The 68956-nt window shown below is 52.8% G+C and overlaps 2 protein-coding genes across 4 annotated transcripts; one reads left to right on the top strand and one right to left on the bottom strand.

The window, feature by feature from the left end:
* Nucleotides 1-322: 322 nt before the first annotated feature.
* PPM1J (protein phosphatase, Mg2+/Mn2+ dependent 1J) lies at nt 323-9591 on the bottom strand. 2 transcript variants are annotated; one of them, XM_062013519.1, is made up of 10 exons: nt 9329-9591; nt 8025-8151; nt 7210-7524; nt 6624-6736; nt 4677-4761; nt 3078-3196; nt 2836-2899; nt 2306-2413; nt 2001-2152; nt 323-1698 (listed from the first exon to the last, which is right to left on the bottom strand). In XM_062013519.1, exons 1-10 carry the CDS (start codon nt 9589-9591, stop codon nt 1548-1550), a joined length of 1497 nt encoding a protein of 498 aa, XP_061869503.1. In that variant the 3' UTR covers nt 323-1547. The 2 variants fall into 2 exon arrangements, with proteins under 2 accessions (XP_061869503.1, XP_061869504.1); XM_062013520.1 differs by lacking the exons at nt 4677-4761; nt 6624-6736.
* A 5473-nt stretch (nt 9592-15064) lies between these two features.
* Nucleotides 15065-29549, top strand: TAFA3 (TAFA chemokine like family member 3). 2 transcript variants are annotated; one of them, XM_062013669.1, is made up of 7 exons: nt 15065-15147; nt 20339-20441; nt 20566-20650; nt 20747-20862; nt 26397-26546; nt 27413-27537; nt 28248-29549. In XM_062013669.1, exons 4-7 carry the CDS (start codon nt 20748-20750, stop codon nt 28257-28259), a joined length of 402 nt encoding a protein of 133 aa, XP_061869653.1. In that variant the 5' UTR covers nt 15065-15147; nt 20339-20441; nt 20566-20650; nt 20747; the 3' UTR covers nt 28260-29549. The 2 variants fall into 2 exon arrangements, with proteins under 2 accessions (XP_061869653.1, XP_061869654.1); XM_062013670.1 differs by lacking the exon at nt 20339-20441 and having other exon boundaries at nt 15072-15147.
* Nucleotides 29550-68956: the final 39407 nt, after the last annotated feature.

Consider the following 68956-nt stretch of genomic DNA (forward strand, 5'->3'; position numbering starts at 1 on the left):
CAGCAACATCATCCTCTCCAAAGGATACCCTGCAGGGTTTGGCCAGTGCCAAGGGCAGAGGGAGAGCAGCTCACATGGCTCTGCTTGAGCCCATTTGCTCCCAAGCCTCCCCACTCAACCTCATCAGAGCTAATTGGCTTCTAGGTAAGTTGTCTTTGCAGGAGCTCTGTGAGTAAGGCTGAAGTGGGGTTGTGAGTGGCAAACCCTTTATTGCAATAGAGCTACATGAGGCCAAGCTCCTGCTCCAGTGTCACCCCCTGCTCCCTTCAGCACAGACCCCAGGAGGTTACAGTCTCACTTGCCATGAAGTGCACCCAGTTTATTTACATCTCACTGATTACAAGAGACAACCAACATTCACCAGAGCTGAGGCTTGACAAGAGCTGGCTGACAGCAGGACACAAACAACTGCTGCCACAGAGCCTTTCCAAGAGGAGGGACCATCACCCAGTGCTCCCCATCACCCCTCCTGCCAGGATGGGACCATCCCTCATGTTCTGAGAAGATGCAACACGCTGCAGAGCTCCAGGAAACATATCCTCCAGCTCAGGGGCAAAAGAAGATCCTGTGTGGAGATCCCAGTGCTGCCACAGCTCTGCTCAGCACCAGCTTGGAGATTGGGAAGGAAAAGGAGGGAGTTTTCTCCCTTCCCCCAGTCACAACCAAGCTGCTTTTGTTGTGTGTTTGCAGCCTCCCAGCTAAGCAGATCCCTGCAGCACGTTGAAGCTGCTAAGCCTGGCTGAACAGGGCTGCTCTGTGTGCAACTGCCACGCAGCAGTGGCCAGCTTCAGCCTCCTCACAAGCACAGCTGTGGATTCACACAGACTCCTCAGCCCAAGAAAAGGATTTAGACATTTTCCAGCTCAGCTCTCTGGTTAATCACAACTAATTGGATCCCAGCAGTGATGTGAGGCATGAGGAGGGATGGGGGCAGCACCTGTGGCATTGCCAGTGCTCGTTCCTTCACCAGGGCTCTCGGTGTGGCACAGTGAGCAAGCACTGCCCCATCCTCCCCAGCTGCTAAGACAATGGATGTGGCTGGGATGAAGGTGTGAGGGGCCAGAGAGAGCAAACACAAAGCTGGGATGCCACCACCACACCATCTACAACTAGATTTGGGCCAGGCTGGCAGGGCTCCATCCCAGCCCCAGCAGCAGCTCTGGGGTGACTGGTGCAAGTGTCCCAGGGGAGGAGGAGGAGGAGATGAGTGCAGCAGTAGGCACACACTGCTGCTGGAACCAGCACACCCAGGCTGAGGTGCAAAGAAGCCAGAGAGCCTTTAGGCTTTTCACAGTGACCAAAGAAGTGGCAGCATGAAAAATATGTCCTGACCTCAGTCCCTGCCCTCTGTCCAAGGCTCCTCCATCTCCACCCAGGTCTGGGATGCAGCAGGTGAAGGGGGATCCTCTGGGCAGAGGCTCAGACAGAGGCTCCAGGTTTCTTATTCTACTGGTGTTTGGCTCAGGAAACAAGTGCTTGGGGGAGAGGTGGCCCTGAGGCAATGTCCTGCTGTGTCCATCCCCCACTGCCCCAGGGGACATCAGGTATCACGTGTAGTTGCCTCCATCACCACCCAGAGGGATCACAAAGACAGAGATGTCATCACCAGAGCCCAGCTTGTCGTTGGCCAGGCGCCAGCCCCGCTCCTTCAGCATCCCCCTGGACCGAACCACCAGCTCCTGGGCCACCATGGTGTACCTGGGGGTACAGCACAGCACGGCTCAGCAGTCACCCCAGACCCCAGAGCCTCCCTGGTGCAGCATCCTGCAGTCCCTGGCAAGGAAGGAAAAGCTGGAGAAGGTAGAAGTGCAGCAAAGGGTTCTCTTGGAGAGATCTGAGCTCAGATATACAAATCCAGAGGAGCACTGCAGGATGCAGAGCACCAGCACCAGCCCCAGGGCCAGAGGGACACGTGGCCATGACCCTGCTCCAAGGGACAAGGCCAAGGGGAGGTGTTAGAGCAAGGGATGCACTCGGCCCCCTGCTCGCCTGCAGCTCACCTGCACGGGTCATTGGGCTCGTAGCTCGTCAGCACCTCCATCACCACACCAGCCACCTCCTTGTCATTGGTGACATCCCAGAGCCCATCAGTGCCCAAGACCAGAACATCATCAGGGCAGTGCTCATACTGTGTGAGGTCATAAACCCTGACCTGGCAAGCAATGGAGCGGGATGTGAGGGTGAGTGAAGGGCAGAGAGGCCAAGGAGGCTCCCACTGCACTGGGTGCACCATGGATCTGGTCACCATCCTGGCTTGGCCATTGTGGGACTCCCTGGGCATGGTGGGGCTGGAAGGCAGGCTCACCTCTGGGAAGCAGGACAGGAAAGGCTTGATGTGGATGTTGGAGCTGAACACCTTGAGGTCATGGTCTCCCAAGCCCCGGGTGACCCCAATGGTGGCCATCACTCGAGCCTGGGGGAAACCAAAGGAAAACTTCAAGGCACTTCATAGAATCCCAGCATGGTGGGGGCTGGAAGGGCCTTCCAGAGCTGCTGCAGCCCCAGCCCCTGCTCCAGCAGCTTCCCCTGGCTCAGGGGGCACAGGAACGTGTCCAGCTGGGGTTGGAAACCTCCTGAGAAGGAGCCTCCACACCCTCCCTGGGCAGCCTGGGCCAGGGCTCCCTCAGCTCAGCACCAAAGCAGCTTTTCCTTGTGTTTAAGGGGAACTTAAGGGGAACTCCTTAGGTACTTTTCAGCCTTTTATCTCCACCTCCATTCCCAGCTGAGAACTGGTGGCATTGGAGCAGCAACAGCACCAGCAAAAATGGGCTGGAACCTCCCAGTTCAGTGAGGGCAGGAGGGAAGCAGCTCTTTCCCCCCACCTCAGCACCTCACCTTTTTGCCTTCCCCATAGATAAGTGGAAACTTCAGGTCATCCTCTTCTATCTTTTTATAAGCCCTGGTTACAAGAAGAACAAGCCAGAGGAATAAACCAGAGACAAGCTGCAGGTCCCCCAGCACCCCCCTGGGACACAGCATTCCCCAGGACAACCCCCATCAAGACCCAGGGAGGGGGGTACACTACATCCCCCCACCCCATGGGAGCACAGAGCCCACCAGGCAGGTCAAGGGGTTACCAGCCATTCATGTTTTGGTCTCTGTAGAGCATCTTCTTGCCCAGCTCCTTGGGCTGGATCCTGCGGGGGAACTCCAGGTGGGTGAATTCCTTTCCCAGCAGCTCAGGCCTCAGGAACGCCTGGGGGTGATGCAGTGGCTCAGCTGAAGGGCTGGGAGAAGGGGATCTCTGCTTGTCCCACCAGCCAGAACCATCTCCCTGGGTACCACAGCACCCAGCACCCTGCCAGGACCTTGGGCACAGGGTTGGGTGGTGGGGAGAACACCAGCTGCCCTCTGCAACGTGCCCAGGAGGTGACAAAGCAGCTTTGGGCTACACCCAGAGCAGAGACCAGAGCTGGGACCAGCCCTGCCAACACCAGCAAGGAGATGAAGCTTTCTGCATGGAGAACTTTGGGAAAGTAAGGTCTCCAGAAAGGGATGAAAGCCCAGCAAATTGCAGGAGAAGCTGGAATTTGCACCAGGGGAGGCAGAATCACAAAGCTCGTGGCACCTTGGCACAGCACAGGGCACAGCACTCGCCCAAGGAACACAGTTGATGGGTCTTGGCAGAAATTGCTCCAGCTGTGGCCATCACAAGGGGCAAGAGACAGCACAAAGTCCTTCCCCAGGGCAGCACCAGCACCCCCAGGGTATCCTGGAGCACAGCAGGCAGGGGACTGGGAAGAGGGACAGTGCTGGAAAATGCAGATGGAGGAAGAAAGAGCTGAAAGGGAGGAAGAGAGCCCTTGGGAACACAGGAGGGTTTGGTGCAGAGGCACAGAGAGCCCCAGCCTGGGGTCTTGCCCATGGCCTGGGCACTGCAGCAGAGCAAGTGTGTGCCTAGTCCCCTGCCCATGGCACAGGGCTGGAGAGGCTCCTGCTCCCAGCATTTTCCTCCTCTGGGTCATTCAAAAATAGATGGAAGGAAAAAAAACCACCTCAGTGTTTTTCCAAGTGTGTTGCAAGCCAGCAAATGGCATCCAGCAAATCCTCCTCCAAGACAAACGTCTGCTCCTCTGTGCTGCCCTCACAGATGCCTTTCTAACCTTAAAAAGTCTCTCTGTGTGGCACAGAGGGGTTTGTCCAGACCCAGGCAGGAGAAGGAGCTGTCAGGAATGGCTGGCACACATCAGCTCTGTCTCCTCAGGGAGCAGCCAGGCAAGAAACTGAGGCTGCCAGATCCTTTGGCTGCATGAGGGAGGATGAGGGATGGAGGCAGCAGAGCAGTTCTCACTCCCAGCAAACACTGCTCCCCATTCCCCAGGCAGCAGAAGGGCAAGACTGACTCAACCAGCTTTGTGCAGCTGTACCAAAGCAGCCTCACACCATGAGCCTGGCATGCCCAGCTGGTAGCCAGCCCAGGCTGGCAAACACAGCTCCCCTGCAGCAAAACAAGGCTCCACCAGCCATGAGATGCACCCCAGGCCAGTGAGCCAGGGCAGCTCCACACATCCCAGTGCCTCTTCTCAACCCAGTGGGCTGGTTGGGATGGATGAGAGCCATGGTAGGTCCTGGCAAAGGGGCTGCCCTCACACCCCACCAGCAGCCAGCATGTGGGACTGGGAAGGGGCCTGGAGGTGGTTCAGTAGGAAGGAGGGTAGAAGAAAGGTCTTTCTTACTAAAAACTGCAGCCTCTGCCTCTCTGTCTCTGGAGTAAACTCCCTGGACATTGGAATGATTTCCCCATTACGGATGATAATGGCCCTGCAATGAAACATGGAAGGATGAGATTAGTGAGGAGGAGAGGAGAGGAGAGGAGAGGAGAGGAGAGGAGAGGAGAGGAGAGGAGAGGAGAGGAGAGGAGGAGATGGCAGGGAGCTGAGCCTGGCTCCCTGGGGCTGATTCCCTGCTTGGCTGGAACCCTTTCCCTTCTTCCCAGCCCCAAGCTGGGGGGCTGCTTGCTGGCTCAGCTGCTGTTAACCCCCCCAGCCCCAGGGCAGGCAGGGGATGCTTCCCACAGAGCCCCAGCATGGTGGGGGCTGGAAGGGCCCTGCAGAGCCCCAGCCCCTGCTACAGCAGGTTCCCCTGGCTCAGGGGGCACAGGAACGTGTCCAGGTGGGGCTGGAAACCTCCTGAGAAGGAGCCTCCACACCCTCCCTGGGCAGCCTGGGCCAGGGCTCCCTCACCTCAGCACCAAAGGAGCTTTTCCTCATGTTCCAGTGGAACTTTCTGTGTCCCAGCTGATGCCCATCAGCCCTTGTCCTGGCACTGGCCATTACAGAAATCAAGTGTCTCCCCATCTTCCTGACACCCCTCCTTTAGCTGCTGACAAGTGTTGATGAGGTGCCCCCTCAGCTTTCTCTTCTCCAGGCTGAACAGCCCCAGGTCCCACAGCCTTTCCTCATAAGCTCTTCCAGTGCCCTCAGTATCTTGGCAACCCCAACAAGACAGGGGCAGGGAGGAAGAGAGAATGGCAGAGAAGCATGGGGCAGAGGGGAGTGAAGCAGAGCAAACCAAAGGACAGGACATGGTTAGAAAAGGAGCAGCACAAAGGTGGCAAACCCTCCTTCTGAGGGCAGCCACACATGGCACAGGCAGAAATCCCTCTGCCCCTCACTGCTGGGGCCTCTCTGATGGTTTAATGTGGTAAAAAACCCCATCAAGGTCTGATTGTGAAATGTTGCTGAATGTGCTGGGGTGAGGGAGGATCTCCAGGAGTGGTGGCCCTGCTGTCCTGCCTAGGGCTGCAGTCTGCTCCAGGAATACAGGGCCTGGCTGAGCTCAGCTCTGCCAGTGTATGATGCCCAAGAAGGGCACCCCAGACCCTCACACAGACCCTGTGCACTCTGCTGCCATGGAGGGACCCTTCACCCTAAAGTGAAGGCACAGAGAATCTCCTCCTTCCCTGTCCCAGAGCTGGAAACACACCCTCCAGCCTCAGTTTCCCAGAGCCTGTATGTGCTGCTCTGACCCTGCTGGGGACAAGTTAACCCTGCAATAACCACAGGACACCTGTACTTACCTCTGTCACCTGCAGCAAATTCAGAGCACCTCAGGATCAGTTGGATTTGCCTTCCTGCCATTGCTTGGCAGGGTATGAACACACCCAGCTGCAATCACACTCATGTACCCAAGGAAATGCATGCACCAAGCCAAATCCTTGGGCTCTGAGCTGCCATGGCACTTGTCTGCACACAGATGTGTGTGTGTCTCCTCCTGAAACAGCTCCCTGCCATCAAATGTGCCCTAAACCACTTCTGCCATAGCTTCTGAAAGCTTTGTTTGAGGATAATTGTCACTCCCCAAGCTGCAGCCCAGGCCAGGGCTGGCAACAGGGGCTGGGGGGTTGATTCAGAGCCATCTGGGAAGCTGACAGGATGCTGCCTGGAAGGAAAGGAGCGAGGCCCAGATGTTGGGAGGTGATTCTTCACCCCTCTCTGATCACAAAGCTGGAGGTGATGATGGCAGGGCGAGCTGGCCCCCAGGCATACAAGGGGTGCTTCTGCCTGGTCCTGCTGCCTCTGCCCAGCTGCAGGGCTGGAGCTGGATGCTTCTCACCAGCCAATCCCCTCAGCACCATCCTGCTCTAGCCAGGTTCCCCCCAGGGCTGCCCCATGGGGCTGTACCTGCTGTCACCAGCGTTGGCCACGTAGAACTTGCCCATGAGGTAGATGGCAGCCAGGGCACAGCAACCCCCAGCCAGGTGCTGGGACACTCGCTCCTGCTCGATCTCTTCATCCTGGGGAGACAGAGAGTGTCTCCAGGCAGGGCAGGAGGATGGCCCTGTGCCAGCAAGAGAAGTTGTGAGCAGCCCAAAATAGCAGCCGGCTGCTCCAGCAGCACCTCAGCTGAGCCAGGAGCCAGCTCCAGGTGGGGCCAGGGGCCAAGCTGGGGCACAGGCACCTTTCCCCACACAGCCCAGGGCTGGCTGCAGGGTTGGGGTGAGGCCAGGGGTCCTGGAGGGTAGCTGGGGAAGTGGCTTCATCAGGGCAGTTGGAGCAGGCAGGAAAAAGCAAGCTTGGAAGGGAGCAGCTGGGACTGCTGGAACGGTCTGGCAGAGCATCACAGTGCCCTCTCCAAGACTGTCCTGTTAGCAGCCCTCCCCACAGCCCCTTCCTTGCTGCAGAGCCAGAGGGGACAAGCCAGTGCAGACAAGGCAAAGAGATGTTCCCAGGGGTTCCAGGGGATCCCCAGAGGCAAGAGCTCCCTCACCATGTGCTTAAAGGCGTTCTCGATGGCGCCGATCACCAGGCTCTCGTGGGACACAGCTTTCTCCAGGTGAAACCGTGGCACAGCATCGTTGGAGACCTCCTTGTCATCCTCTGTGAGGGGCACCTGGCTCAGCTCCACTGGGCTGCAGGGTGGGAGGCAGATGGGAGGTGGGGAAGGGTCCTGCAGGACGTCCACGAGGTCACGGAGCTGCTCACGGATGTGCAGATGGAGCCTCTTGGATGCCAGGACAGCAGCACCACTGCCAGCATGGCCATCAAACAAAGCCCAGTAGTGGAAATAAAACCCCTTCCTGCCCTGCTGGGAGAGAAAGGAAGGTGAAGTGAGGCTATGAGGAAGCCTGAGAGGGGAATTCAGAGCAGCTGGGGTCACCAGCTGAGGACAGTGACACAGGGTTTTGCCTGCAGCTCATAGGTCCCAGCCCAGCTCAGGCAGGAGTGATGTGGGCAGCTGATCAAAGGTGTCTGGCCATGGCTGGTGCCTGGCCTGAGCCCAGCCCTGCGTCAGACACCTCGTGTTGCCAGCAGCACAGCTCCAGTAACCGGCTCCTGCCAAGGGCAGGGATGATGGGCCCAGCGTGGCAGCCTCCTCTGCAGCCCATCAGGGCACGTGGGCACGTGGCTTCCCTGGTGTAGACCATGGGGGATGCTGGCAGGAGCTGGCAGGGAGCAGGGGCAGCCAACCTGGGACCTGAGGGAATCCCCAGGGATGTGCATGCAGTGCCACGTGCCCCATCTCATATCCTGCCACTGGGCATCTTCCCTGTGGGGTCCTGTGTGTGCCACCCCAGCTCTCACCCCATCCACCTCTCTGCTGCCTTCCCTGGGCAGCAGCTGCCCTCTCAGCCTCGGCCTCCTCTCCACAAACACCACCTCACAGCACGCCTGGTCCTCATTGTGCTGGCTCTTCCCTGCATTGATCACCCTGTCAGGAGGAAACAAGGTGTCAGAGCTCCTTCTTTCACACCAGGCTCTGGCAAAGAGCACCCTGCAGCCCTTCATCCCACCTGCCCCCAACCCTGTTTGTGCCCTCATGTCCCCAGAGATGCTCCCCATCAGTCCTGCCTGGTGAGCAGACAACACCCCAGAGCAGTGGTGTGGGTTGATGTAGGGCCAGCAGCACTACTCACTGCCACCAGCACAGCTGAGGCCAGGGAAGAGCAGAGGCAAGTGACCTGAAAAAGCTGCTTTTGGTCCCCACTACTGTCCCAAAAGAGAATGATTGCCCAAAACCTTGCTCCAGCCTCAATGCACACAGCACCAGCCAGGACTCATGGACAGGCTCATCCATGCACAGCAGCAGAGGAGGAGAGAATGTGATGAAGATGAAAACAGAAGAGCTCTTGCAAAAGGCTTCACACTAGCTTTTCCCAGCCTGTGCTGGCACAGCAGATTTCAGGTGTGGGTTCCACAACCTGCTCCCAGGGGAAGCTGTAATCATGCACAACAGCATGAGCTCTTTGGGCATGGACTTTTCAAGTGGTTTGCAAGAAAGAAGTCTTGGGAGACAGAAGTCTCACTGCTTGAACTGAGGTTGGGTTTTGCTCTGAGTAGTCCTACCCCAGTATCTCCTGGGGCGAATGAATGTCTCCAAAAGCTCCCCAGGATATCAGCAAGATCAGCTTGGGCAAGGGATGAGGGAGTGGACTAACAGCACTGAGCTGCAAAGGTGGCCTTCAAAGCCTGACCTTCCCCAGCAGCCCTTCAGGAGGGGTGAATCTCGCAGCGAGGAAAAGGAGAACAGAATCAGGCCCTTGCAGGGGAAGGCGAAATCAGGTCCCTGCTCCCAAGGCAGCTTCGATTCCCTCCTCCCCCCGAGCAGTTCCTTCACCCCCCGGTGTCAGTTCCCCATCAGTCACACCGGCTGCCCTAAGTGCAGAAACAGAGCCAGGAGAGCTTGCAACTCCCCCGGGACGGGTAAAAGCACAACCAACCCCTTCCCAGCGGCTTTCCCATCGGCGTTTAAAGAGCAACCTTCCTACGTGCTACCGAGGCGACAAGCGGCTGGCAGCCAGCCGGCCGAGCTGCCACCCACCGAGGTCACCCACCCCGCTCCCTCCAGCCGAGCCCCGAGGTCACCCCCCGCTCCCGGCCGCTCTCACTCGGCGTAGCCCGTGCTCCAGGGCAGGCGGCGCCGGCCGTCGCGGGGGCTCTGCACGGCCCGGCCCGCCCGGTCCTCGGCTCTGCGGAGCTCCTCGGCCGTCAGCTGCAGGAAAGCCGGGCGGCACGAACAAGCCGCGGGCTCGGAGCCGCCGTCCCCGTCCCCGCCGCCGCCGGTGCGGGGCTCTGCGGGGGGCTGCGCGCTCGCCCCCGCCCCCAGCCCGGCTACGAGCTGCGCCACGGCAGCGCGCACCCGCGGCAGCATTGCCCGCCGTGCCCGCGCCTCGCCCCGCCGTGCCCGCGCCTCGCCCCGCCCGCCGACACGCAACGGGGGCGAACGGGCGTGTCACCGCCCCGCCTCGGCCCGCCCCGCAGCCTGCCCATCGCTCATCGCCCCGCAACTGGCCCGTTCAGCCCCGCAGCCTGCCCACCGCTCATCGCCCCGCAACTGGCTCGTCCAGCCCCGCAGCCTGCCCACCGCTCATCGCCCCGCAACTGGCTCGTCCCGCCCCGCAGCCTGCCCACCGCTCATGGCCCCGCAACTGGCTCGTCCAGCCCCGCAGCCTGCCCACCGCTCCTCACCCCGCAACTGGCTCGTCCAGCCCCGCAGCCTGCCCACCGCTCCTCACCCCGCAACTGGCTCGTTCTGCCCCGCAACTGGCCCGTTCTGCCCCGCAGCCTGCCCATGGCTCATCGCCCCGCAACTGGCTCGTCCCGCCCCGCAGCCTGCCCACCGCTGCTCCTCACCCCGCAACTGGCTCGTTCTGCCCCGCAGCCTGCCCATCGCTCATCGCCCCGCAACTGGCTCGTTCTGCCCCGCAACTGGCTCGTCCCGCCCCGCAGCCTGCCCATCGCTCATCGCCCCGCAACTGGCTCGTTCAGCCCCGCAGCCTGCCCACCGCTTCTCACTCCGCAGCTAGCCCGTCCCACTCTCCCGCTAGCCCATCCTTTCTCGCCCCGCAGCTAGCCCGTTCCATCCCGCAGCCAGCCCGTTCCACCCCGCAGCTAGCCCATCCCTTCTCACCCCGCCCTCCCGCTAGCCCAAGCCAGCCCTGCCACCAGCCTGTCCCGTCCCGCTGCCGCCCCTCCTCCGTTGCCATCCTGCTGCCCTTCTCTTGTGAAGCCGCGATGGCAGGGATGGACATCCCTGAGCTCTCTGTCTCGCCCAGCTTGGGGCACCTCTCAGTGAGCTGCTGCAGGGTTTGGCGTGGTCAGGGCAGGAGCCCCGTGTTTTGGCTGGGTTTGTGCCCTGGCACATGCAATTGCTACACAACTTCACTTATTTGTGCCACTGGCTCCACATCTCTCCCCTCCTTGGGAAGCTGGGAACCCCAGGGAGCAGAGCTGGGCCTGGTCAAGGACTGATTGGGGAGTGGAGCTGAGCTTCCCCAGCCTGACTGGGGCCAGTTGTGCCAGCCCAAGGGCCAGCAACCCCTCCCATCCCTCTCCAGTAGCCCTGGAGCCTCTCTCTCTGTTCCATCTGCATCCCTGTCCTGCTGCTGGTCATGCAGGGGAAGCTCTCAGACAGTACAAGTGCAATATCCTTTGTGTTATTAAGGTTGAAAATCAGCAGGTTCTCCGGGGAATGATCCTTTGTAGAGCTGCCAATCTGCCTGGTACTGCTGACTCACAGGGATGCTTTCCTTGGAAAGAAGGAAATGGCAGTTTCCAAAGTGACTTCTAAAGGCTGGTGCTGTTTTGTTGTTTCCCTTATGCTAAGCACAGCACAGAAAGAATGGTGTGACATAAAAACAGGCTGTAAGAATGCTCCTTGAAACAATACAGGGCTAAGGACTGTTTTCCAAGAAAGAAAGCTCCATTTCCTCCTATTCACCCTGCCTGACAGCTCAATGGGAAGTTTCCTCCTTGTCTGTGAGGCTGGTGTTCCCCTACACAGGCTGTCTGGCACAAGACCTGGCTTAGACACTTGCAGATTGAGTCAGACTATGAGCTTGGAGAGGCAAATGCCAGTAAAGGGCCACTTTGGTGGGCAGCAGCTCTGCCCTGCCCTTTGTCCTCCCTTCAGGGCTTCCTGCCTCTCCCCAGTCCTCTCCCCATCTCACTGAATGTGCCCCTCCTTGCCTGAGCACAGGGCCAGGGACTTACCCTGGGAGAGCCTTCAATGCTTTACTTGGCAGACCTGCTGTCCTGTGTGATTCCTGCCAAAGCCACCAACTCTCTGCTTCCAAACTCAGCACTGGAGAAACTTCTTCACTGTCTCCTTGCTGCACTCAAGGCTGGTGAGAGCCTCCTGCAGTCTCCAGAGATGTTGGGATTGCTCAGGCTGATCTAAGCTCAAGGTTTCTGTGTAGCTCAGCATCATTTGAGGATTTCTGCTGGACTTAGACACTGGTGTTTTCTTGTCTCCTTCAGTACATCCCTTCCCCACAGCTCCAGGGACAGGATTAAACTACCTGGTCCTCCTCTCTCTCCTTAATTGCTGAGGGTTTGACTGTACAGAATAGAAGAGACATAAGGTTATGACATCTTTGCTTCTGAAGAAAGCTGTGCAAAAACTGGCCATGGAAATGATTCCTTTTCATTTCTAGAGGCTGGGGGGAGAAACCCCAGGAACAACTTTCCAAAGCCCCCTTTTAAAGCTAAAGCTTCATTTGGAAGGAGTCAAGATTGCAGTTCCTTTCAACAAGCCATTCCTCCTCAACATCAGCCCTTTTGCTGGTTTTACCTGTCTCACTGCAGGGCAAGAGGAGCTGAGCTCACCAGGGCAGCAGCCTTGTGTGCACGGGCAGCATGGGCACCAATAATCCCTGCTGCCATGATAAACACAGCTTGAAAAACTCCCAACACAGGAATTAGGCTTAAATTATGCTGTTTTGCTTAATTTCTCATGCAACCACTTAACATTAAAAAAAAGCCTTCCTGAGCTTCATCATTCCTTCAGCTTGCTGAGCCTCAAAGGAGGTAGGATGAAGCCAGGGATGTTTCTGGGTGAAAGAATGACATATTGGGTGGCATTTAAGCCAGAACTGAAGTAAATTAAACATCTAGATCATAAAAAGTACCAGAGGATGCTTCAAAATAGGCTCTTTGCAGCAGTGCATTAGTTGGCTGCACAGCTTTACTATGTAATGAGCAATATATTCATTTATAATTAGTGTAATACAGTGCAGCTCAGCAAATAGCTCTGTGCACTCTGGATAATCCATCAACAGGAGAAGCAGCTCGTAATGGTTTCCAAGGTTTGCCTGTCCCCTGTAATTGGGAAGTTCAGGATTTATTGTTATTTCTTTTAAGGGATAATTTGATTGCAGCCACACATCTTTATCCCATGGCTGCTGCTCCTCCTGTGCACAAAAGCCTTTGGAGCATCACAGCTCAGGAGGTGTCTGTGACCTCCTGAGGTCACAGAGGTTGTTGTGCTCAGTGCTGTGAAGAGAGGGTGAGCTGGTGTTGGTGCTGGTTCCCCTCTCCCTGTACTCAGGGCAGCAGCTTAACCTCCTCAGGGCACTTGGCTTTTCCCCCTCTGCTGTCACCCAAACTGCCTTTCCAAGGGATCTTCATGCTAAATTCAGCTCTCAAAGGCTCCAGGAGCCTCCTGTTCTCATATAAAGTCACCTGATGGTAGAAATACAGAGGACCAATAACAAATAGGTGATAATGAGGCTCATTGGAACGTATGGAGCCTTTGGGGACTTTATTTCTCAGTTTGGAAGCTCAGACCCACATCCCAGAGGATGCAGGGACCCAAGTAGGGCTCTTCCCTGAGACCTTTCCCCCTGTCCCTTTGTGTTGTCAGACTGGGAATCTGCTCTGGAACTCCCCATTGGCAGCAAAGTCTTCTGAGAAAGGAACAAAAGCCTCAGAGATGGATACTCACAGCCTGGAGGCACCAGTGCTCCCTCAGAGGAAGAGGATGAATAAGCTTCAGTCTTCACTGACCCACCAACAATCTTCCCCAGGAATAAAATGTCACGAGTTCTGACTTTCCCAGCTTCACTGGAATCATTCCTATGCCTCTGCCTGTGAGCAGCTGCAGAGAAACTGACCTCACTGAGGGTTTAAAGTCTTGTGGTGTGTTCATCTGCCTTTGTCAGAAACCCTTGGGGGAAAAAAGCCCCAGCCATTTGGTCACCTGAAGAGCACAGAAGGGCTCCAGCTGTGCCCACACCACCCAGCCTGAGGGGAAGTGATACTGTACCAGTAGCATCACTAAGCTTCTTCTAGTGCAGTTCCTCTCCTTGCTCAATTTGTCTTGTTATAGACCCTGAGATCTTCCTCCTAACCCAGTAAAACAAGAGGCTCCTTGAAGAGTCACAGCCAGGGAGGAGAAGCTGCTGCTGGACGCTCAAACAAGAAGCCAGAGGAGGAATTAGTGTGTTCACTTCCAGTGGAACTGAGCTGAAAACACTTTCACCAAAGCCTTAATTCTTCCCCTGCATTGAAATGCTGTGATCTGGCAAGCTGCAGCTTTGTGTTTCTGTACCTTTACATCAGGAAAGAGCTGGATTCTGGGTTGGGGGTTTTTTTTTGTAGGCTCCCTTGCTGAATAATGTGCCCTAATTTAATTGGAACTTGGCCCCTGTGAAAGGTAGATTTGATTGCATTTGCTCTTGATTATTTCCATTAAAACTTTATGATCTGAAAAGCAATGTGTTTGTATTTACTTATCACAGCAACAGAGACCTGAATTGGCAGGCTCTCTATCAAATTACCTGATGAATGGAAAGACTGGATTGAATCTAGTTTCATATTGATTTTTGCCAGTATTATTAAAACCCTCTGATCTGAAGCATGAGATGCTTGTATTTCCCCAATATCTTCTGTGTGGGGGCTGGGTTAATCTTGTAGAGCTTTTCCCTTTTGAATAACCAAGTCTAATTAGTTGACACTTGGGATATGGCAATTTTAACTCTATAAAGGGGGAAAAAAACCTCATTTCCCTTAGATAAAATAGCAAAGGAACTTCTCAGGAGGCTCTTAAAGTTGAGGCACCTTCCCCTGGCTACCTGGGGTGACTCTTATCCAAAGGAAATGTGTCAGGAGGATGGAGTGACCTTTAGAAACCTTCTCAGGAGGTTTCCAAACCCACCTGGACACGTTCCTGCACCCCCTGAGCGAGGGGAACCTGCTTTAGCAGGGGGGTGAGCTCTGTCAGTGCCCCCCACGCTGGGATTCTGGGGTTCTGTGCCTACCTCCTGGCAGCAGTTGTGAAAATTCAACCCCTGCCTTTGGTGTTTGATGGCATTTTGCAGCCTGTTGCTTCCAACACTCCCAGCAGTGTGTGTGGAGCCGTGTCCTGGGGACACAACAGCTCTGGGCTGGTGTCAGGGTGCTGAAGCCCGAGGGTCTCCTGCAGCACCAGGTCCAGGTTGGTCCCAATGTTCCAGCAGTTCTCCACTCCAGGAAAGCCCCAAGTTTTGGTGCGTTGACACTGAAGCCCGGCTCCAGCTCTGAGGTGCAGAGCGCCGGCAGCCCGTCCGTCCGTCTGTCCGCCCCGTCTGTCCCCGCACCAGCGACACCGAGGCCACCGCGGCTCCCTTTGCGGGGGGCGGCTGCGGGGCATCGCTTTCCAGGCGAATGAACTCTCCGTCGGCCACAGGACCCCCGCGGGCTCGGCGGGAGGGTCCTGCCGTCGGGGTCCCGGGTCGGCAGAGGGCGCTGCGCCCCTTCCACCGCGGCCACCGGCCCCGCTCGGCTCCGAACCCGCCGCCCCCGCCCCCGCCCGGCCCCGCACCGAGCCCGGCCCCGCACCGAGCCCGGCGATGCCAGCGGCCCCCGGCCGCAGCGGCCCGCGGACGCGGAGCTGACCCGCACGGCCATGGCTCACGGCAGCCCCGGCCCGCACGGACGGAACCGGCAGGTACGTGCGGCCCGGGCGGAAAGTTTTAGGGAGGGTAGGGTGGGATGGGAGGGTGGGGATGGGACCCTCCCCGCGGGGGAACAGCGGAGCCCTCGGGATCTCGGTCCCGCTCCTCGAGGCGGTGCGGGGGATGCTGTGCCCGGCCGGCTGCGGGTCGTGTCCGCTGGTCCCGCATCCCCCGTTCCCGGCGGCGGCACCGGGCTGGCGGCTCCCGGAGCGACACGTCGCTGCTGGGCTCAGCGTGTCCCGGGCACCCTCCGGTCCCGCATCGCCCTGAGCCCCGCAGCCCCCCGGGCCACCCGGCGCCGGTGCGGAGGGGCTCGGGGAAGGGGTCTGCGCAGGGAGTCGCCCCGTGGCGCCCGGGGCCGGTGCTGGGTTACAGGTGTCTCCCGGAGAAGCGAGCTCCTGTCCTCTGGCAGAAGCGGGGGGCAGCGCCGGCGGGAGGGGCTGCTCGCCCCGAGGGGAGCTCCGGCCCGGGCTGCCGTTCGCCCCGCTGGAAGGATTCTGGCAGCCCCGAGCTGGTTTTGCCGCTTTGGGAGGTGAAACACTGCTGGAGAGATTCGAGGTGTCTGCAGCCAGAAACGCTTCTTCACCCTGGAAGGGGAAACCAAGAGCCCCGTCCTCCTGCCTTTGGCACGAGCTGTCACCTGCAGCCAAGCTCCGAGCACGATGGGATGGGACCTGGGCTTCAGTCTTCCTCTACTTTGTTCCTCTCTGCTCCAACTCCTTCATGTCAGGTGGGCTTGCTCCTGGTCTGTGCCAGGCTGGAGTGGGGCAGGGGCAAAGGCATCCTGCCATCCTGGGGTGGCTCGAAGGGTGCTGGACAGGGAGCAGCTTTGCACAGGCCACTTGTCCCACTCAGCTGCAAGGGGAGGCTCAGGGGTCCAGAGGAGACTGAGCTGTGTTCTGGAGCCAGGCAGGAGTGGATCCATGCCGTGGTGTTGGGCAGGGAGTAGGAATCCCCTCCTCCTGCCAGTTAGCCATTCCTTTTGATGCAGTGGGAGGCTTGGGGGGCTTGTAGTGTGCAGGTGCCTTTGCTCTGGGAGAGCTCATCTGTGCTGGGGAACCCACACCCCAGTGAGGAGCCTGCACAGGTGAGATGCTGCATCTCCCAGGGAACCAGTTTGAGCTGTCGAGCCCTCTGCCTTCTTCCACTGACATGACTGACTGAGCTGCTGTTGACCTTGGGTTTCAACACCCCTGATGAGCTGCCACACTGCCAGAGACATCCCTGGCACTTGGATGACTCTGAGGTTCAAGCTGCCAACAGACTTGACCTTCAAAGTGCCAGTGGGGCAGTGGGATTCACCAAGTGGGGGAGCAGGAACAGGCCTGTGCTTGAGCAGAACTGGAGGTAAAAACTCTCCTGCTCACCTTGGCTGGGAAGGAAATACTGCAGATGCTGGAGGAATGAGCAAGGAGCTGGGAATAAATCAGTGTAGAGGAGAGGATGAGAGAGCACACTTGGGGGAAGGAGTCCTCTGCATGTCTGCATGCTCCCCTGCCACTGTTTTTGCCTGGTTGGAGAGCACATAACTCATGCTGCCCTCACCAACACATCTGTGGGGCCAGACCAGTGTAAGCAAACCCCAAGTAAGAGCTAAAATGAAGCATGTAAAAGGACTCAGCTCAAGCTGGAGCTCTGGGGCTCAAGCCAGGCTCCCCTGCAGTGAGGTTTCCCTTTGGAAAGGAAGGATTGTGCAGCATTCAAGGCAGTACAGAGCATGGGAGGGTTCAGAAGTTACTGCAGGAAGCTCCCACCAGTGCAGCTCCAGGCACTGGATGCTGCTCTCCCAGCTTTGCCTGGAGTTGAGCATCCTCAGTGCTGTGGAGGGAGCTGGGATTTAGCCATTCTGCTGGCTTGCACTGATGAACCCAAAGCTGTGGGTGTGGAGGATGCTGCTGTTGCTGCTCTGTGCTCAGAGGATGGCAGCATCTTGCTGCCCAGCCTCCCCAGGGACCCCCAGCCTCACAGCTCAGTGCCAGGATGGGCAGCAGCAGTGTCTCAGAGGTCTTGAGTCCAAAGCTGTCAGCCTGTGGATGTCTGAGCATTTCCTTGCCTGCCTGAGGTGAAGGATCCAGCACTCAGATGAATTTCCAGCCTTGGGGTAGAAGGGAGATGCTCTTTGCCAAGCTTGCTCTGCTGCCTTGGCACTCTCTGGCTGCTGGAGGCAGAGCTGTTCTGGAGCCTGTGCTGTGCTGAGTGTGGAGGTGGCTCTTTGCTTGTCAGGATCCTTTGAGGAGGTGTCAGCTCCCCAGGAGGCTCAGCAGCCTCTCCATGCTGCTGCCATCGCCTGCACAGCCCCCAGAGCTGTGCCTCAGGGTGAGGGAAGGATACCTTCCCTCTGAGCAGAGCAGATAGAACCTGCTGCAGCAGCTTCCCCTTGCTCAGGGGGCACTGGACAGGTGGGGTGGGAAACCTCATGAGAAGGAGCCTCCACACCCTCCCTGGGCAGCCTGGGCCAGGGCTCCCTCACCTCACACCAAAGGACTTTCTCCTCCTGTTCTAGTGGAACTCCCTGTGTTCCATCTTAAGCCCTTGTCCTGTCAGTGGGCACCACAGAAAAAGGTCTGTCTCATCCTGGCACCAGCCCTTTAGGTACTGATCAGCATTCATAAGGGCCCCTCTCAGCCTTCTCTTCTCCAGGCTGAACAGCCCCAGGGCTCACAGCCACAGGAGGGCATTTGCTCAGATGATCTGACTTTCTGCTTCAGGGATAGATGAAAATCAAATGAAATCTCCCCCTCCAACAGGCAGTGACACACCCCTGAGGTTGTGGGGAGGTTTCTGTGCCTGGCTGGGCTCTGGCCATGTCCCTCCCCTGCTCCATGGCTGGGGCACAGGGCTGCCTGGCATTGTGATGGGCCCAGGGCTGCAGCTCTTCTTGCACAGAATGAAGCCATCCAAGTCTCAAGAAGTGCTGAAACAGCAGGAGTATGAAAACAGCTTTTGGAAAACTGGCAGAACTGTAGGGCCAGATGTGCACAGGGATGACAGTGCCACTGTCCCTTGTGCCACCCTGCACAGGAGAGCAGCCAAGGTGCCATCCTTCCCCACCTCTCTCCCTCTCTCTCTCTCTCTCTCTCTCTCTCTTTTTGAGGGGTGGAATTCTGCTAACTGTGGCTATTCTGCTCCCATGGACCATTGCAGACAGTGCTCCAGACTAGCAGGAGCTGGAGCATCATTTGGCATGGCAGAGAATCCCTCACAGACACTGTGGGGCTGTGTTCTGGATGGGATGGGATGGGATGGGATGGGATGGGATGGGATGGGATGGGATGAGACAGTCCTGCTGCAGGGTCACAGCTCTGTGTGTGGCTTTAATGAAGAAGGAGGGAGAAGTTTGTGTGTCCTGTAACTGGCAGAGTGCTGGGGGTTGGGAGGGCAGCATGGAGCTGCTCCCCTGTGTCTGTGTGCTGGGGGAAACCTTGATGTGGCTCTGCTGGGAGTGATGTCCCTGCTGGTATGTGCCATGGGGAGGGATGTGAGCCCATGCAGAAGGACAGCCACCTCTTGCCACTCTGGTTTTATCTTCATTTATCCTAATTCATCTCCAGAGAGACTTGGGCACTTTGCAGTTCCTTCAGGTCCCATCTCAGACCCAAAAAAGGTGCAGAGCAGCAAACACAAAGGTTAATGAGAAGTCCCACAAAACCCCAAACAGAAGGTAACAGAAGAGAGAATACTGATGTTTCCAATCACAATGAAGTGCTTGGATGTGACAGAACACCACTCCTCATCTCAAAAATGACATTTCAAGCTGAAAAACCTCAAGTCAGACCCAACACAGGTAGCTGGGAGTCTCACGACAATGGAGGCTGAGAACTGTCAAAACAGCAATTTGTGTGGAGCTCAGCTTTCTGATGGGAGATTGTGCAGGAGTGGGAGCCCTCAGTGCCTGTGCTGGGGTGGCTGTGAGAGGGGAGCATTGCTCTGATGGCTTGTGTCAGGGAATGGCACCTCTTGGCCCTGTGCTCCTGCAAAGCCTGGGTGCCCTCCCTAGCAACTGGCTCAGCTCCTGTGTGGACACTGGGAGCTGCATTCTGGAGAACTCTGTGATTTATTGATGCTGCTTTGGCTGTAGCAAACAGCTCAGCCTTTCCTCAGCTAAATATAGTTCACAGTGGGAGCACATCCCTGTCCTTTGTGGGATGGGGGTGGCCAGCAGTGTGGTCCAAGCCAGAGATTCAGGGGTGTCTTCTGGAGACCTTACATGGCCTAGAGGGTCCTGTGGGCAGGAGCTGGAGATGGGTTTCTCTGGAGGTGCTCCAGTGAGTGCTGTGGGGCTCAGTGCTTGTGCTCAGAAGCTCTCTCCCTGCCCTGTGTGGAGGGGGAGCCAGAGCAGCAGCTGGGAGACCAGGGACTCTCATGTGAGCTGACCTTGGTGCAGAATGGGCACCCTGCCACTCTCCCAGCTGGCCACAGTGCCTGAGTGCTGATGCAGGCACTGCCCTGGATTTCAGGGCTGAGCAGCTCTGAGAGTGCTGTTTACTTTTTCATTGAGGAAATAGTCCATGTTTTAAGCTGGTATCAATATTTACATGATGAGCTGCTGCACCTCTGAAGGGACTCTGGCAGTGCAGGCTGTTGTGTGAAGATCCCCTCTCTGAGGAAGCCTCTTGCAGAGCAGATTCTGCTCATCAGCCTCTCAGATTGCCTAAATACAGCTTTACAGGAGGCAGCTGGCACAGTCTGATCACAGCAGCTCATGCTCACTTCATGGAGCAGTGGTTTTCTTGCACACTGAGCCATCCTGAGTTCATCCTGGCACTGCAGTGGCCAGGCTCTGCCCCAGCCCTGGGCAGCACTCACAGAATGGTGGGTCTGGAAGGGCCCTGCAGAGCTCACCCAGCCCCAGCCCCTGCTACAGCAGGTTCCCCTGGCTCAGGGGGCACAGGGATGTGTCCAGGTGGGGTTGGAAACCTCCTGAGAAGGAGCCTCCACACCCTCCCTGGGCAGCCTGGGCCAGGGCTCCCTCACCTCAGCACCAAAGGACTTTCTCCTCCTGTGCCAGTGGGACTTTGTGTTCCAGCCCATGTCCATCACCCCTGTTCTGTCACTGCACACAAGTGGCAGGATCTATTCTCTGCCATTTGCTCTGGCTCTTCCCAGACACCCTGCATCTGTACTAATACTTGTGATCTGCATTTACAGTGTACTGCAACAGGCTTGATTTTGCTCTCTTGGCAGTAAAAATCAGGAGCAACTCCTCTGAAGCAGACACAGTCCCACTGCTGTTCAAATGGGTTATGGGCTGAGCTCCCAGAGAGGTTTTGGTGTGTGCCACAGGCAGGTGTGTGCTTGTTTGTGCTGATATGGGGCCAGCCAAGCTCTGGGGCATCCCCTACCACTGCCAGGGCACATGGTGGTCTGTACTCCCCACTTATCACTACCCATATTCCTCTTTCTCCTTTCAGATGCACTGATGTCTGCCCTTTGCCAAAACCTGACCCACCTGAGGTTGGCAGATGCACAGCTGTTAGTGTGAATCCCCAGTAAAAGGTAACTGTTGCTCATCTGGGCTATTCTGGTGGGGGCTGCACATCCCAACCCTTCTCAGCCCTTCTTCCTCTGTGCATCTCTTGTTGGTTTTGGTAGAATGAGTGAGAGAGACATCCAAAGCCTGAGCAAATGGGTTTTCGTGCTCAGTCTCTGCCTTACCACGCTGTGGGGAAGAATGACACTGGCCTCCACCCATCACAGAAGCCATTCAGGTAGGAGATGCAACGTCCTTGCCCTGGGGCTCCTTGATGCTGGTGGTACCTTGGGGTCTCCATGGGATGCCTAAAGTGGTGGTGATGTGGGGCTGAGGTAGTTAATGGGAGAAGGAGACTCCACACCCTCCCTGGGCAGCCTGTGCCAGGGCTCAGTTCTGTGTGCACTGAGACAACTCTTTCTGTGTAAGCTGCAGTGAGTGTCACAAACCTGGGTGAGGGACACTCTCCACTTTAGGCATTCATTTCAGCCCTCTGGTTGTAAAGGTCATCCTGAAACATGGAACAAGGGGATGTAGAACTGAAAGTCTTGCTGAAAGCACAGTTAATTTGTTATCCCAGCAGTGGCTGGCTATGCTGGAATGCTGGTTTGTGCAACAGATGGGATTTTTGGAGGTGTTACATGAGCCCACAGTTGAAGTTTGTGTCTTGGGAAGCAGAGGAGCTGTGCTCAGCCCTTTGTGCCTGTCCTGCCTGGTGCAGGAGCCCAATGGGCTGTGCTGGATGGGGTATCTGGTGCTAGGGCTAGGGATTCCTCTCCTCAGTGTGTGGTGGGAGGGTGGCACAGGTGGGCATGTGCATGGAGTGGGGAGCAATCCTGTGGCACTTGCTGTCTGTGTTTGGAAAAGAAGGTATTTAAGGCTTAATTTAATTGTTCCTGACCCCACACCTGCCCTTGTCCTATTTCTGTCACTCTTTGTCTGCCAGTTACAGCAGTTCTAATCCTGTAATCCCCATCCTCATTGCTTAAAACCAAAACTGTATCTTCCAGAGGGATTCCCTCAACCAGTCACTCAGCAGCCCCCTGCCCTGCCCTCTCCCTCAGCAGCTTCATGTCACCTGTGAGCTGACTGAGGCTGCACTCCATCCCCTCATCCAGATCATTAGCAAAGAACAGGCTCCAACACTGAGCCCTGGGGAAGTGAACAGGGGAAGATCTTTCCCTGTGCCACTGTGGCCACAAGGTTCCAGAGCCCCCACACTGATGAATTCCTGGCACAGACATGAGGTCCCACGTGCTCAGCCAGCACAGGGGGGATGCTGATGCATCCTGGGGGATGTGGTTGGATTTCAATAGCCACAAGTGCAGAGATTAAGCCATTTGAAAATGGAAGAGGAGACTTCTCAGTGAAGAATGATTCACCAGCAGTTTAATCCCCTGTATAAGGTGGTGAGCTCTATGTGATGAGCTTGGCTGGATCCAGCTCTCACAGAGGTGGCCCCAGCATCTCCAGATAAACCCCTCTAATACTGATCATCAAAGTGCCATCTTTGCCTTCATTCACATTCATCACTCAGCCCCAGAGCAGAGGCATTGAGCCAGCTGGGATTTGCTTTTGGGAAATGAGCTTCTGGGAGTGAATGGAGAGCAGAGCACTGATTCCTGATGATCTTGGGAGGGAGATTTACTGGTCAGGCAGAGGGAAAGCAGCAGCTCTGGGTGTGTGTTTGTGAGATGCTTCTGCAAGATTCCCTCTTGCTTGGGGCAGTGTTGGTTCCTTCATCATGTACCCACTTTGCACCAAGGGTGGAGTATTTTTCTGAGTCCCTGTGGGTGAGGCAGGAGCTGGGCAGCTCTGCTGGGTGCTGCACAGGGAGGTTGTGTTGGGAGCTGTATCCACAGCTGCAGGGTGCTGTGCAGCTTCATCACTGAGCAATGCCAGAGCACTTCCAGCTGTCCTCCAGCAGCAGTCCAGGTGTTTGCTTTTCTGCTTGCAAGTGTAAAGCAATGGGGTTTGCAAGAGCAGTTCACAGGATCCCAGAATCATCACATGGTGGGGCTGGGAGGGCTCTGCAGAGCTCACCCCTGCTACAGCAGGTTCCCCTGGCTCAGGGGGCACAGGAACGTGTCCAGGTGGGGTTGGAAACCTCCTGAGAAGGAGCCTCCACACCCTCCCTGGGCAGCCTGGGCCAGGGCTCCCTCACCTCAGCACCAAAGGACTTGCTCCTTGTGTTTAAGGGAGCTTTTGGTGTTTCAGTTTATGTTTATCACCCCTTGTTTTGTCAGTGGACACTACAGAAGAACAGACTGGCCTCATCCTCTCAACACCAGCCCTTTAGGTTTTGATCAGCATTGAAAAGGGCTCCCCTCAGCCTTCTCTTCCCCAGGCTGAACAGGCTGCAGCCTTTCCTCCTCACACACATGTTCCATCCCCTCAGCATCTTGGTGTCCCTGCACTGGCCTCTCTCCAGCAGTTCCCTGTCTCTCCTGAGCTGGGGAGCCCAGTTCATGGATGTGCAAACCCTCAAAGATGCAACAAAAGGGGACAGAGAATGATGTGGAGTCCTGAGGTGACAAGACAATGAAAAGCCCCAGCTGATGTGCTGTGATAATGAGCAATCCAAACAAGCCTGCTGCCCTCCAAACCCCTCTTAAATAATACAGACACCTAAGGCAGTAGTGACTTTAAGACTTTAATTATTGAGTGAGTGTTAGTGGTGGAGTTGTGGCTCTGATCATTCACACTGCCTGGCTCTGCTTGGGAGCCACTCTTCCTTGTGCAGAGCCCTTTAACACCCCCTGGGATGAGACCCTCCACTTCTCCTGTGTCCTGCCCATGTCTCCTGTGCTCCTCATCCCTCCTCAGGACACCCAGACTCCTTTCAGTGCCCAGGAGGAGGGGGGCTTTGACCCAGTGGGTTTGGCTATTGCCCAGCAGTTATGTGCACTCAACTTCTCTGCCTTTTCCAACTCTCCAGCAGCAATCAGAGTGATGTTTTCCACTGAGCATGTGGAGCTGTGCCCATCCCTCCCCAAGACACACCAAATGTGTCATTGCAGGTTATGCTGTAAAAACCCCGTGTTCTGCTGCTCACTTAAAGGTCAGCCAGAGTAGGACAGGGTTTCTCTTTTACTTTTGCATGCAGGATTCAAAAGCCTTGTGCTCTTACAATGCTTTTGTGCTTGCATGAGATAAGAGTTGTTTTGAACAGGGTTCCAGTGGGGAAATATCACTTAAATGGGAGGGAGAAACGTGCCAGAAGCTCTGGAACTTATCCCAGGCTCTCTGGGAGTTTCCTGCTCTCTGTATTAAACACACCATCCATCTGATTTGCATTTTTCAGCTTTATCTGGTTTAAAGTTTCCTGCTGCTCAGCAAAAGGAGAAGCAGCTGCTGGGAGCTTTGGAGGAGCCCATGGCTCAACCTGTGCTCAGCTTCTCTGCTCACTCTTCCCAGGCGTGTGACATGGAGCCAGGCTCTGTGCCTGCTCCTCTCCTGCCAGCATCCCCTGGCACAGGGCTGCTGATCCCCTCTGCAGGGAAATCTCTTGGTAACATCCCAGGAATCACCATGGCTGATGTAGAGGGATTTCTGTCAGTTATAACCCCCCCAAACTCCTGAGCTCACCCCAACGCTGGGGTCTGTGACAGTCCCCTCTGGTGTGGGCCACGTTGGCTGTGCTGGAGGGGCAGGAAAGTGGGTGAAAGTTTGGTGTGTAGGGAGCTGAGATGCTTCACAGCAAGTGGGGTGGCTCTTGCTCTGCTGGAGGCACAAGTGTGATGGGGAGGGGCTGAGGGAATGGGGGTGTTGAGCCTGGAGAAGAGGAGGCTGAGGGCAGCCAGCAGCACTCTGACACTCCCTGACAGGAGGCTGCAGGGAGCTGGGGGTCAGGCTCTGCTCCCCAGAGTTGAATGAGAGAACATGAGGCAATGGGCTGCAGTTGCCCCAGGGGAGGTTGAGGTTGGAGCTGAGGCAGAACTGTTTCCCTGAGAGGGGTGTCAGCCCTGTGCCAGGCTGCCCAGGGAGCTGGGGGAGTGCCCAGCCCTGGAGGGATCCCAAAGCCGTGGGGCTGAGGTGCTGAGGGCTGTGGGGTCAGTGCTGGGCTGGGACTCCACCATTCAGGGCACAGGCTGGAGATGTTCCATGTGTGGAAGTGCTTTCCCTGTGTGTGCACACCCACCATGGCCAGGGACCCTCTCTGTGCCTGGCAGGGACACGGTGGGTGCCCACAGGCCTTGGGCAGTGCAGGATGGGCTCTGAGGCTGTGGGTCTGGCCCCACGGTGCTGCTGTGCTCAGACAGCTGCAGCCAGGCAAGAGGAGAAGCCAGTTTTTCTTTATCTCTGTGCTGCACCTTTTTGAGCAAATGAAAAGGGCTTTGGTGTGCTGGCAAACCCTCACTGCAGGGCTGTAACAGCGACTCCTCTGCTCTGCCAGCCTCTCCCTCAGCTGAACCCTTTCAAATTAGCTGCAAATGAGAAGCCAGAGAGCAGAGTGAGAGGGAGCAGAGGGGTCATCTGGCCCTTCCTCTGGGGAAGAGCTCTGCTAATGAAGATTTGCAGGGAGGCTTGTACTAAGAAAAAAGTCAAAGTCCCATCTAGGTGTGAGCACTGGAGCTGGAGGGTGTAAACCCCCCTGTTTGAAGGGGTGGGGGCTGTGTTGGGGTGTGCAGGGTGGGTGAAGGACTCCTTTTAGTCCTGGGCCAGAGCATGTTTGGGAGTGAGGATTCACAGTCAGCCAAAGCCCTCTGTTTATTCCTCAGATTGTTTGAGAAACCCCATTAATCAGAAAAGCAGGGTGGAACAACCACTTTTGCTCTGTAATGAGTTACTTTCCTCCTCACTTTTGCCAAAGTCTACCATTTCTGCATACAAAGAGTGGCAATGATCATGAAAGCTGCATTCTGGTGGCATTTAAAAGAGAGGAGAAAATTCATGGCCAGAGATGCTATAACAAAATACTTCCAGGATAGGTAATTGTGTCATTATTATGGGCAGAAAGGAAAGCAGTGGTTCATTAAAAGAAAATGACCATGAAATAGCAATAAATAAAGCCAAATTAAAGCCAGGGCAGTTGCATGGCTCATCCTGCTCCTGTGGCAGGGGGTGCAGGGTGTGTGGCTCCTGGCCCAAGGGAACAGGCTGGAGGGATGAGCAGTGCCCTCACTGCCCTGGTTCACATGGGTGAGGATGTGGCCTCTGCACAGCAGTGAGTGTGTCTCTGTCCCAGTCCTGGGCTGGTGGCATTGCTGGGGAGCAGGTCCTGGGGCAGCTCCTCGTGTCCTTTTCTTCTCCCAGCTGGTGCTCACGTGTGGTGGGAGCAGGAGAGGGGCAAGGATTGCTTTGGCTGAGAGCTGGCATGGCTGTGCCTGGCCAGCACAAGCTCAGGGGTTGCATTTGGATCAGCAGGTTGTGAAAACGTGGCTGCAAGGCAAAGGGATTTCCCTCAGTGCCTGGGGACAGATCCCATTTCCCTGAGCCTTCGTGTGAGAAGGTGAAGTGGCAGCTTTCCAAAGGCTCCTGGAAGGCAGATGGTGTTTGCTGGTGATTGTGGGTACATGCTGCCTCTGCCCAGGGACCTTCAGGAGTGCTGACAGTGAGCAGTGTGAGGGCTGTTAGGAGCTCAGATGCAAGAGGTCAGGAGATCAGATCCCAGAAGAGTGAGGGCTGTCAGGAGCTCAGGTGCAGGAGGTCTGGAGCAGCAGCAGTGCTTCTCCTTCCTGATGTGCTGGGGAGCTGTTGGGCTGAGCTGTGTGTCCAGCAGCAGCCCTGGGGTGCAGCCCTGCCTGACAGTGGGTGCTTCTCCTCCCACAGTGCATGTGGAGCCTGGGACATGTGAAGTCATCGCAGCTCATCGCTGCTGCAACAAGAACAAGATCGAGGAGCGCTCACAGACAGTGAAATGCTCCTGCTTCCCAGGCCAGGTGGCAGGGACAACAAGGGCAGCTCCCTCCTGTGTGGATGGTGAGTATCCTGTGGCCAAAAGGCAGGTCCCCTGCAATGCCTGCTTGCATCTTCCCAGACATCAGGCTGCTGTGGGGTTACTGTGTGCCTGGGATTAACAGAGGAGACCTGGCTGGGAGCTCATGCCATGGAATGAGGGGCAGAGGGAGACCTGGCTAGGAGCTCATGCCATGGAATGAGGGGCAGAGGGAGGGTTTTGGGGACACTGCACTGGTGTGGCTGTTATCCCTCTGTGTGCAGCCCTGGGCTGGGTGCTGAGGGGGGGTTATGAGGCTCCAGCCATTCAAGCTCTAGCAGCATTGGTCTGTACACATCTGCTGCCCAGGCTGCTGCAGGGCTGTGACTCCAGCCACAGAAGGAGCACTAAGCAAAGCTCAGACCATGTATATTTTATCAAGTGGCACCACGTGGCATCTCTGAAGAGGCATCAGAAGCAGCTGGAGCCTCTCCAGCATGGCATCACTTCTGGAAGCCAGTGTGCTGTGAGTGTGTGTGTGTGCAACACCAGGACAAGGCAGGATGGATTCTGTCTCTGTGTGTGTGCAACACCAGGACAAGGCAGGATGGATTGTCAGGGAAAGCTTTCCTTGTCCCAAGCACCTTGTGTGTGTCATCATTCCCAAATACAGGGGAGCCTGCTCTGGTTACATAAATTACAAGAGCCTCCAGAGCAGTGTTGGGCAGTCCCTTGGCCTCTGTAAGTGGAGCTCTAAAGTAGGTTATTGAACAACACTCCTCCCTGCTCTTGCTGGGAGTGAGGACAGCCTTGTCATTAGGCTTTTTACCTAAGGTGGGAGTGAGAGAAAACAGGGTGTTTGTGAGGTGTTTCCAAGCCCTGGCTGCTGCCACCCTCCTCTCCCCCACAGCCTCCATCGTGCTGCAGAAGTGGTGGTGCCAGATGGAGCCGTGTCTGGATGGGGAGGAGTGCAAAGTGCTGCCTGACCTCTCAGGCTGGAGCTGCAGTAGTGGCAACAAAGTGAAGACAACCAAGGTATGTCCCCTGGCAGGGTGCTGGAGGGGAAGAAGGTGGCACAAGCCCACAGCTTTGCTGATGGATAAACCCAATGGCTCAGTGGGTGGGCATTGCATGGCTCAGACGTGCTGGGGGTGTTTCAATACCAGCCTGGGGCTGCTGGGCTGTCCCAGCTGCATCCCAGCATCTCACCACTGCTCAGGGCCAGCAGGGTCCCAGCCCTGAATCTGTCACCTCTCCCTGAGCTGAGGCAATCAGCTGTGACAGAGCACTACATGATTATTATTTTCATGGCTTGCTGGATGCCCAAAGAACAAGGTATAATTAAAGTTATATCAAACTCATTAGTAATTACACACATGCCATGGTTAATCAGCTGCATCATTGTGTAATCATTGTTCATTCTGCTGAGTGTCACTATTCCTTATGCTTTAGTTCTCTCCCCACATCCCTTGCCATGAAATCATTGCATGAAGTGATGTTGGGGTTTCTTTTCATTGTTGTTATTGGTTTTGTGCACAGAAAGCATTTTCAAGTGCTTTTCTGCATGTCCAGGAAGGTTCCTCTGGCCCTGGGTGGAGCAACCATCCCAATGCAAATCATCTTTGCACCTCCTGAGGCTGTCTGCTGGCAATTTGTGGGTGAGGGAGTCAGCTGGATGTGGTGGGGAACTTGCAGGCAGATTGTTTCTGTTAGCAGGTCTCTACCCTACTCTTCTCTGCCCACAGGTCACTCGGTAGCCTTTGGGCCACCCTCTGTGCAGCTTGGCACAGGTCCCTGGTACTCTGTGGAGCTGTGAGCAGCAGGATGTGGCTCTCCTGGGTGATGCCTGTGGAGGTGGGATGCTCCAAGGCTGCTCTCGTGTGCCTGTCAGTGGGACTGGGACAGGTACCACATCAGAGTATGTGCTGAGCCTTGGCTGCAAGACTCCTGTCACCCCACAGTCCCTTCCTGCCCCATGGACACACTCACTGACCAAGAAATGGGCTTTGTTTTCCCATCCTCTTCGATAAAATACTCCAATCAAATAAGAGCTCTTGACAATACAGAGACAGACAGTGGTCCCCCAAAATGGGTTTTGTTCTGAAACAGCTGAAATCTGAGTGCTGGGGTATTCTGGAGCTGCTGGGAATTGCCTTTCCCCATCTCCCAAGATGCTGGATGGGGATAGCCATCAGGATCTGGGCAGTCAATGGTGGTGTGGAAGCCTCTCCTGTTTGTCTCATGGCTCCCAGGAGCAGGATCTGAGCTCCAGCCTGATCTCATGTCACCCAAGGGCTGGGAGGCTGCTCCAACCTCCCCCAGAGCATTGTGCTTTCCCTGCCCTGGGATGTGGCTGCTGTGGCAGATACAGTGGTGTGGTCAGGAGTGTCTGACACCCCATCAGCCCCAGAGATAGTGACACATCTCCATGGAGCATGCTGTTGGTTTCTTCTTCCTTGGTGACTGCATTAACCAGGCTGTGAGGTTTTTCTCTGCCATCCAAGCCCTGGCCACCAACTTACTGCTTGTGTTTGCAGTTGAAGTGCAGCTCCCTGGGGGAAGCTCCCTCTGCCCATGGGTCTGGTGTGTCTGACCATGCAGATGCCCAACCCCAGGCCCAGCCCAAGCCAGGTTTTGGTGCATGAATACCAAAATAAAGCAAAATGTACCATCTCCTGGCCCTGAGCTTGTGCCCTTCTCCAGGACACTCTGCTTCCCCCAGTGTGGCAGCTCAAGGGGGAGAGGATGGGAGCCCCAAAGGTCCCGATGTGGGCAGGGCTGGGGACACAGGCACAAGAGCATCACTGTGGGAAGTGGGGCCAACACCTCCCCAGGCACCACAGCCCCACTTCTTGAGCCATGTGGGGGGATTTGCCAACCCTAGAGGAGCTGGGGGCTGGTGCCAGTGTGGGGCCAGCAGCCCAGGGATGCTGCTGTGCCTCCAGCCACCCACCTCTCTGCTCTGGCTGCTGCCAATGGGACTCCTTATCTCGACCTTTTTGTAATGGGGTATGTAATACCTGCTCTAGGTGTGATGTAAATACCAGACTGTGATATAATAAACTCATTTTAACCTCTGCAAAGGATCTTTTCATTCAGCAGAAAGGAAGGCTTGGAGGGTGCTTCTCTTGCCAACCAGGTCAGGGTTGGAAGGACTGGAAGCTCTGCCCCAATCGTTCCCATCCCAACTGCCTCATGCAAGGACAACTGCTCTCATTACTCATGCAACTGTTATTCTCTGGCTCAATAAAATCTTTTGGCTGTGACTTCCACTCTGTAATTACACATTGCATTAAAAAGGCACACTCCTTCATTCAGCTGAGCTGCAGAGGAACAGTTTGGGGCAATAGAAGGCTGATGTTTGTCTGATGTGGTGTCCTGTCCCCACCAAGAGCCTCAGATGATGAATGCAGAGTGGAAGTCTGTTAATTCCAACACCAAACCTTGGGCTGCTGCTGGGAACATCCCTGCTTGGCTGAGCACATTCATAGTCAGCTCATCATGCCAAGGATCCACTCTGTAGAGGTGTTGAGCTTGACACCTACATGGATATAAAAACATTTTATTGTCTGCATAATAGCCACCCTTAGAGCTTATTTTTCACTTACTGCAATAGAGGGTTTAGTGAGGAAAAGCCCCTTGGTGTCTGCTGAGTGCTGACCTGCCTGTTGTAAGCTGCTATCACACTTGAGTACACAAATACAGAAAATCACTGCTCCCTCGCTGGCAGGTAAATGCCTTTCAGAGGAAAAGGCTGCAGCCAGGCTGGTTTTATCCCCTGCCTCTTGGGGAAGAGCTGGGCAGGGAAGGATGCTCCTGGCACTCCTCTCTGGCTCTCTTTTTCCCTACACTCAATGCTTTCCTTTGGCAAAGCAGACAGGACACTTCTAGCAGGATCATTAAGCCAAGGAAGAGGGTGATTGAGATGGGAACATCCCTGTGCTGTGGCTGCTGGACTCCTGCTTCTGTGAGAAGGACTTTGTGCAATGCCCTGTATCTCTGCTCCCTTGGTAGGATGGTGCCACCCCCATAGAACCCTGTGGGACTACACTGTGGGAGCCTTTGCAGCCACATCAGCAGCTCAGAGACCTTGAGATCCCATCTCAGGACTAGCCCAAATCCCCCTGAGCTCAGTTTTGGCACACGAGTGCAGTAAATGATGGGGAGATTGTGCAGCCAAGATTTGTAAGTGGGCAAAGTGATGATTAGTCAGAGGAAACTGTCACAGTTAAGATACTTCCAACATAATCTCTCTGGGTGTTATAATTACACCCCACTCAATTAGTCTTCAGGGGGAAAAAAAAGCCCTTTGTGTTAAAGCTTGGGGAAGAATTCTTAGAGAGTGAATTAAAAGATGAGGATTCCATTTTACTTCACAATAATAAAGGCATAATGTATAAAATACCCCAAAATTACAAGCTGACTAAATTTAGAGCTGTGCTAGGAGGTGAAATGAAAGGTAAAATGAAACCCTTTGAGCAGCTACGATGTGCAGTACAAGGGGAGGGGTATTATCAGAGCAAGAAGATGGAAACATAATTAACCAGGCAGCATTATGCTGAAAGATGGCAAATTGAAATGGCAGACAGAATTAGGTGAAACTGCAGAGCAGACTCATTTATTTTTGCTTTATAAATCAGTGCTACCTGTCAGCAGCAATGCAAAGCTGGGGCAGAGCAGGAGCTTGCTGGGGGATGTCACCCTGTCCCAGTCTGGGCTGCTGTGTGCACACAGTGTGTCACAGTGGAGGATGATGATGTCTCTGAGAGCCAGGTCCTTGGTGCCCTTTCCTGCAGTGTGTACTGGCCAGGGCTGCTCTGTGCCCTTCCACACCTTCCCTTTTGCTGTCCCTTATGTCCTGCTGCTTTTCTCACAGTGCCACCCTTGTGACTTCTGCCACTGTCCCACATCACCTCGCTGGGAAGTTGCTTTCAGTGGTCTCTTGCAGGAGTGAGTTGAAGAGCCCAGTTGAGGGCTGAGGGAATATTTCCCTGGCTTTGAATTTCCTCCTCTCAGACCTTTTCCTCTGCCTCCTCCATCCTGCTGTGTCACTGGGCTTGCTCCTCTCTGGCCTTTTGTTCTGTTGCTGCTTTCATAGTGAATTCAAACAAGGACAAGAAAAGATTTTGACTTTTCCAGAAGGAGACAGATTTTTGCTCAAATCACTTCAGCTAAGGGGAAAAAAAAGTCACCCTGCAGGTGCCATGCCTGATGTAGGAATGCAGAAACCCAAACCTGGCTTCTCAAATAAGAAGCAGAGTCCATCTCATACAACTTTATTCAGGTAGGTGGAAGGTGTGTGCTGCTCTTCTGGCTCTCCTGTCTGGGTGTGGATTTGCACAGGGGCATGTGCTTCAGTGTCTTTTTCTAGCTTGCTAATACCTTTCTCTAAAGCTCTCTACTTAGTGGGTTTTTTCCCCTGTTTGACTGAGGGAGCTGTAAGGGGGTGAAGTGAATGGCTCCAGTGTTCAGAGGCTGCAGAAGCTGAAGGCAGCCACAGCCCTGGGCCCTGTTGTGGGGCTGTGTGGGCACCCTCCTCTTTTGCCTCGAAGGTGATGAGACTCCATTAGAGTCACCAAGATAAAAATACAACTGCACAATGTTTGCTCTGCTTAATAAGCTGTGATGGGGCTGTTTGAAGCATTAGATGGCTCCTCCAAAAACACGTCCTCATGTTTTATTCAAGTGTGCATTTGTGGAGATGTTCTTAAGCAGAGGAATAAAATATTCATTCAGATGTTACTGTGCAATAAAAGCAGAGTCAGGGCATAAACTGTGCTGCTGGGGTTCACCTCAGACCTGGCCTTGCTGCAGGCAGCCTGACTCTTGCCCTGCCCCAGGAGGGTTCCTGGGGATGGTGGCTCTCATTGCTACTTGCTCAGGAGACTCCAGCCATGTCCTGTTGCTCTGGCACAGCCTTGTCTGTAGAACTGGTGCTGAATAGGGCTGCTCCTTGTTTGTGCCATCTTCCTTCTGCCCAGAGCTTGTCCCTGTGTCTTGCATCCAGGCAGGTGATGTGGGACAGCCTGGGGGCTGCTGCAGAGGTGGCACAGCACCAGAGAGCTGTGCCCCTGGCCCACCTCACTGCAAGACAAAGCCTCATCCCCAATTCCCTCCCAGGCTGGCAGGAAAAGGCAAAGCCTCAACATGGTCATTGTTGCCACCAGCCTGGCAGCACTTGTCCCTCATCTGTACTCCCAGGCACAACTCCATCTCCAGACTTGGATCCCTGCACAGCTGGAAAAGCCAGATGTGCTGCCCTCCCCAGGAAAAAAGTGCATGAAGAGGGGGAGTATTGCATGGGCATTGGCTTGTTGTGGGCAGCCTCTGCTTCCTGACTGCATCAGGGATTAAACTAGACTCTCATTTGTTTTATCAAGTGATTTCTTTCCTGCTTGGGGAGGGGCTGCAGTGGCCAGAGCAGAAACAGAGCCATTGGCTTGGAGAATGCAATTTAATTTGTGCCTTTCCCAGTTTGTTAATCTCCTGACTTACTGCTGGTATTTGATTTCTGGAGCATTACCCCATAGGAAGGGGATTAGGTCTTCTCTTTGGTGCTTATCTGCTGGGGATTACTGAGAAATTTTGTAGTTAGTTAATGGGTCAAATAGGTAAAAATGAAAATATACATGTGATTTCACTGACATTTGCAGGAATGTTCAATCTGGGATCTAATACTTGCTCTCCTGGCCCATCCAGCATCCCCTGCTGACTGTCTCAGAGCTGTCCCAGTCCCCTGCTGTCAGGTTCAGAGGCCCAGAGCCAGAAAGCAAGAACTGCTTTCCTGTAAAACTCCCTGCCACTGCTGCTCCAACAACCCCTTTTGTCCATGAGGACCAAAGCCACTGAAAGATGCTCTGGGAAGATGAAACCTGCACTGGGCAAGACTTGGCTACTGGGCAGCTCCCATGATTGTGGGATGGGCTCATTTACAGCTGTATGATGCCCATCCCCCCTGGAGAGGCCAAGTGGTTTCAGGCAGAAGGGACAGTTTCCAGTTTTCATGAAGTCAGAAGGAAAAAGCCATTGTCAGCTCCCACCCTCTCCTCTCTGGCTGCAGGGCTGGTGCCCATGGGCTGCGCTGGCACCCATTGGCCTGGATGGCTTCACTCTCTCCATCTTAGAGGGTGCATCAGCCCTGAAAAGCCAACCTGCCCAGCTCACACCGCTCCCTGCAGCCACAGTCTTCAGGAAATGTTCTTTTCCCCCTGTGTGCACCAGCCTGGAGAGGGCACACAGGGCTCTTCAGCCACTTGCCATCTCATGCTGGGGTTGCAGGCCCTGGGAGAAGCTTCAGGATGGTTCAGTGGCCATGCTGATGGGCACTGCCATGGGCAGGCAGCAGGGCCAGTGGTCAGGAGGTGCTGTGGGCAGTGTGTAAAATCCCTGCCATGGGTGGTTTGAATTTTTCCTGTGCACATCATCACCAGCAGAGGTTCATAAAATATCAGCAGGTTGACCTGAAGATGAGGAAGTCAGGCATCCCTAATAAGTGCCTGCTAACTGAAAACATGGCCAAATTAGCACATGCTCCATTGATGAACTTTCCTCTGATCTCAGCTTCCCCATATGTGTGGGGAGCTGGCTGCACCTCAAATCTTGTGGCCACCACCCTTTGCCTTCAGAGAGCCCTGAGCTGGGCCAGGGCTCCTCAGTCCTCTGAGCCATGAGCAGAGAGCTGCATAACTGATGTATTGGTAACGTGATGCGCTGCAGGCAGCTCGGGATAAAGTAATGATCCAATTAAACACTTGTGGATGCATTCATAAGAGTGAGCTCCAGGCCAATCAATTATTTAAATACACTGGGAATCACGTGCTGTTGTTTTGAAAGGGGCTGAAATCGTGTTGCATTACTGCTACTAATAAATATTGTGGCTACTCAGCTCTTTAAGAAAACGATTCCATGAGCTGTGAAATCTGTGCAGGAGCTGCAAGGCTGAAGGGATATGAATATGGATCAGCAGGATGATTACACATACCAGCACCCAGGGACAGAATTAAAGAGTGTTTAAAATTCTCTGCCAGGACAAAAGTGGAGAATAGGAAAACTTTTGCTATCATTTATAATAATGAAAGTTTGATTAGAAAGCCAGGATCCTGCAGAAGGAATTACACCAGCCCTTCAGGCCAAATGGGCCTGTGGAGTGTGAATTCAGTCACAAACTGAGTCAAGAGGTTGGGATGTGCCAAATGGATTGATCTGGAAGAGGAGGAGAAAGTGACACCCCTCCCTCAGTTAAAAGTGGCTCTGAAACATCCACCATTGAGAGCTTGTGGTGCTGGTGGCTCAGCCCCACATCTGCCATGCTGGGGAAGGGAATCCTCCTGCTGTGTCTGCTGCTTCTTACATAGCAGGGGGGAAACAGTATGTAAATGATTTAAGCAGGCAAGAGATAATTAACTCTAATCAATCTGGATTCTGCCCAGGTTATAGCTCTGAGACAGCATTAATCTTACTAATTACTTAATATTACTAACACAGTTTTGGGGGAGTTCAACAATGCGCTCAGCGAACCCAACGTCGAGTAACAGATGTAAAATGATTGATTCTGAGATGAAAAAGCCCTTTGGTGCTGCAAATCTGACCATTTATTAATCAAAGGATCATTCTTAAGGCACTGGAGAAGCAGCAGCTCAAGTCTCCCTGGGAAATGTTGTCATTACACCCATGGCCTTATTCTTGGATTGCATTAGAGGTGTTACTCCAAGAACATTATGAATGTAGACTGAATTAACAGCATCTCTGAAAGCTGTTTTGATGACAGGGTGAGAATTGAGGTTAGAAGGGGTGATTAGTGTGAGGTGAGGCCTCCCTGCAGGCCTGTGCTACCAGCCCTGGCTACCAGGGCCAGGAGCCATGAGGGAAGACGTGTGCCTGGGCTGAAACAACTCCCTGGTAAATGCCAACTGACATTTCTAAAGCCATTGGGCAACTCAGGCTGTTATTTTCCAGTCATTCCACTGTGCAAGTCCCAGAAAGCTCAGGAAATTAAAAGGTGAGAATATGTTATTGATTAATTACTTAGTCATTTCCAAATGGTTATTGAGCCCGGCGCTGACTTTGACAAATTACCCCTCAATTTTGGTGACTGATATGCAATTTGATTAATGCACTTTTACAATGCTTCTGTCAGAGAGGGACACACAACCTAATGCCAGGGCCTTGCAAAGGCAACAGTGTCATGTTTTCAGTAATTGATGGCATTTGCAAACCATTAGGCAAAAAATTAATTAAGCAGTGTGATATTTAGTTTGAAGGGAATAGGGGGGTAATAAGCTGAGGTGAAGGTGGAATATCAGCTTTGTACAGTCAGACTGACAAGTCATGCAGTGTCTGAACCCTGAGCCTCACCCACATCTGTGTTGTTCCCAAAGAGAGAGGGATATTAGCTGGGGCTGAGGAATTGCTCAGGGATTTGCTCACCCAAGTAGGCTGCAGCTCCAGGGCTGTGTCAGTGCTGGGCCCCTCACTCACTGCCACAGGGACACTGAGGGGCTGCAGCGTGGCCAGAGCCGGGCACAGAGCTGGGGAAGGGGCTGGGGAGGGGCTGAGGGAATGGGTGTGTTGAGCCTGGAGAAGAGGAGGCTGAGGGGAGCCAGCAGCACTCTCTGCAGCTCCCTGACAGGAGGCTGAGGGGAGGAGGGGCGGCCATCTTTGCTCCCAGGTCACAAGCAACAGGGCAAGAAGAAACAGCCTCAGGTTGCCCCAGGGGAGGTTGAGGTTGGAGCTGAGGCAGAACTGTTTCCCTGAGAGGGGTGTGAGCCCCTGTGCCAGGCTGCCCAGGGAGCTGGGGGAGTGCCCAGCCCTGGAGGGATCCCAAAGCCCTGGAGCTGAGGTGCTGAGGGCTGTGGGTCAGTGCTGGGCTGGGCAGGGTGAGGGCAGGGCTGGGGCTGCAGCAGCTTCAAGTTCTTTTCCAACCAAAGTGATTCTGAGATTCTGTGTTTACCCTGCAGTGCCCTGGCACAGGAGGGCCTCAGACAGATATCCCCCTCACACTTCAGCCTCTGGCTCTCCACAGACTGATGCTGGTCCTGAGAAAAGGCCCATTGTGGGTCTGTTGTGTCTGACTAGGTTTGGCTTCCCCACCTTCCCTTTCAATCAGGGGCCTTGCACAGCAGAACAGTGAAGGCATAAGCAGAGCAAACCTCCCATTTCCACAAGGAAATGTTGCTAAAATCCTTTGCAAGAAATGGGAAGATTAACCACCCGTGGAAGCTCTTCCTGGCAGCCCTCACCTGCAGCATTTTATCTCTAAATCCTCAATGGTTAGCAAGTGAAGAGCAGGGCAGGAGGGCCCAGGGAGGGCAGGCTGTCTCTCTAACAAATAGCATCAGGGATAACAGGGAACATTAGGTGCTGCAAAAGGCCATTCTTGTAGACCAGAAGGCAAGTGGCCTCATAAAGAAGGATTTCACACTATTTAAACAATAAAATCCCTGCTGGCTGCCTGGGGAAAATAGCCTTTTACTGTGAAAACCCTGGGAGCTGAGAACAGTGACTGCCAGACCCTGTCGCAGGAAAGGCTCCTCGAAAAGGGAAGAGATAGATGAGCCCATGTAATAACAGCCACTTCACAGACATTAATTACTTGTCTGCAGTCCATCCCAGCCAAGCATCCTCTCATGCTGGCAGCTGCCTGGGTGCAAGAAGAAGCCACAGCAGAAAACCTGTGGGCACAAACTGAGCCAAGTTGCATGTGGTGGGGAGGGTTGTCCCAAAGACCCCCCAGCCCAGTGTTCACTCCCACCCTTCTGCCCTGGCTCTGCTTTTCTCTGCCTTCCAGCATTAGGTGGGACTGATGGATGTGCCCCATGAGCAGTGCCCATTGCTTGCACAGGCAGGTGGGTACTTTCCCTCCCTGGCAGAGCTGCTGGTTGGTGCCACAGTGAAGGATGAGAGTTGACACTTGCCTGTCAGAGTCCCTCCAGGGGACTTTCACCAAAAGCACTTTCATAAAGTCAAGGATGAGAACTTGGGTTTTGAGCCACATTTTCAGAAGGCTGAAAACCAGAACAGATCTGAGATTGCCATTGATAAATGCTGCAGCAGCACTAATAGATGATACAAATGGCAGCAAAGCTTGTCCTGGGGATTCCTCCTCACAGAGCAAAAAAGCATCACTCTTACAGGAAGGTGACCCTGTCTTGATGGAGGAAGAGGAGTGCAGCTCATGGACTGTCTCAGCTGGGTCTTCAGTCTCTTTCTCCCTGCTGAGTCTTTCTCTAAGTTGACTTGAGAGGAAGCAGAGCAAAACCACTCAAAAGCTAAAAAGCTCTGTCTCACTCTCCCTGAGGACTTTAACACCCCAAACTTCTCTGCCCTCTCCTAACATGGCTTGAGTGGACAGTTGAGGAACATATGCTTAGCCTGTACCTCTTTTTGCCCATTGTCATACCTAGGGGTGTCAAAGAGGTGCTTAACATTAATCTCATGGTTAATGAAGCCATTATCTCACTCAGGCCTCACTGGAACTGTTTTGAAGCTGTTTTTTCTGCTTGATCCCACCATTTATAGCCAAAATAGGACCATCTTGTCTTCTCAAGGCTTCCTCCTCTGCTGTTTCTCATGCTGATGCCTCAGGCCTCCACCTCCCAGGTCTGCACCAGAGATAAGCAGGCACTGGCACTCTTAACCCTTTGTGTGCTATTCCCACACACAGCACTCTCAAATCTATAGTCCTAGAAACTTCCATCACTCACCCACCTCACCCAGTGCTTTTCTCTCCACAGTAATCAATAATCAGCCTTTTACAATCATTTGCTGTCTCTCTGCTCCCCTTGGAACCATTTTCCTCTGGTCCCACTCAGTGCTCCATTCACAGTCTTACCTGTTTGCCAAGCTCTCTGCTTTGTGTTTTTCCCACCAAGTCCATGTGCAAAGGGGTTTTCTTCTTTCCTACTGCTTTTGTTTTCTCTGACTCCCTTTTGTTGGCACCTTTTCCATCTGAGGCCTTGTCTGGAAAGCTGATATCCCAGCACACTGCCTGGAGAGAGGGACTGAGGATGGTCCATGGGAAGTCTTAAAGGTGGTGAGACTGGTAAGGAGTATTTTAACTGCTTTGCTGGAATAAATTCAGCTGTAATGAAATAAACAGAAACCAGTGGCCTCATGCAAAATGAGAGCAAGGCTGGAGCTTACCTCATATCATAATGTCCCAACAGTCAGTTTTTAAAGGCAGAACAAACTCCAGATGGTCTCCCCTGGCATCACTTCCAAACACAGCGTGGCTGTCAGGCTGCCTCAGAGCCAGGGCCCGGAGATGTGCCACCAGATGTGAGGAATGAAAGAGAACAAGCAAATCTGCCTCTGCAAAGACAAGGCACTGTTATTTGGGGTGGAGCCATGGGAGCTGCCATCAAGTTCTCTCCTCTGTTCATCAGTATTTGTGTTGGTTTTAATTAGTTTTGATTGCAGTTTACAAATGTAAATGTGTCTCCCATGACATCTTCCTCACCTCCTGGGACTGTGAAAATGAGTGTTAAGTGTAGCAGCATCTGAGTTCTGCACAGGAAGGAACACAAACAGAAGAGCTCTGTGTACATCCCCAGTTCAGTGCAGTTTCTGGTGATCTCCATCTCAGCCTGTGGTAAGCACCAGCTCAACAGAAAGGGGAGCAGGTCCTCGAAAGGAGAAGGGAAACTCATCTCCATGGGCCTTCAAAGAAGTGTTTGAAGGCCCATGGAGATGAGTGTTTGTTCTGAGGTCCATGGAGTGTCCCTTTGCCAACACAAAGTCTGCAGGAGTTATCCATCCTCTCATGGCTGGGAGAAGGAATCGTGGCCATGCCACACTGTGGGTGCAGGAGGAAGGTGACCCACAGGCAGAGGAGCAGCCCACCATGGCCACAGACTGTGACACCAGAGCCCCTGCAGCAAGCTCAGAGATCTCTCATCTCCATCAGATGAAGGAAAGCTTCCTCACTAGGAGGTTAATGTACTTGGTTCCCCACCTACAGGGATATAATCTTTCTTATTAGTGTTTGCCATTTTATAGTTTAATTAAGGTCACCCAGTGGGCCTGGAAATGACATCTTAATTAATGCCCTGCAATAGCTGCCAGTGCCAGCCAGGCTTGCTGCAGAGCTGGTACCCCAGGAAGCAAGTAAGACCAGAGATGGGAGGCACAGGAGTGGTTACTGATCTGTGAGAAGACTGTCCATGCTTACCCTGGAGAGCCTGTGTGCACACATGTGCAAGCACAAGCAGCACAGGGGCCATTGCTTCCCTACACACACAGTGCAGGGTGAGGGGCTGAGCTCTGAGTGCTGTGTGTCCACAAATGAGGTGGGAGGCAGAATGCACCTCCTTCATATCCCTGCCTGTTAATTGCTGTCATTAAGACCAAGGATGGGGTCTTAATGAGCAGCTGCTGCTGCTTGCAGCAAGTCCACACACGCTGCCAGGGGGCTGCTTGGTGGCAAACACCTCTGTGCTGGTGGCAGACGTGGGGGTCACTGGCTGGTGATGGCTGAGTATGTGGCCAGCCACCCTCTTTCTTTTAGGCAGACACTGAGTCCCAGGGAATGTCATCAGATGGGTGCATCTACATCTCCAGGCTGCTTTCCTGAGAACAAGTGCTCTGCTTAGAGGTGGGTTTTGTTGTTAGAGCCCAGTGCTGCTTGGGATTAGTTCCTGCAAATAACAGACAAATTAGAAGGCCAAAGACAACCTCTTTCTGCTTCAAAAGGGCAAGTGGGAGGGATGGGAGGAAAGGCTGCAGCAGCCACTGCTGCTAATGATTAGGAGAGCAAGGCAGTGCCTGTCCTTGATGATGCCTTTCATGGGCATCCTTCCCTTTGAGACCTGTTGGCAGTGTCGTCTCCCCAGCACTGTGTCTGTCACTGTGCTTGTGGCCTCCCTGCCCAAAATCACCCCTGCTCACCTGCTCCAGAGCACCTTAAACAATGAGAGATTCATTCAATTCAAGCTCTGGGAGCTCCAGGAGTGTGGGATGCCTCAGTGGCACTCACAGTGCCAGGCACTGGGTCAGGGCAGCGTTTGGGTGGCTCCATGCCCTACTCCATCTGTGCCAGGGCTGCTCCAGCAGGGGAGGAACCTGCCTTTGCCCTGAGCAGTGGCATTTCACACCTTCAAGAGTTCTTTCTCCAGTGATTATTTCCCCATCTGCCCTTTCCTGGGCAGTGTGGATGGGTGTGAAGGGCCCTGTGCCCGTGATGGCAGCACCATCCCATGAGGTAATGTAGCCACCACCTCACCTGCCCTTCCATCAGGGTGTTTCATCTGGTGCCTCACCACTCAGCAGCGTGCCCAGATCCATCTCTCATGATTGATAACTCAGCTTTGTGACTTATTTCAGAGTCAGTCACAGTTCAGAGCCAACCTATAACTCAGACCCATCATGTATTCATCAGTGACACAGGACTTGGGTAACTCGGGGGGCAACTTCAGAATTCATTATGTTACTTATGAAGTTGCTGACATGACTTACAAATTGCCACATGGTCAATAAATCAGGGAGACACCTGAGGAATTAATCTTTCTCCTTTATTTTTTTACAGTCAGAAACTTCACATGCCTTATAAATCAGACTTTGGAACAGCTTATTGTACATCAAACCCACACTTGGAAAACAGCTTCTTTGGGAGAATATGGACTATCTGTCCTAAGCTGCTTAAGAGGGTTAAAGGCAACTTAAGGGCAAATGAAAGTGAAGTGTGTGAAGGAAAAGTATGTGTCAGTGTACTGAACTGCAGCATTTGTGCTGATGGGGCTGTCTGGGATCTGCACATGGTCCTGTGCAGTGACAAGGGGTGCTGACAGTGCTGGGAGCACCTCTGCTGGGAGCATCTCTGCTCCTCACGCTGCTGCTGAGGCTGTGACAGGGCAGCAGTGGCAGCCTGACAGTCAGGATGTGCTGCTGTGGGGATGAGCTGCTGTAGGGCAGCCCTGGGTAGGACACAGCAGTGTTATGTTCCAGTTGGGGTGAGTGCATGACATGGGGTTAAACCCCTCACCCCAATCCACACTGCTCATGGGCAAGTGAATTCCCTGGCTGAGTTGATTGAAGAATTACAGAATCATAGGAGGGTCAGGCTTGGAAGGGATGGAAGAGACCTCCAGGTATCATCCAGTACTCCAGAGAAAGAGCCTCCACACCCTCCCTGGGCAGCCTGGGCCAGGGCTCCATCACCTCAGCAACCAAAGGACTTTCTCCTTGTATTTAAGTGGAACTTTTTGTGTTCCAGCTTGTGTCCATTAACCCCTTATTCTGACACTGCTCACTGCAGAAAACAGACTGGTCCCATCCCCCTGACATCCCCCCTTTAGGTTTTGATCAGCATTGGTAAGGGCTTCCCCTCAGCCTTCTCCAGGCTGAACAGCCCCAGGGCTGCAGCCTTTCTTCCTCACACACATGTTCCATCCCCTCAGCACTGGCCACAGGACTCCAGATGAGGCCTCAGCAGGGCAGAGTACAGTGGAAGGAGAACCTTTCTCAACCTGCTGCCCACACTCTTCTTGATGCTTCCCAAGATCCCATTGGCCTTCTTGGTCACAAGGGCACATTGCTGCTCATGTTTAGTTTGCTGCCCAGCAGAACTCCCAGGTCCTCCTCTGCAGAGACTCCCCTCAATGCAATTCCAAGTGCAGTGCTCACCCTGCTGAACTGCCAGGATCATTCTCTGTGCACAAACAATGAACTGAAGACTCACCATGGCCACAGTTGAGCAGTTCAGGTTAGTGCAGAGCCAGCTGTGAGCCATTCTCACCTTGGCCAAAAGAGAAGATGCACATGGAGATGACTTTTATACTTCCCAGGGTTGCACATAGAATATATCCTTCCCCTGTTTCATGTTTAAAGGTGTGTACAGCAAGGACTGAGGCTGGCAGGACAAAAGCCTTCAGGAATTGCCAGGGCTCTCAGGGACACACAGGTCAACCCCCCAGAGCCTGCTGCAGCTCATGAGCTTGGTGCTGCTGTCTGCTGCTGCTATTTCTATCAGCCCCCTGCTCAGAAAGTGTAACAAATATGCTCTTAATGATAACAATCAATACATTTGATGAAGAATCAGATTTTATTTAAAGTGCAATTCACTTAGAGCCTGACACATCTATTTGGATTTATTAAAGCAATTCTTGTCCATTGACTCAGTACTGATTGATTCCTTGAAATGCATTTCAGTGGGGCTTTAAAATCCCAGCAAGATAGACATTTCCTATATCCTTCATTTAAACTACTACAAATGCAACATGTTCTTATCAGTAGGTGTCCCTTCAGAGTACAGAATCACCCCAGTTTTGTTCTATATAAAACCCATGGAAGAGATTATTCAGGACATATTTAAAGGATGAAGGTTTTTAATGAATCTGTGGCCAATTTACCATACATTACACATGGAAAGGTAAAATCTAATCAAGTAGTTGCAAAAAGCACAGCCACATGTGCAAGAGTTCCAGCCCTGCAAAACAAACCCCAAACCCAACCCCCAAATTAAATGCATCTGTTGGAGATCATTGGAATACATCAAGCAGACTTTTAAAGTGTTTCCCTAAGAAACACAAGCCTGCACAAAGCCCTGTCACTAGATTAGAATAGGAAGAGCTGCCAGTAAATATTTACACTAGCAGCTTTTGATGGAGAAACAAAACTCCAGGCAAAATATCTAAGGTTTGCCATCAGATGAGGCCCTGACTCGTGGGTGCCTCACTGCTCTCCCCAGCAGAGTGGGATCCACAGGCAGCTCTTTGCAATGGGGAGCCAGCAGCACACTCTGACAGGAGGCTGCAGGGAGCTGGGGGTCTGGCTCTTCACTTCAGCATCAGGAAAACTTTCTGTTTAGAAGCACATGTGAAGCAGAGCAGAGATGAATGCTTGAGGGCAGCAGATGCAAAAGATGAAGCTGCAGTTGCAATGGATTCTTGAGATGCAAATACTGACAGCAAAGTTTTTGCAGGCTCCCTGAGCTCCCCAGGTGCCATGCATGGCAGCAAGCCCAGCTGAGCCTCCTGTTCTGCCAGCAGTCAAGGCAAAGTGGCCATCCCCAATCCCAGCCATCAGCAAGGATTGCTTAGGGCCAGAACAAAGGTCTGATGGTAACTTAAAAACCCCAGAAGCCATGACTCTGTAATGATGTGCTGCTTGGTTTCTATGGGAACAGGCTGAGCTGATTGATGAGAAAAACCACATGCAGAAGAGGTAGGGAAAGCAGTGAGAGGTGCTGCTGCTGCAGAGATTAATTGGTGTGACTCAGGCTGGGCTTTTATATAATTTGCAGCCATCCCAAAATGTGCCTCAGCACCTGAGTTGGGATGTAATGAGGAGATGTTCACAGGAGAACAATCTCATCACTTGTTGCAATGATTGTTAAAAAAAGGAGTGATTTATTTGTGTCTACTGGTTTCTGAATCACCTGGAACTTCACTCACAAGATCCCTGCTGAGGCACAAGGAGCAGCTGCTGCCAGTGGGAAGGCAGGAGGCTGCAGCTCCCCTTATGCTTTGTCTCACCAGCATTTGCCACAGGTTAAAAATGCTTTTCTTCTTCCATGTGGGAGAGTCTTCTCAGCGTGGGAAAGCCCTAGACAAGCCATGGAGCTGCTGTGTCCCAGTCCTTGCAGTGTGACACCTGCCACAAACCCACTTATCTCTCCTAAAAATGATCCCTGAGCTCAAACCCTCAGCCTGAAGCACAGGGATGCTCTGGGCAAATGGGAGAGACTCCAGGTGAGGGAGGCAGTGGGATGGAAACACTTTGCTGATGAACTCTGCAGGTGAAGAGGAAGCCCCCATGTTTTAAATGTCTTTGTTTGGAAGGTTTAAGTTGAGCTGGTAAGTGCTCATCTGCTTATATGTGTCCTTTGCTGAAGGCAAAGCTGCTGTTAGGTTTGTTGGTGCCTTCCTGGCTTCTTTGGCACGTGGATATTGCAGGTTTGGATGTGCCTTTCAGGGTGGTGCATGGGCTGGGAGGGTGGTGGGGTGTTTGGAAAGTGGGTGGAATATGCTCCACTTCAGTCATTTAGAGATAACAAGTACAGCTGTAGCCTTGCTTGAAAAGGAAACACATTTGGAAACTAAAATTAAAGCCAAAGCTGAAAGATAAACTCTGTTGTAAGCACTTGTAAGAAAGAGTTTAAGAAAAGGATTAAAAGGGATTTGTTGGGTCTCTGAGGCAGAGGAGCTCCATCAGTAAATCTGATTATCAGCTCTGTGTGCTGCTCAGGGATTTAGAATGCCAAAAGGCTGATGTGGGGACTAAAGTGGATTTTGGGAGCATGGTCCTTATCTCTGTTGTGCTGGGGGGGTCACACAGGCTGGAGCCATCTGTGGTGGTGCTGGATGGGGTGACAGCCCCCCATACCCTTCCATGAGAGGCTGTGCTCCCTGGGGAGCAGAGAACATGCTCCCCCCATCCTCTTCACAGCAGGACACGTTGTGCTTCCAGGTCCCAGAGCCACTGGTGTGTGGATTTCCCTGGCATGAGCTGGTGGATAGGTGAGGTTTCCATCCTAATGAATGATGCTCAATGCAAATCAGGAGATATTACTCATGTGTCAGGGTCTGTTGAATTATTCATTGGTGAAGAAAATCACCAGAGACCAGCCAAAGGAAAGCATGATGGGCAATTAACTGCCTTTCTTGGTGCTGTTTGCCTCTCATGAGTCGTCTAGGTTTGTGTAATCAGTACTTCCAAGGGATATGTTTGGCTCAGAACAGGAGCAGAGGGCAGGAGCCAGGCTGGGCACAGGCTCACTCCTCCTGCTAGAGAGGGGAGGATTTCAGTTTGTCCCCCATCTGTCTGTCTTTGATGTGCTCTTGGTGGTTGGGAGTTTGGCTTTTTCTTGTTTGGCTTTCCAGAAAGACTTTGTGGCTTCTGCCAGCACTGAGCAGAGCAATCCCCTTGGGTACAGGGGGTGTGTTGCCTTTCTCACCTCTCCCTTGCAACCTCTCCCTCCTGCACTGCCCCTGTACCCACTGTGGCACTGGGGATGTCTGAGCCAACCCCTCCCAACAGGCCTCAAGGCTTTGGCAGAGCAGGAGGGAGTTACTGACCCCAGAAACCACTTTGTGCCCATTACCCTTTGTCCTGTCACTGGATACTAGGGGAAAAAGTGTCTCCCCATCCTCCTGACATGCACCCTGAGGTTCCCCCTCAGCCTTCTCTTCTCCAGGCTCAACACCCCCAGACCCTGCAGCCTTTTCTCCTCACAGAGCTGTTCCAGTCCCTTCAGCATCTTGGTAGTCCTCTGCTGCTGCTTTGTGCCACTTCTGAGGGCTCTCACCTGGGAGGAGGGAACCTCAGAAGCCCAGTGGCTTCCTCTCATCAGCACCACTCGCTGCAAGTCTTTGTGGAAACTCATCAAACCACTTCTCAGTAGTACAGTGGATTTAATTCCCAGTGCTGCTGCAAGGGCTTCAGAACCCAGACCCACACTGCTCTGAGTTCAGAAGCCTTTCTGTGATTTCCAGCCTAAATTTATTCCTCAGTTCATACCTCATTATCCCTCTGCTGATGCCATCCTTTCATTTAGTTATCCCCTCTTCCATGTAACGTGGCTGATTTCATGTCCCCCCCTCACCTCACACAGACTCTACATCTCCATCAGCATCCCTGTCCCATAGGCTCCTTCATGCTGCCCCAGCCCTGGGAACCCCTAGAAGGATTGAAACACAGCCCCTTGGGCTCAGGCTGAGGGCTGGCAGCTCAGCAAGGCAGAGTTCCCAATGGCTGGGTGCTTTTTCTTTTGCTTTTCCCAACGACAAATGCTTCTAATGAGCTGGTTAAACATTGGCAATCAACAGAAAACTGTTTTTAATTAAATTTACATACCAAAAAATTGCTTGCAATTACAACAATTAGCTTGCTGTGGAAATGGGGTGTTAGGAGAGGATAAAAATGTTCTTGTGAAGGGAAGGACAGAAATTGTGCAATCACAGAAATAATCTCCTTAGATTTGTCACTTTGACTTCAATGCTGTGCTTGGAATGTGTGCTTTGCACCCCAATGGTTTAGCTCATGTGCTGAATGATGCCACAGATGCCCATGCTCACAGGATAAAAATCAATCAGAGCTGCAGGAGCTGTTTTGAAGTGCCCTGTTTTGTTATTCCTGCCCTTTCACCCCCTCTGCTTCACCTGTAAGTGAGAGGCACCAACCCTGGCAGGGAAGCAGAGGGCTCTGGGAGAGCTGAGATACTCCTGGGAACTGAAGAGCAAGTTGGGTCTTTGTATTTAAGATTAGAAAGTAAAAAAAAATGAAGCAAAGTGCTTGTGATTCCAACTTAGAGCTTTTGTGTTTTGGGGGAGCACAACCCATGTCCCAGAGCAGGTTTGTTTTGACAGCCAATGTATTGCAGAGAAGGAGCAAATATTGCTGGGAACCACCAGAATTGACACCATCAGGTGCCAGGCAGAGGAAAAGGTAATGATTCTGTTTGATCTCTTGAAGGTTTAACATATTTTCTTGGTCCTAATGAGGTGTGAAAGGAAATAATCCAGGGCAGTGTAGGAAACAAGGAGAGAGGAGAGGATAAATCCACAGTTCTTTCTTGGCCTGGCAATATGAGGGAGAAGCACAATCAGTTCCTTTACCAACCTGTTAAAAAACTGGCTTCATTGTCTGATATTAAGAGTAGCAAAATTACACATCCTCTTCCATCTCTGCCTGTTCCCATCCCTTGCTTCACTCCTCTGTATGAGACCTACAATTGGAGCTCGTTTTTTCCACAGTGAGCAGCACTGAGTTGTAATTTGCACAGCAGTGCTTGCTGGGGAGAGCTGCCTCTCAGCTCAGCCCCACAGCAGCAGCTGCCTGGGCAGAGGTGGGAGCTCTTTGCACCTACTCCCCTATTTCCCAGCCATGGCAGAGGCAGGTAACAGCATGATGTATTTCTCTCCTCCTGCCCTTGTTTGAGCATCCTTGAATAAATCCTTGCCCTGGTTTCCAGCTTTCACACTCAGCAGCACAGTTGGGCACCCTGCTGCTGGTCCAAAGGAGAATAGGTTTGCTTCCCTTTGTTCAGAGGCCATTTGAGCTCTGGCCTTTGCCATGCTCTCATCAGTGTGTAGCTGAGGGCAGTGGTTGTGCTGGAGGTTGTGCTGGGGAGGCTGCTCTGCCCAGGCAGTGACTTTGGTTCTATGAGCCTCTCAAAGGGCCAACCAGCTCCACTTTGGTCATGCCTGGAGCTTGGAGGGGTTTTGTCTCCCTGCAGGATCCACAGTCAAAGGTGTGTTGCACATTTCCCTCCTCGAGCCTTAGTGAGCAAGTCAATAGCAAATGAAGTAGGTATTAATGCTGCCAAGATGATGAGGGGATGGAACATCTCTCTGAGGAGGAAAGGCTGTGAGTCCTGACTGGAGGAGGCTGAGGGGGGCTGTTTTCAATGCTGATCAATCCCTAAAGGGCTGGTGTCAGGAGGGGGTCAGTCTTTTTTCTGTGGTGGCCAGTGACAGGACAAGGGGTAACAGCCACAAAGTGGAACACAAAAGGTTCCCCTTAAACACAAGGAGCAAGTCCTTTGGTGCTGAGGTGAGGGAGCCCTGGCCCAGGCTGCCCAGGGAGGGTGTGGAGGCTCCTGCTCAGGAGGTTTCCAACCCCACCTGGACACGTTCCTGTGCCCCTGAGCCAGGGGAAGCTGCTGGAGCAGGGGCTGGGGCTGGATGAGCTCTGGAGGACTCTTCCATCCCCCACCATTCAGGGATTCTATTACATTCTCTTCCAGCTGCAAAGTCAAGCCGAGCCCGTGTGTCCCGCGTGGCCTCCGACTCGGTTTTGGTTCCCTTTCTGCTTCACTGAGTATTTTACAAAGTGCTTCAAATAAAACAAATATACTTAGTCCTTTCTCCTCAGCAGCTCTAAGGGCAGATTAAGATGCAGCTGGTATCAACACACACATACTGCTAATCTTTCTGCAGTGGCTCAGGTTTGGATGTGACATGGCGATGCTCTTCCAGCGCTGGGGTGTACCCATGCCATCTATGCCAACAGCAATTCAAACCTGCAGCCAAACTGCATAAATCCCCCAGTGACAGGATCACTGCAGCTAAAGTGGGGAAATGGAAAGAAACTGCAGCTCATTTGCATTTTTAAAGAGTCATTTTGTTCAGGCTACAGTTGTTCTGAACTGAGTTGGAACTTCTAAGTACTGTTTGGCTGCACCGAGGGCACGTTGGGGAGCCAGGTGGCTTTGAGCAGGGTCACTGATGAGCACAGCACAGCACACACGAGGGATCCATCCCATCCCACCTCAGCCACAGCAGCTGAACCTCTCTCCCTCACCCCACCAAGCCCAGCCAAGCTGGGGAGGAGCCAAGCAGGCTGGTTCCCCCTCCCAGCCCTTCAGCACTGCCTCTCTAAATGCTGCTTTTATTGATTTTCATTCAAACAGCTTTCCCTTATTAACTAAACCAGGAGATGGCACAGCCTTGCAGACACTGTGCTTTCTGTCAGCAGCAGTGGGCAGAGGAGTTGATGCATGCTGAATTTAAGACCTCCCTCTTTCAACTGCAGACTTCACACACTCTGCTGGGAAGCCCCCAGGGCTGAGAGAGGCTGTGGGAGTGTCTGCTGGTGGCAGTGTCTGCTGGTGGCAGTGGCAAACACTCCATGGATGCTCATAGCTTCAAAGAAAGGAATTAAATCAGAGGCAAACATGTAATTGTTTGGATCCCAGAATGGTGGGTGCTGGAAGGGCCCTGCAGAGCTGCCCCAGCCCCTGCTACAGCAGGTTCCCCTGGCTCAGGGGGCACAGGAACGTGTCCAGGTGGGGTTGGAAACCTCCTGAGAAGGAGCCTCCACACCCTCCCTGGGCAGCCTGGGCCAGGGCTCCCTCCCCTCAGCACCAAAGGACTTGCTCCTCCTGTTCCTGTGGAGCTTCTGGTGTCCCAGCTGATGTCCATCACCCCTTGTCTTGTCTCTGGACACTACAGAAAAAGGTTGTCACCATCCTCCTGACGCCCACCCTTTAGATACTTGTCAGTGTTGCTGAGATCCCCACTCAGGCTTCTCTTCCCCAGGCTGAACAGCCCCAGGTCCTGCAGCCTTTTCCTCCTCACACACATGTTCCATCCCCTCAGCACCTTGGTAAGCTCTGGGATTGCCTCCCCTTTCTGTCACTGATGCCAGCAGCTGAGGGGGCTGGAGCACAGGACTCACACTGAATGCCAACCCCTGGCTTTCCTCTCCAACTCCAACAGCAGTCAGGTGCCTTTCTGCTCTTCTTGCTTGCTTTTTCTTTCTTCCCCTCTTTCTTTCTCCCCACTTGATCAATTATTTAACACATTTCATCCCAGTGCAGAGCTCCCTGGGGTGAGTTGTTTGAAATTAAATACATTTCTCTTTGAATCAACTCGAGTCCCTGGGAAGTTTTTAGCTCTGCAAATGAGCTCATTTGAATGTTTGAGGTATACCTGAAGCTTGCCTCTGTGCTTGGGGTTTTTTTTCCCCCCTCCCTCTGTTTTTATGATTTCAAATCTCATTCCACTTTGTTCCAGGTTCAATCTTTTCCCTGCAGCAGTGCCCTGTGCACTGACTTATCTGAATCACTTCAAAAAGGGATGTATTAAAGGGTCCAATGTGAGATTTCCCTTGGAGAACTGCTGTAGGTTAACTCTCTGTGTCTTCTTGTGCTGGATTGTTTGGAAGGTTTCTAGCAAGCATCTGTTATAGTTAGAAGGCTGAATGATGACTATGGTTATGCTGGGAGGGGGGAAAAAAGGTGTTTTCTATGAATAAGTGCACCAGAGTATTTAAAACACTATTGGCTGCACAATCTTCAGGCAGCCTGGGCTGAAAAAAGACATCTCTCCCTTAATAACATTTCTGTCCTTTGCATGATGTGGGCTTTCTCTAATCCTCTAAATATGTTTGGAGGAGGCAACACAAGTGAGTGTATCACACAGCACATCGTGACTCACGGTGTGCAAACGGCCCCCTTCATCTTCCCATGCCCAGGGACAGAAAAGGGGAGGTTCACAGTGGGATATGAGCAGAGAGCAGCTCAGTTCACCCCTCCTGGCACAGCAGGGACAGCCATGCCAGGTGGGACCCCAGGATGTGCTGAGGGGCTGGAGCTTGTCTAAAGAAGGGCAATGAAGCTGGGGAAGGGGCTGGAGCACAGGGGTGCTGGGGAGGGGCTGAGGGAATGGGGGTGTTGAGCCTGGAGAAGAGGAGGCTGAGGGCAGCCAGTAGCACTCTGACACTCCCTGCCAGGAGGCTGCAGGGAGCTGGGGGTTGTTACTCCCAAGTAACAAGTGATAAGACAAGATGAAATGGCCTCAGGTTTCAGGATTGATCTGATCCACTCTCAGCCTTCTGTGAAGGAGAACTGAGGCCTCCAGGACCATGCTCTGGCCAGTCTGTTCCCCTCTCTGTCTCCCAAGTCCCACTGCCCCACATCCACCTCACTTTGCTTCCTTTGTGCCCAGTCTCATGGAGACAACAATTCAAGTGCTCCAGGCCATATTTCTATACCCCTGTGCATCTTCTGAGCTGTGGAATAACTGCATTGTCTCCCATGGAGCCAGGCTCTGAGCAGTGCAGCAAGGAAATGATTTGGTAGCACGTGTCCCTGGGTATTTATTACACCCAGAATGGAAACAACCATTTCCCAGGTCTGTCAGAGATAAACACCTCCAGGCAGGGAAGCTAAGCTGTTTTGGCAGCCAGTTGGGTCCATGCAGGGACAGTTGGTACCCCAGAAGCTTCCCTGGGGAATGTATTGCACCCCTCTGCCATCCCCCATCTGCAAAGGGTGGGAGCTCCTCACAAGCTGCTACAGCTCTGTTATCACAGGAATCAGCTCTTCAAAGGACAATTTCTGCTGCCTTTTAAAGATGGTACTGAAACAAGACATATCATTTATACCTGGATCTGATCCTTTCTAATGCAAATGTACAGTACTTCAAACACCAACTGGCTCCTGCTCCCAGGGGCTGAACACTTTAACCCAGAGATGGAAATGCCACTCCCACCCATCAGGGCAGTGATGTCTGGACCATTCCTCTCCCACCCTTCAGTTGCTGGGGCTGGGGCAGACATGCAGTGCCTTTGCACAGGGAGGGAGTGCTGGGTCTTTTCTGATGAATGTCACCATTTAACCCTTCCAGGCTCTTCACCTTCTCTCTTCTGCTTTTGTTAAGGAAGGTAACTACATACATGAAATACCCAAGCCATGAATAATATGAAACAACCAAGGTGACAGCAAACATTTCTAACCCCAAATCAGCCACACAATAAGTAATCACTGAGGGGTTTTCTCTTCTGAGGAGGCTGCCAGCAAGCCTCAAGCAACCCATCCAGAAAGCTTGACAGCCAGGAGGAGCAGGGTGTGGGTGATGAGCAGGACCATGTCTCCTGGTTCCTTTACACTTTCCACTGCCAGAGCATTTCTGAATGTTGAGCACATTTCAAAGACAAAACTGTATGTGGAGAAGGTTTATTGTTTAAAGCAATGCCAGGGTGAGGAGATGTCTTTCTGCTGTGCTGGTTTTGGCAAAGGGCTGTGGGGGTGTTTTGGAACGTTGAGGTGGTATTTCTCATGCAGAAGTGTTGCAAAGAAACCACCCAAAGAAATCCTGGTGTTTGAAGCAGAAACAGAGAGATGAGACAGGCACAACCTGCCCCTCTCCCTTGAGAATCAGCAGTGGCAAAGGTGGCATTGGCAGGGCTGGCACTGGGGGATGGCGTTGGCTCAGCTGGAGCCCTGCCCACACACAGTGCCCAGTATGGCACAAAGAACAGCAGCAACCCCAGAGGGAACTGCTCACCCAGCTGAGCACATCAGAGCTTGCAGGATTGGAACCAAATGCCAGGAAGGCCTGGGGGGAGCTGTGGACCTCACATTGTGATGGTGCTGGATTAAACCAGCGAGCCCATGAGAGGAGCAGGAGCGTGTTTGTTCTGATGCCTGCACTGGTGTCTCACTTCAATGGACAATTTGTTTCCAGGAATGACTCTGATACCTGGTTTGTGCAGGACAGCCCCCACTGTCAGCCCCAAGCTCTGCTGCTTCTCCCTTTTCCCTTGCAAGCAGCAAGACAAGAGTTAACTAAAGCAAAGCCAAGTTGGTTGGCATTGAATTCCCCCCTCCACCCCCTGCAGATCCCCAAACAAAAATGCCATGAATACATTCCTTAGTTTCCAGTGTTAAATGGACTATTTCTGGGCTTTTGTCACCCCAGCAGGGAGAGAGTTGGGCTGGTGTGTTTGCAGAGCAAGAGAATGCACTCTGCCTTCTGCTGTGGTGTTATTTCATTTGAAAAGACCAAATAATCACAGGTAAGCCTGAGTGAACTCTTGTTAAAGCCACTGGGCAGACAACCAGCCCAGCCCAGCTCAGCCCAGACCTTACAGAGCTTAGAAAAGGTTTCCCTCAGGGAAATGCATCTTTTGAGCCACCAACACTTAGAAACAAAACATCCAAAGGACACTTTAGAACTCAGTTCTTTCAAACAGAATCATTTGTGGCTTGTTCAGAGGGTTTTGAGCCAAGCTATTTCTTTGCTCATTGTCTCAATTTGCTGTTTAGGTAAAAGAACTGGCTCCTTTGTTCACCAGCACTTGTGGGTTTAGTGCTGCAGCTTATTCTTGACAGGAATTAAAGACCCCAAGCCAGAGACATCTCCAACACAGGGTTCTGCCTCAGAAGGAAAAGGCACTGCCACAGCTGCACCTGTGGGTTTTGGTGGATGTGTGACCTCCTCATGCTTACAAGGGAAAGGAGGAGTATGATCTGATCTAGGTGACCCTGCTTCTGCAGGGGAGTTGGACTAGATGATCTCTAAAGGTCCCTTCCAACCCCCACCATTCTGTGAAGCTATTGAGATGAAAAGCAAACAGCCTGGGGTGTTCTCACCCCCACCCCAGAAGGCTCAGAACAAGGAGATGATGGGCAAAATGGGCCAAAAAATGACTGTTCTCAGTGATCCTGATTATTTGGTTGATTTTGTGGCACCACCAAGCTCTGTGAGTTGAGAAGGACCATTCCCTGTCAGTGCTGCTAAGGTGGGTTTTGGCCCCAGTGCTCCCACCCTGCTCCCTCAGGGTTTTTCCACCTGAGAACAGGAGATCTTTATGTCAGGGGCAGCTGTGGGCCCATGGTGCAGGATCAGTGCTTTGGGGTAGAGATTGAAAGGGTTCTGTCATTGCTGTGGCACGTGCCACAGCCTGTGGGTGCTCCCTGCCACAGGAGTTACCCCACCAATGGCCAAAGGAAAGGAGAAATCTAGGAAGCTTTCTCAGAATACCCAGAAAATGGAGTGTAGCTCATGGATAGACAAAAACTGAACATACTTTGGGAGGAAGAAAGAGGTTCCCCTTCCCAATAATGAGTTTCACGTGTTGATAACGGGGGCTGTTAATTAGCTGTGGGTGCTGCTGCTGGCAGACAGCAGCTGCAACAAGACTGTGAAAGCTCACACTTGTGGAAGGCTTTTAATAGCCTCTTTAATATGACTCTTGGGAGGAGGGTTTGTGCAAGGAATCAGAGCAGTTTCAGAGAGAATCAGCTCAAAGAGGGAGGAGAGCAGCCCTGGGGCTCCTGCAGTGCAGAGCTGCCCTCTCCACGCTGGGGATGCTCTGCCCCTGGCTCGTGCTCCAAGTTGTCACTCTCTGAGCCTCAGAATCCTGGACTATGTGCTGGAAATGAATGTATAGTGAGAGTAAAACCTCAGGTGGTGTTTCCCATTGAGTATTTGCCCCTGCACCCATTCCTAGCTTATTACTCTTCCGTGGAGCAGAGGTGGGAAGGCAGGGAGCCTTCCAGCTCTCCATCCCTGCTCCTCATCCTCTTCCTGCTGAGCTCAGAAGGAGCCAACTGCCTTATTTATTTATTTATCAGGCAGTCATGAGTGCAGAAGATGCCTTTGAAGCTCTCTAAGTTATCTCTCTAGCTGGCAAAGAAATATTGCCTGTCTTGGTGTTTTATTCCTTTTGATCTCGCTGCCATGCTCTGCACTCCCCCTGCCAAGCCACTTGCTCGGGCTTCCATCTTTGATGTGAGTTAACACCACCTTCCCCAGCCTTTTGATGCTCCCTGCAGTAGTGCTTTCCCATTTTGCAGCAGCAGCATGCACTGCTCCCAGTGCAGGAGCAGGGTTGAGCAGCTCTGACATCCCCTCCTTAGGATTCCCCCTTCGCTGGCACCCACGGGCAGACCTCTGGGCTTTGCTGCTGAAGTCCCAGGCTCTCAGGGCACTGAGCCCCAACCCTCACTGCCCTGACTCATGAACCATCCCTGGGGTTTTGGGGTGGTTGCAGAGCAGGTGAGCCTTGCTGTGGTCTGACATTTGGACTCTCCTCTCGTGCTCTGCAGTGTGTGTGACAGCTCTCCCTCGCTGCTGGAGCTCCCTGCCAGCCTTCTCTCCTACACTTCTATGGAATTTAAGGGGAAAAAACATATGGAAAAGCTTTTTTACTCTCAGGATGAGGGAGCCCTGGCCCAGGCTGCCCAAGGAGACCCCTCAGGAGGTTTCCAAACCCACCTGGACATGTTCCTGTGACCCCTGATTGAGGGGAACCTGCTTTAGCAGGGGCTGGAGGAGCTCTGCAGGGCCCTTCCCACCCCCACCACTCTGTGATTCTCTGATCTTGGTCTTTTCAGCTGTACAGCTGCAGCCTGATTTTCTGTATTAATTAAGCATGATGCACTCATATAGGATGAAGTGTCTTGCTTATGGATAGGTAATTTATAGACTGACAAAACAGAGCCACAGGCTTTTAGCATAATGCTGCAAATAAAGCATGGCACAGGGGTTTTATGAGCCTCCTGCTTGGAGTCCTAGCACCTAAATTACAAGAGATCTCCAAACACCCAGACAGAAAACATGCAATAAACGTTATAAAGTGTTTGGAGCAGCCTGGGGATGATTTTGGGTGTGTTTCAGGACTCCAGGCTGTAAGGGGCTGGAGCACAGCATGGTTTTGCATGGCTGCCTTGAAGTGGTGTCAGCCCATTACAAGTTATCAGAGCTGCTGTGCTGTCTCTCTAGTTGCCTGCTGCCTACACTGAGATGTTAAGATTTCATGTGGACCAGGGATTTGTGTGTGTGTGTGTGTGTGTCCAGCTGCAGCAGGGTCACTGTTTGATACAAGAGAGGAATCAGGAGCCTCAGGATGAGCCTGGAGGCTCCTGGTCCCAAGCCCAGCAGTATTGGCATGGCATTTTGGGGGCTGCAGGGTCTTGCTCCATGGGGCAGCTGCTGTAGAGGGTACTTGGGCAGGATGGGCTCCTGCTGAGCTGCTGTGGGGTGTGTGGGAAGCACATCCCAACGACCCCACAGCTATGCCCTGTAGATAATCTCTCATGCAAATACCCTTCTGCTCATGCTGCAGAGCAAGCTGGGCTAATTGCAGGGATAACTAACACAAGCAGAGTGGGGAAAGAGAAGGGAGAAGCAAACAGAGGATGTGAAGGGTTGGAGAACACTGGAAGCACACACAGCTCTGCAGGCTGCCTTGTCACCTGTGCTGATGCCTGAGCCTTTCCAGTGCCTTACCAAGCTTTTTGCTAAGGTAATGAGTTTCTTAATCTAAAATAATGCAGAGGGGGTGGAGGGAAAAGTCATGGAGAAGATGGGCCCAGGGGAGCCTGACAGAGGGCAGAGCAGGAGCTGCAGTACCCACATGGGACTTGCTCTGGTTCTATGGGCTCTGTGTGGTTTTGGGGCTTTGCTGCAGCTGATGCACTGTAAAACAGCAAAGTGAGGGAGTCTGGTGTAAGGTACTGTACATGATAACTTCACAAAAAACCCTCCTCCCAGTGGGGAAATAACACTGAAGGAGGAGAAAGGCAGAGGGGGGAAGGTTATAAGTTATCAGAGAGAACTGCTTTGAAGAGAAGTGTAAGTTTCCCCTCCAGAGAGCTGAGCAGCACTTTACATTATAACCTGATTAACACAGACCTCCTTCTAAATGCATCTGGCAATGGCTTTGAACTTTTGCATGGAGCACAATCAGCACATGCTGCACCACAGAGAGGGACAGGAGAGCACAGCTCTGGCTGCTGGGGAGCACTTAGGCAAGAGGTTAATTCCTCCAAAGGGAAGTTGAAGGCATTTCTGTGAGATGAAGGGTTGGTATCTGGCCCTTTTCCCATGCTCTCCAGAGCTTGCTGCTGTTGCTGGGGCATGGGAAGGATGTTCAAGTGCCCACCAGGCAGCCTTTCTTTCTCCTCCATAACCTGCATTTTGACTTCAACCCTCCTCACCAGCTCTCAGCCATTTCCCTCTTTCCAGTGGGCTTCATTTGTTTCAGACATTGACCCTGTGGAAGCTGAGGTGAGAAACTCCCACCATCACTCATCTGCAGGGGCTGGGACCTTGGCAAAAAGAAAGAACAGCACTGGGAGCAGCATTTTAACAACTGTTAGCACTGTGCTGAAGCTTGAGAAGGAGAACTCAGAGTCTTTTGCAGGTTCTCCCCTTGCCCTTGCCTGCCACCAAGGAGCCTGTGTGCAGACTCTGTGGAGGGGAAGCCAAGAAGCCATTTGAGAAGGGCAAACTGGGTACCAAGGAGCATGCTAGAAGAGGGCTCAGGGAGTCAGAAATCCTGCAAAGGGCTCATAGAAGCAGCTCTTCTGCATCATGTGGGGTTGGGCAGCCCCAGGGAAACTGTCCCTTGCAGCAGATGTGCCAGGGAGCTCGAGAGGTGCATCAGCCATTTCTTGTGCCTAATGAAACAGCTTGAGCAGAGCAGTGTCAGCACATTAAGGGCACTGCTGACCCTACAAACAGGCAGTGAGCATGCTTGGGTTATTATTACCTCTGTTATTACTTTGCTTTCCTAGTGCTGCTCCTATTTAAAACCCTGAATCAACATCAGACCATTCCTGCTATGCCAGGACACCCTGTGTGAGTCACTGGGTTCCTCTGGGCTGCCTGGTAGTGACTTCCCCACATGCAATCAAACCTGTGGCTGCTGCTTTTCAAGCTCTCCCCTGTGAGAGAGCTGGTGTTTAGCTGCTGCTTAGAAAACTGTTGTGTTTGATTAGCACAGGAACTTTGCCTCTATATCCTTGATCCAGAAGGTCTCCTCAGGCTGGAGAAGGCTGAGACTCAGGCATGCAGGATGGAAGTATGAAGGAAAGCCTGGGCTGCAGTCTCTCATGAGCTGTGCATTAGACAGAAGCCTTTAACAAAGAAATGCCTGTGCTGTGCTGCTCTGCAGGAGCATGCAGCAAAGCCACAGCTTACATATGCCACACTTCTTGCACATCTCTGTAAGCTAGAAGACATCAGGGCTGTAGATCATGTAAAATTAGCAGCAGGAGCCTCTGTCAGCTTGAATAGACACAGTTAATCTTGCAGAAGTGACAGGTTGTTGCCTTAACAGGTCAGAAGGTAACTGTAAATCTCTGCAGGAGAGGGATTTCCAGCACAGCTCCAGCATCAGCCACAGTGGGGATTGCTCAAAGGCCGTGAGGCTGCTGCACACGTTGGCTGAGGTGTCTGTGCAGGACAGTGGGGACACAGGCTCTCCCTCACAAAGGCTGTGTGGTCTGGCTGCTGGAAGAAGAAGCAGGAGCCCTGTGTTTTTCTGGCAGTAACAAAAGGACCTTTGCAATGATAAGAGGCAAAGGGGAGGTCTTGCCTTCTCTTGCTTCAGAAGCTGTTAATGAGCTGTGGGGCTCTGCAGCCCACAGCCTGGCTTCTCCAGTTATGGGCAGTTTAAAAAGGAAGGAGAAAGCTCCCTGAAAGTGCTAGAAGCCAAAAGTGGCTGGAAAACAGGGCTACAAAGGTGATCAGGGCTGGAACATCTGCCTTATGAGGAAAGGCTGTGAGCTCTGGGGCTGTTCAGCCTGGAGAAGAGAAGGCTGAGGGGGAGACTTCATCAGCACTGCTCAGCAGCTAAAGGGTGGGTGTCAGGGGGATGAGGTGACACTTATTTTCTGTGATGTGCACTGACAAGACAAGGGGTGATGGACATGGGCTGGAACACAAAGTTCCACTAGAACAGGAGGAGCAAGTCCTTTGGTGCTGAGGGGAGGGAGCCCTGGCCCAGGCTGCCCAGGGAGGGAGTGGAGGCTCCTTCTCAGGAGGTTTCCAATCCCACCTGGACACGTTCCTGTGCCCCCTGAGCCAGGGGAAGCTGCTGCAGCAGGGGCTGGGCTGGGTGAGCTCTGGAGGACCCTTCCATCCCCCACCATTCTGTGAATCTAATGTTCTACCAAAAGCCCACCTGATCCAGGGCTGTTATCCTGAACAACCATCCCTTCACCCACGAGCTGCTGCACCCGTGACACTGACAGGGACAGAGTTCCTTCCCCAGCACTTCTGCTGGGAGCACACCAGGACAGGCTCTCAGCTCCTGAACACACCATCCCATCAGAGCTGGTGTGTGTGCCCATGCTGGGTGAGAGATGTAGCACTGAGTGCCTACAACAATCACCATCAGAACATCCACAGGGCACAGGGGGTCACACAGGGACATGAGGCTCGGGGAAGGCACAGAGTCCCCATTTGTCATTTGAACCATTACAAGTGGTGATGGGGGGAGGGGGGGGGGGGTTAAATGCAACCTTACAGCTTAGTCATTTTAATTCACTACATCCTTGAAGGTGAATTTAATACCATTCATACATTTTCATCTCTGAATTTGTCAGTATTAGGAGTGTTGGAGCAGGGGAGAAAGTAGCTGCATAATTGCAACTTACACGCTTGTCTTGCTGAAAAACTGCTGGCTCAGGCAGCCTCTGTGCCTGGGCCTCATGCATGAAATTGCAAATAGAATTTAATTTGCCCTTGTATCCTGTAGGATCAGCTTAAAATGATTAATGCAGGAGAGAATGTTGTCAAGATTTTATTCATTAGGTTCCCGGAGCACTGCGCTGCAAAAAGCACCCGGAGTCACGGCACGGAGGGGAATGGGCAGCTTGGGAACTGCTTCCTTGGGGCAAACACTTGTACTTGTACTCCTTCATTGCAGTGCTGAGGTAAGGGGGATTCATAGAATCATCAGAGAATGGTAGGGGTTGGGAGGGACCTTTAGAGATCATCCAGTCCAACCCCCCTGCAGAAGCAGGGTCACCTAGGTCAGGTCACTCAGGAACGTGTCCAGGTGGGTCTTGAAGAGAAGGAGCCTCCACAACCCTCCACAACCCCTCTGGGCAGCCTGTGCCACTGCTCCATCACCCTCTCAGAAGGAGAGAAGGGTCATAATCTCCAGCACTGATGGAAGTGATTTATCTGTGGATCCTTGCATGAGCTGTAAAGATGCCTCTGTTTCTTCTCAAGGATTCAAGGTTATGGCTTTGTTTCACACAACCTTTCTCTGATTATTTGCTCTTCTATTGGGGCAGGGGAGAAGAGGGATCCTCATTGCCCCTGTTGTCCATGTGAGATGTTCACTTGCCCTGTTAATACTGATTTGTTCACCTAAATTTGACATAGACTCATAGGCTGGTGGGGGTTGGAAGGAACCTTTAGAGATCATTTAGTCCAACCCCCCTGCAGAAGCAGGGTCACCTAGATCAGGTCACACAGGAACATGTCCAGGTAGGTCTTGAAGCCTCCACAACCCTCCACAACCCCTCTGGGCAGCCTGTGCCACTGCTCCATCACCCTCTCAGTAAAATAATTCATCCCTCTCGTGTTGCCCTGATCTCCTGGACAGCTGGGAATGTAATTTGTTCCAATCTGGAACATTTAGGGCTGGTGTCTGGGGAAGGTGATACCCCAGGATGGGGAGGTGTGAGAGAGGCTCAGAGCTGGGGGAGGCTGGTGGTGCCCACTGCCACACTGGCCATGGGCAGCCTGGGCTCTGAGATGGAGAGAGACCATCTCAGATGGGCTTTTTTAGTTTGCTCAGCTAAGGTGTCAAAAACACGTGTGGGTTTCCTTTTCCCAATGCACTACTTGAGGGAAACCCAGCTCCTGGGCACTGAAATGAATATCCAAGCAGTGTGATTGCTCTCACTGTTTAGATTGGAGCTGAGGCAGAACTGTTTCCCTGAGAGGGGTGTCAGCCCTGTGCCAGGCTGCCCAGGGAGCTGGGGCAGTGCCCAGCCCTGGAGGGATCCCAAAGCCCTGGAGCTGAGGTGCTGAGGGCTGTGGGTCAGTGCTGGGCTGGGCAGGGTGAGGGGAGGGCTGGGACTGCAGCAGCCTCAAGGGCTTTAACAACCAAAAGAATTCTATGATCTAATTGTCATCATTTGAGCTCCCTGATGCACATCCTGCTCTTCCACAAAAACCATGTGTCTGAGGGATTTTCCCATCCAGGAGATGGATGGTGTAGCTGCAGGGCAAGGTTTGTGTAGCCATGGTGCTGCTCTGCCAGCCCCAACCCCTCTGCACGAGTCAGGGTCTGTCCCTGCCATGTACACAAACAGCAAAGCACAGGCTGGAGATCTGAGCTCGAGGTGCCCACACCATGCTGTGGGTGCTTAACTGGCTAAACAGTAATTACATCAGTGAAACCTGCTTGTTTAGTACATCCCACTGGGTTAGATGGAGCTGCCCACCCTGGGACAGCACCTGGGGCAGAACAGGACCCAGCTTCAACAGCTGCTGGTGGATCAGCCAGCAAGAAATCAGAAGGCTTTCAAGCCAAGGAAAAAAGACATTTGTCTCTCACTTGAAGGATGGGGAGAACCATTTCTCATTGTAATAACACAGTGATTAGCTTTGAGGCAGGAGGGAACACTCCTCTGAGACAGGAACGCTCCCAGCTGCAGTTTACATGGGATCTACAGCAATTCTGTTGTATTAATATAATTACCAATCCATTTCAATAACATCATCACAACCCATATTTCATTCCTCAATTACTGTTCTGATTAGAGCAGTTTCTAAGCCATAACCTCCTCACAAGCCCATCACTGAAATGATTTTTAAAAGAGAACAATCCAATAATTACTCTCACTGCTTAAGCCAATTAGCCCAGTGGCAATGAAGCAGAAAGGTATTTTTCTTACTACCTCCTTGTCAGCAGTGGAAAGAGAAGTTTCAGTGGCACAACACATCCCTCTTCTGAGCCTTTTTGAAGAACTTGTGGTTCCTCCAAATAGTGACAGGACAAAAGAGGGACAAATGGGCCCTGAGCAGCAGATGATGCACTGCATTGCTCTGGCAGATAGCAATGAGCTGGGGTTTGGCCAGTCCCATCTCCCTCACCATGGCCCATCAGCTCCCCTCACCAGGTTCCCTGTGGTGAAGCCATCCAGGGAACATTCACTGGTCCATGGGGGCTGGGGCTTGATCTGCATCAATGGTGCCCACTGCAGCTTGCTCTCTGCCGCTTTCCCTGTTTCCCCTCCAGAGCTCTTTCTCCAGTCCTGAGGTTCTGGATAAAACACCTTTGGTGCTGAAATGAGGGAGCCCTAGCCCAGGCTGTCCAGGGAGGGTGTGGAAGCTGCTTCTTGCAAGGTTTCCAAACCCTCCTGGATGCATTCCTGTGCCCCCTGATCAAGGGGAACCTGCTTTAGCAGGGGGTTGGTCTGGATGAGCTCTGGAGGGTCCCTGCAGCCTCCTGTCAGGGTGTCAGAGAGTGCTGCTGGCTGCCCTCAGCCTCCTCTTCTCCAGGCTCAACACCCCCATTCCCTCAGCCCCTCCCCAGCCCCTTGTGCTCCAGCCCCTTCCCCAGGGCCCAGCACAGGGGACAATCCTTGCCCTGCTCCTGCTGCCACCCCAGTGCTGATCCCAGCCAGGATGCCCTTTGCTTCTTGCCCCCCTGGGCACGCTGCTGGCTCGTGTTCAGCCCCTGGCACCAACCCCCAGGCCCTTTGCAGCCCCCCTGCCCCAGCCTGGAGCTGTGCCTGGGCTTGAGGTGGCCCCAGGGCAAGACCCAGCCCTTGGCTTTGTTAAACCTCATCCCATTGCCCTCAGCCCATGGCTGCAGCCTGGCCAGGACACCCTGATAGCTCTGGTAGAAATCACTGTCCCCTCTTCAAGCCCTCCAGGCACCTTGGCCATGGCTCCAGAGCTGAGGGCTCTGCACACCTTTGCTAACCCAGCCAAAATGGTCACGACAAGTCAGCACAACGTGCCAGTGGCTCCTGTCCCCAGGCCCCAGCAAGCAAAGGTGAACATCCTTACACAGCCTGGGCCTGGCAGCATCAACCTGCTGAAATGCATCTCAGCTCAATAGGTTCCACTTTTGCATTCATTTAGGAAAGTGCTGCAAGTTGTTCTTGTGCCTAATCCCCTTTGCAAGCCTCATGCCAGGCTTTTGTAATTAATTATTAGTAAAGAGAAACACATCAGGCTTGAAGCTGCCTGGGCCCCCTGGAAGGAGCACATGGACTAATGCCTTATTGGTTTAGCTGCCAGTTAGAATGAGATAAATCAATGTTAATTTCATTGTATTACAACACTATTGATTTCCTATTAAACAGCAGACAAAGCAGGTGATGGCTTTAGGAAAGCTATTAGGAGGTAAAGAATGGCTTTTATGGAGAAGCAATGGGAAATCAGTGTTTAATGCTGCTGGGTCTGGAGAGTCAAAGGAGAAAGGAGGTCTTGTAAAGGAGGTTGAGGTGAGTGAATCCCAGAGGTGTCATGCACAAAGGTCCCAGTGGAAAACAGAGTGAAGTGCATGGCCTGGATGAGGGGAGAGGGTGGTGAGGAAGACCTGGCAGGAGGCTGGAGTGAGATGAGGGATCTGTCTCTTCTCTCCAGTAATGAATGACAGGACAAGAGGAAACAGCCTCCAGTTGCCCCAGGGGAGGTTGAGGCTGGAGCTGAGGCAGAACTGTTTCCCTGAGAGGGGTGTCAGCCCCTGTGCCAGGCTGCCCAGGGAGCTGGGGGAGTGCCCAGCCCTGGAGGGATCCCAAAGCCCTGGAGCTGAGGTGCTGAGGAGTCAGTGGTGCTGGGCAGGGTGAGGGCAGGGCTGGGACTGCAGCAGCTTCAAGTTCTTTTCCAACCCAAATGATTCTGTGATTTCATGATGCTCTCTGTAGGGGATGGTGCACATTAGGGCACAGGGATGCTCCAGTCCCTCCCAGCCCTGCTGCTTCTGAGCAGGATCCATGCTCACAGCTCTGGGAGGGGTAATTTGCTCTGCCATTTATCTCAGCACCCAATGGATCATCAGGTGTGAGAGCCTAACACAGCAGATCATCACTAAGGAGTTTCATTACAAAGCCACTCAAAGCCTCCCCTCAGCCTGGGAGCTGAGCAGCCACTCCAGTCCCCAACACACCTCCAAAGGGTTAAACTGGGAGCTGCCAGGGAGGGTGCTAAGAGATAAGATAAATCATTATTATCTGAATCAATACTGGTGAAGGAGCTGAAGGGAAGCTGTCAGTTTATTGACTGCTGGAGTCACTTGGAGTGGTTCTTCACCAAGCAAGCACCAGGCAGCCAGCTGCCCACATGAGTGTGTGGCACAGCCCAGCAAATGCTCTCGTACCACACAGGTTGTTCTGCATCAGGGGATGATAAAAGGAGGAAGGAGAAGCAGGAATATCTGCTCTTAATTACCAGTGACAACTCAAACTACTACAAAGTGACATGGAAAGGAAAACCTTTCTGATTCAGCCCCCATCAAGTGTTTGTGTCCTGTTTTCTGTGCACACACACCAAGACAAGGAGGGTTTTGGTGCTGCTCACTGAAGGAGGCCATGGGGGGCTTGGATGGGCTGGTGGCACAGTCCCACCAGGCTCAGCTCAGGGTTACTGCCAGGAGACTGTGGGCAAATCCCAACCAAAACCAACCTGGCTCTGAAAGGGAAAATTCTGTTTAAAACCTGGTGGCATTTTCTTTGTAAGTAAATTCAGAGTTGGGCTGAGATCCTGAACTGGACCTGCCCCAGCTCTGAGGCTCCCCAGGCAGCTCCCAGCCATGCTGAGGGGAGGAGAGGGCTTCTGCTGGGTGAGCAGGGCAGAGCATCCTGGCCAGCAGCAGCTCAAGCCCCTCTCTGCAAGGAAGAGGAGGAAGATGAACTGGAACAGGGATCATAGCTGAATTTTCTGTGTTACACTGATGTACAGCACTGCACTGTGCCAGAGCAGTCTGCAGGCAGCCCAAAAAAGCCTCAGATTGCAATAATCCAATTTAGGGAAACCAAAAGTATGAATCCCAGAACAGCAGCTAAAGCAAAAGCATCCAGGTGTGGATGAATGGGAGCAGTGCTGGCTGGCTGATAAAACCAGCTGGGCAGGAGCTGGAATAGGATGAAGAAAGAATGCAGTTACAAAAGCTATGCTTCCAGGCAAAACCAGTCAGTGCTTGAGAGGTAATTTGATCAGAGCCTTCTCTGCATGCAGCAGCTAGGGAAGGAACTCTGAGTAGCCCAAGGACAGTGCTGCTCTTCTCTTTCACTTGGTGCTTGGTTAAACTCCCGTTGGTGTCTTCACACCATGATCTGTGTCCTTGGGTCTTACCCTCTGCTGCTGCAAAGCAGAAGAGGAATCACTGATACTCCAGAGTGAGAGCAGGCTGGGAGACATGGCAGGGGGTGTGTGCTGGGGCTGTGGAACTGCAAAGCTGAGAGAAAAAACCTCCTAGAGTCGTTGTGCTTCCAGTGGGAGCTACTGCTCCATATCACTGATGCCATCACTCCTCTGGCACCTTGAGAGCTGGGCAGAGAGGAACCTCATGAAGTTCACCTAGGGCAAGGGCAGAGTCCTGCACCTGAGAAGGAACAACCCCATCAGCAGGACAGGCTGGGGGTGACCTGCTGGGGAGCAGCTCCAGGAGAGAGACCTGGGCAGCAAAGAACCACGAGCAGCAACGTGCCCTCACGGGCAAGAAGCCAATGGCAAGCCCCTGGGGGGCTGTGAGAAGAGCTTGGTCTGATGAAGCCTCTTCCCAGGGTGAGTGATTTAAGGTGAAACTGCAGCTGGTGAAAGGTCTCTGTATTTCTGGGGGGATTATGCCCCAGATCAGCAAGAGGAAGGCAGCAGCTAAAGACCCACCAGCCCTCAGAGAATGGGGGGGTTCAGTGGAGGCTGAGAGCTGCAGAGCCCCCTGGCCAGGGGCAAGGCAGAGGTGACCCCCCCCATGGCTCCCCATCCTCCACCACAGTGTTTGCAGAGCAATTCCATCTGCTTTCCAGCAACATGAGGCACTCTACTGACTGATATGGTGTTATGGGGCTAATCCTCTTTGCCTGCTGTGCCCTTGGTTGGGACAGCTGCTTTGGGGCTGGGAACAGCCCTCAAAGGGCTTTGGGGTCAGAAAGCAGAGGCCATGGCAGCAGCAATGCCAGGGAGGCATCCTCATCCTCATCCATCTCTGCTGGCAGTGCATTAATTATTTGCCTGAGGATTACATAATGCAGATGTGTTATTGAGGGCTCAGCAAGGGATTTAACACAACTCAGAAGAGGGATGAGAAGCCACAAAAGCTGGGAAGAGAAAGACTATAAAAGAGCAGGGAAATGAAATGGGAAGACAAAAGATCTAATTACAAATGACATTATTTGCATTCTCATCAGCTTAATTCAATTTCATTTTCTTATTGCTTTAATCTTTGAGCTTAATTCAGTGGAACAAGGTGCACGGGGGAGGCAGCGAGATCCACGGAGGGTTTGCTCAGGACAGACTGCAGTGGTGGGCACAGGCAGTCCCAGCATTGGTTTTCAATGGGCTGGGAGAGATATATCAGTGCTGGAGGTTTCAATTCAAAAGAAGAAGGTGATAAAAATTCAGCATTCCTCCCTGTGCTTGTGTGAAATGGGATCTGAACCAGCTCCAGCTTTGATTGGATACCCAGTGTGACCTGACATTTAATTCAGGATGGGAAAGCACAGGTATCTTAAAAAGACAGGAGGCAAATAATTCTGACACTGCAGTCTTGATGAGAAGAGAGCTTGCTTTCCCATTGCATTGTGCATTGCATCACATTGCAGACACTGAGAGCTACACAAGTGATGCTCGGGGAGAAACACATTTGGGCTTCCAGAGGGAGCTTTGGGGCTTCCCATGAATTGTAAATGAAATTATTAAGCAAAAATCTGGCCCAAAGATGAAGGACTAGATCACATATTAAATTTTAAAGCCTGTTTGAAACTGTGCTGGCAGTAGGCACCATAATGAAGTAGCAATTAGCCTGAAACAAATGAAGTGATCTGAAACAGCCAAAGCAACAAAACATGGGGAATGTTCCTCGTGGGAAATAATCCACTCGACAGCTGAACTGCTTCTTGTGGCTCTGCTCCTCTCCTGCATAAGGACCAAGCTGCATCCAGCCTCCTTGAGTGCCTCAGGATGGGATCACAGAGTCCCAGGGCCATGGGATGGGAAGGGTTGGATGATGCCCAAGAGCTCAGAGGACATGTGCAGTGCCTGAGCAGCTCTGCAAACAGCCCCTGACTCCCTCAGTGTCCAAGCACCTGCTGTGTTGTTGGGTGGCATTGCACCCAGCATAGCTGCAAGCACCCTACAGATCTCCAGGGCTTATATTCCACTCCATGCAGTCCTTTCCTTGGGATGTTTCTCCACTCAGGCCTGGGTTTGCTCCCTGGGTGAGTCCCCACATAGCAGCCCCAGGGCCATGCTCGCTGCTGGTCCCTCCTGCCTCCCCCTCCTGCTGCCAGCAAGCAGTGCCTGACCTTTCATTTCAACTCCCACCAAGGCAGGAACATTCACATTTCAAATTACAGGCATTTCAGCCAAATAGTCTATTTGTATTCAGTCTTTATTATCATCTTACACTGTTTTGCAATTGACTAGAAGTAGATGGGGCTGTATTTGGGGTATATATGATGCCAGCTCCATGCAGCCAACATATCCCCATGCATTGATTTTCTGGGGGGGCAGCTCTGAGAAAGGTAATTCAACAGACAATTAAATTAGCAGTTACATTTGTCATTCTGGGGGCCAAATGAGATCCTAAGAAGAAAGTGCCCTGCTGCTGGCTCAGAGTTCATCACTCTGTGAGCAACAGCACACGTTAAAGCCTGAGCTGAACTGCATCTTCATCAGGCCAGGAGTCTGCCTGTGGATTGGATTCCCTCAGCAATGTACATTGGAACAGAGGTATTGACTAGAACCAAAATAGGAACTTGGTCCAGTGTATGCCATGATAAATTTAGGCAAGACTTGTAATATGAATGTCAATCTTTTCCTCTTGCTTTGTGTTATTTCTGCAGGGGAGCTGAGTCAGAGCTGGAGTCTCATTTACAGTTCTGTGGATGTTAAAACTAAAACACCTCTACTGAGATGTTGTGCTGTATCAGGAAGGGCCAGAGGTAATGATTTCAAGGTTGGTTTGCACAGGTACATCTGCATTTGCAGTCTTAAGCTTTTCCCCTTTTGATCCTCATCCAAAGCCCATGGGTCACCTGCAGACACCACCAGCAGAAAGCCCTGCAGGGCTGCCTCCTACTAGAAATGGTTGTTGTTGGCACAGCTTGTGCAATGAAAAAGAAAGTAAACTTCCAACTTTAAATCATAGAATCATTTTGGGTGGAAAAGCCCTTGAAGCTGCTGCAGTCCCAGCCCTCCCCTCACCCTGCCCAGCCCAGCACTGACCCACAGCCCTCAGCACCTCAGCTCCATGGCTTTGGGATCCCTGCAGGGCTGGGCACTCCCCCAGCTCCCTGGGCAGCCTGGCACAGTGTTATCAACCCTCTCAGGCTACCCTGTGCCTCACACCATCCCCTGGGACTCAGCTGAGCACTGGGGTGTCAGTGAAAGATCCATCCCTCTGCTTGTTCCCCAATCCTGCTCCTGCCCCTGCACAAATGTCAGTGCTGGGTGGTTACCAGCTGACATTTGGGATGCTCTCACCTGCAGTGATTTATGCTGCCCATTGTACCAGCACAGAAGGTTTCCCATGAGCAAAGCACAGCTTTCATGGCACTAGGGCACGGGCAGGCTTTAAATCTGATGCTGCCTTTAGGATCTGCTGCCCAGAGTCACCTCTGTGACTCTGCATTTGTTGAAAGGGATGATGCTGGAGAAGCTGCTGAAACATCCCCTGTCCCTGGGGCTCACAGACAGCAGGAAAAACATGCTCTGTGCCTAAGGATTGCAACACAGGCTCTTGTGCCTTAAATGTTTTATTCCCCAGCATTTATTGACTGTGCAAGCACAGCCATGCTCAACAACAACACTCAGATGAAAATAATGGGTTTGGTTACTACCAGAGAGCAAGAGCAAAATGTTTTCAGCCCTCATTAAAGCAACAAATAACTAACCACCACCAACAAAACCCCAAACCCTGAAAAGCCCTTGAATGCACAAGCAATGGGCAAAGCTCCTTTTTCTGTGCTTGTACTTCTCCTTTCAAAACCAAAAGTGATCTTGAGGCTTAAAAGCAGAGTGGGTCTGGGCAGAGGGGATGCAGTATTAATAATCCTGCCTCAGATGACCATTTTTTCCACCAAACTCCTTAATGAGCCAGGTAAGCAGCTAAGGCAGCCTTGCTGGCTAATTGGAGGATGATATCTTCCATCTGTTCCAGATTTGTGGGGGCACAGCTGCATGCAGAGTGCTTGGTGAAAGAACTGCAAGCTTTTACAGACCCTCCCAACTTCTGCAGCAACGAATCTGTTCTAATTAGCACTAGAAAGAAATGGTTATGATGTAGGAAATGACAGAATGTATTTATCATC

Source organism: Colius striatus, chromosome 22 (assembly GCF_028858725.1).
Source record: "Colius striatus isolate bColStr4 chromosome 22, bColStr4.1.hap1, whole genome shotgun sequence".
Taxonomy (NCBI): domain Eukaryota; kingdom Metazoa; phylum Chordata; class Aves; order Coliiformes; family Coliidae; genus Colius; species Colius striatus.

What these genes read in the sequence shown, in the direction of transcription:
- PPM1J (XM_062013519.1), bottom strand. Translation starts at nt 9,591, where the DNA reads ATGCTGCCGCGGGTGCGCGCTGCCGTGGCGCAGCTCGTAGCCGGGCTG. An exon ending in TGGAGCACGGGCTACGCCGA is followed by an intron (nt 8,152 to 9,328) that starts GTGAGAGCGGCC and finishes TCCTCCTGACAG; the next exon opens with GGTGATCAATGCAGGGAAGA. An exon ending in GCAGCAGAGAGGTGGATGGG is followed by an intron (nt 7,525 to 8,024) that starts GTGAGAGCTGGG and finishes CTCTCCCAGCAG; the next exon opens with GGCAGGAAGGGGTTTTATTT.
- TAFA3 (XM_062013669.1), top strand. Translation starts at nt 20,748, where the DNA reads ATGAGTGAGAGAGACATCCAAAGCCTGAGCAAATGGGTTTTCGTGCTC. An exon ending in CCATCACAGAAGCCATTCAG is followed by an intron (nt 20,863 to 26,396) that starts GTAGGAGATGCA and finishes CTCCTCCCACAG; the next exon opens with TGCATGTGGAGCCTGGGACA. An exon ending in AGCTCCCTCCTGTGTGGATG is followed by an intron (nt 26,547 to 27,412) that starts GTGAGTATCCTG and finishes TCTCCCCCACAG; the next exon opens with CCTCCATCGTGCTGCAGAAG.